Genomic DNA, 71148 nt, shown 5'->3' on the forward strand with positions numbered 1-71148 from the left:
TCTGAGAAGCCACTGCCTAAGAGTCTAACTTACACCTTGAGTGAAGTAATTGCCCAAAGTTTATTAAGCTTAACACCCTCAACAAATCTTTCCAACTTTATGCACATTGGGACTTGAAGTACTCAGCAGCGGATTCCACCTCCACACTACTCATACTTAAAGAGGATACGTGACTCGTTGCCACTTTTTAATTCTCATAACCAGGAAATAATGTCATTCTCTTAATAGTTTATGTCAATGATTGTATCGGAGGGAGGGAGGGAGTGAGTCAGGTGGGGTGAGGGTCTTAACTGCTCTGAAGCAGAAAGTAATTTCAAAAATCCTCAAATTGAATTGCCCCAACACTAGTAAATTACCACTAATTATAGACGCTGTTTTAGCAGACATTCTAAGAATATAGACATTCATACTGTTATTTTCTTTCCAAATAAAATATTCCTCTTAATAATTCCAAACAAATCAAAAGGGTATTACAGGCAGTCAACTTGAAGAATGAGTCATCTTTCAGGAACCATTCAAACCAACCAGCAACACTCTACCTAATACCTTTAAGACTAGACTGGCCATCAATGATGAATAACATAACCCTCGTCAGACTTTTTACTGACCTCATGAATGCCTTTTGCTTCTATGGCTCCATATTAACCCACCAAGTTGACTCCATATCCTGCATGTCTACAAAAAGACTTGCTACCCCATAATGTCAATCCATGGTCTGGAAAAAAGTATTGAGATTCCAGCTAGATACTTTGGATCTTGCAATCTGTTAGTAGCAATTTAATAGGTTATTTACTTTGTGAAATTGGTAACATGTACAATTTCGAAGGTCTTTGGGGAATGCATCTTCTAGGTTATAATCCTGGCTCAAATTTAAAAGGAAAAGGGAGCACTTACGGTTAAGATTACAACATACTGCAACCATTTCATATAGAAAACTCATTGCATGTATCCAATTTCACAAAGTAACATAACTGCATGCCTAGGTCATGCATAGATATCAGAAAGCCTTGGTAGTACATCCAAGTATATAAAAACCAAGGATGCAACTGAAACCATCAAATTGCTGTTCAACAGCGAATTCTGCTGATGCTTGAACAATATTAACTATTTTCAGTAATGAAATCTAATCCACTATGTTGCAGGCAATACAAAGACTATTGAATGCTTTTGTAAACAGGCAGTGTGGTGATTTTCAGTAATAAGCAAACCAAACACTAAATGACTAAAGGCGAGTTTTCAATAGCAAAAGAAACCCATGTTTACCTCACCTAATCCCTAACTCCCTTTCCAGCTGACTTCCATAGCCTAGACCTTCCTAAAAGCATATCCAATATCATCCATGCACCACATAATAAATCTATCATTTTCGTTACTCAACTCTAACAATGTCATGGCTAGTGACCATCAGCTTATCTAAATTCCAAATCCTTCAGCTCTAATTGACACCCTGAGACAGTCAATAGATATACAGATTTATGTGCATATTTATCGATCTCTCCAAAATTGCATAAACCAGTACATAAAATGCATAAAATTTAACTCAATATAAACAAACAATCACGGATCCAATCAAGGAATCAAAACATGACCTTCAACACTCCAAATCTAAATGAGAAAAAACTCAAATTAAATAAAAACTCAAATCAACAGATATTCTTAAACAAAACATAATAATTCATAAAAAAATATCAAATTAACTTCAAATCATTAAGCATGAGTAATTAACACAAAAGGACTGACTTGATTAAACATAACAAACTTCTCTTTATTTCTTATTATTCCCTTTATCTCCGCCCGAGGATTCCCCTCCCGCTGCCTGTGCTGCCTTCTTGGCCGTCTTTTCTTGCAGCGCTTTGGCGTCTCTACAAAATCAGATCCAAAAAGAAAACTTCCAAATTTAACAAAGAAAAAAATCAAAATTAAATTCGAAAAAACTGAAGAAGAAAAAAGAGCCGATACCTTTCACGACGCTGTTCAGGAGTCAAACCATCGTCTTTATTTTTTCCTTTGCCACCGTTACGAGCTTGAGCTCTCTCACGATCTTTCTCTCTTTGATTTCCGCGTGAAAAATGAATTAAAGGAAACAAAATAATAAAAATAAAATTGCATAAATTAAAAGATTAAATAAAAATTGGGAGATCTAGAATTAGCAAAGAAAAAATAGAAAAGGATATGAGCCATTGTTGTAGCTGCTGCTGAGCAGAGACAGAGAGACTCTGTTTTGCGATTTGTTGGAGGAGGAGAGAGAGAGGGAGAGGGAGACTGGCAACTCAAAGCTAATAGAGTGGTTTTTCTTTTTCTTTTTTCTTTTAAAGTCTTTTTTTAATGGAGTGGTTTGAGACTCGAGAGTAATAGGTGGCATGACCAAAATCATTGAACGATTTATTTTGGTTTTTTCAATGTAAAATAAATGTTAAAGTGATGTAAATATTTTTATAAAAGCAAAATATTTAAGATTTTTTTGTATTGTTAATAAACTCGAGTAATTTAATAACATAAAAAAACAATAAATAAATAAAAAAAACTAACAAAAAAATGTTTAAAAAACTTAGTCCATTCAAGTTCACACATTAAATATACAACTTGGTTATAATATTAAGATAACCTCATTAAAAGAAAAGGAAAGTAGTTGAGTCCTTAGATTTAATGGAAAAAAAAAAACTAAATTTAGTATTAAGGTGTTTCTATTGATGAGAGGGTTATTATTAAAGCTAAATTTAGTATTAAAATGTTTGAGAGGGTTACTATTGAGATGTTTTTAAACTTTTGTATTGCAGAAAAAAATAGATTAGAGATTTGTTTTTTCAACATGTTTTTTTTAATTGATTTAGGGGTGTTTTGAATTTACAAATCAATATATTAAGATTCTAAGGATATTTATTAAGTGTTTTAAATTAAAATAAATTTAAAGATGATTTTTCTAAGCCAAAAGACAACGGCATGATATTTTAGCCACCTCTTTGATGGCTTAAATTAAGACAAGCAAACGATGAGTCATTTATAATAAAACCGACACATTATGTGCTTTATTATTATATTTAAAATGTTATCCATCCTGAAAAAAATAATTAAATACCAAGTAGCGGAATTTACTTTACAGGCCCACTCATGCTAGCCTTTTATTTTTGTCGGCCCATCCCTTTGGCCTAGAAACGCTACTTCATATGTTTTATTTCATTTAAAAAAATTCATTGAAATTCAATATATATATATATATATATATATATATATATATAAAGACTTAACATGATATTTAAATAGTTTTTTAATTTTTTCATGGTTCTTAAATGATATTATAGATTATTATGGGATTGTTAACATTTTTATCAATTACTATATATACGTAATATGCAAAAATAAGAAATAAAAGATTGTTCATGGTTATTCAATGAAGATAAAATTTCTTTTCTTTAAGTTTTTTAATGGGTTTTTTACATTATTTTATTGTATGTTTTTTTCAATCACATGCAAAATATTGAGACATGTTTTTTACAAAAAAAAATTACTTTTGAAATCATTTAAAAAGCAATACTTATAATAAAAACATGTTTTTTGTTCAAACAATCAAAAGATACATTAATAAAGAAATGGAATTTAGGTTGAAGAAATACATTTCTTTGCTATAATTTTATTTGTTGTTTTTTAAATAAATATTTATTTTTATAATTATTTAATTAAATAAAAAAATAAAAATAAAATTATTAAACCCAGTAAGTGCTTTTACCTGGGTAAAAGGTTGAGTGAGAGGAAGTGAGAGGAATAGAACTCGAGGAAATTGAGTGAAAAACGCAAGAATTCTTTTTGTGTGCTTACCTTCATGGATGACAATCATATCCACTTTGATGGAGATTGGCCTCTGTTTATAAATACATTCTACATTATTCATCTGTGTTATGATAAGGATTAAATTTATTTTTTTTAATATAAAAAACATATGCAAACATTGTTAATATTTTTTAGTAGAAAAAAATAAAATCATGTTGAGGTTGATTTAATATGACCTGATCTATTTGCTTGGTTAAAAAAAAACCCATATAAATAATTTAAAAGTAGTTTGACTCGAAAAAATAAAATTCAAAACGATATCCCAGTTTAAAAAATATTAACATAACAATATATTGGATCAACCTAGATTAACTTGGATTTATTTGCTAAATTCACGATTTGGATCATAAAACAATGATAACCCTATATATATTAAGCATATCATAACAAATTATAAAATATAATCTCTTATCAACTCAATATTGAAAAATAAAATTAAAAAAAACGATCTAAATCAACCTAGTTAACTTGTCAAATTTATAAACTGAGTTATGATATCATGATAAATTTTTAAAAATATAAATTAAAACAAATTATTCAACTAATTAAAAAGTAAATGACCCAAACTCCTTAATCTGTGTTCTTATTTGAGACAACTTCTCGTAGCCTACCTCCTCCAACCTTCTGGCAATATCCCTGGAATTAATAAGGGAATTAATAAGGGTGTGTTTGGTATTATAATAGTTTTTATAATTGTGATTTGAAAAAAATTATTTTATAAAAAATATTTTTGATCGAGGTTGGTTTGATATTTATATATGTTTGGTTAAAACTGTGGTTGAAATTGAGATTGAACAAAAAATAGTGTTTGGTTAAGAATACTTTTCAAATTGAGATTATAAAATAATTAAAAAAGATATATATTAAAATTGATGGTTTTTAATTTAAATATTTTAAATTTAACTACTGCTATTATATCTTGAAATAAATAATACTTTATATAAAATATTTTTTATTATTTCATTAAACTATTTACAATTCTATCACGTACAAAATTCATCCGACAAGGACTACGATTTTTATGGTTTTTTGAGTGTGCAACAAAATTAGGTAAAATATCATCATGAATAAAATTGGGATTACAATCAAATTCTGAAAATGTTACGCCTTCATGGGATCTCCTTCTAATTTATATAGTGACATTGAATAATATTAAATACTAGTTTTTTTAATAAAACATAATTAAAAATAAAAAAAAATTATATTTTTTTACTAGATCAGACCCGGTTCAAAATATTTAGGTTCGGACCGAACCCGGTCTAACCATGAACAGTGAAGATGTTATTCACTGTTCACGTGACTGTGCAAGTAAATTAATTCACTTTGCACTGTTTATTTTTGCAAGATAAACAGTGCAGAGTGAAATTAACTTTATACTTCCCGTGAAGTAGCTTGGAGTATTTTACCAAACATATATTTTTTGTAATTTACTTGAAAACCAAAAGTAATCACGTAAACAAACACCCTCTAAACTCCATTCATATAGCAGATTTGATTCTTTTAAGATCCCTCGCTCATGCGGTATGCTGAATACTTTTCCAAACTCATAGGGCCAACTTAATTCGGCTAACTTAAATCATTCTCTTCTTATATTGCCTTTTGTTTTCATAAATCATTACTTAAAATAATTAATGATATTTTGTATGTTCGTGCAAGGAGATCTAAGTTTTTTAAACATAAAAACAAATATTCAGATCTCAATAATGTTTTTTAGTATTATCATTAAACTTAAAAATAATATCATTTTGATTTTTTTTTATTAAGATAAATTTTCATATTAATATATCTCTTTTTTATTCTAGCCACCACAATCTTTTTAACTGGAATAATTATTTTTATTTTTTTTTAATTATGATTATTAAAATAAGTTAACAAAAAAGATCAAAATAGTATATCTATATTTTTTTATGATAGAAAGCTAAAATAACCCATAAATATAATAAAATCATGTTCAAAATCTATTATTTAAGAACCATGGTAAAATTAAAAAAAAAAATTGGAGTATTATAAATCTTTTTTGGAGTGTGAAAAAAAAACCAAAGAAAAAATTTGGAAAAAGTGAAAAGAAAAAAAGAAACCCCTAGGTAATTATTAGATAAATTCAATTTATCATATTATCCATATAAACTAAACCAACAAATACAATACACTTGAATACAATCATATAGGCTGCGTACATATATAGATGATATCACATGATTTTATCTATATAACTATGTGTTATATGTTTATGAAAATGTGACTTTTCTAGCGTTTGTCATGGTTAGTAATAATTAAAAAAAAAAAATAAAAGTTAGAAACTTAAATAGATAGAACCAAAATTAATGACTTATTCAAATAAAAATTAAGCAAAAAGTTAGGCTACTAATTGCCAACCCTCCAATAACTTCTCCGTCTCCTATTTAGAAGTATATTAAAATAATATTTTATTTATTTTTAAAAAATTATTTTTGACATCAGCATATCAAAATGATTTAAAAACATCAGAAAAATATTAATTTAAAACAAAGAAAAAAATATAAAAATTAATTTTTTTAAAAAACACAAAAACAAACAGGTAGATGCATTTCATTCTCATGTATGTTTATAAATTAAAAAAACATAATTTTGAATAATTTTGACAGAAAATCCAATTCAAAATGTTTAAGAAATCTAGGAACTCAATTAACACAGAAAACTTTGAAAAACTCTATTAAGGTTCTTCAATTTTTTAAAAAAATATAATTTCAATGCATAAATTAAAATAATTTATAAGAATATTTTCAACTCTCTATCTCTGTTTTTATTGTAAAGGAACCTCCAGAATTAAAAAGCATTAATTTCGTTGTATAAGCGAGGGCTATAGGCTTGAAAAGCGAAGTACATCGTTTGAGCAAAGTGAATAACTGTAAAGATTCCACTTCTATCGAAATCTCATTTTGTACTCCAACTCATAATTTCTTTTTTGAATTCTTCATATATAGAAATATGCATAATCATTTTGTTCAAGAAATTAATTTTTCTTTTTAAGGAGATTTTAACATTTTAAGTAGAAATTCTAAAATGTTAAAAATGGAAATTTATGGTAAACATCCTAAAGCTCATTTATTTTCTATATTTGAAAAAATCACACTTTACTTACTACTATTAATATAGTTGATAACACCTTATATATTAAATCGGTAACGCGCAAACTCAGATAAAAAAATAATTGTTAAATATTATAGGTTCTCCACTAGAATTGATTTAATCATGGTTATAAAATCTGATCTAGGTTTCAAATCAGGATAAGACCTTGGTCATTGGTCAGCGCTGTCGACTCCAAACAACCTCTTTTACCCAAACTTAATGAATATGAATAATTACATATCAATAAGAAAATTAACGACATAAAAATATAATAAAAACAACAACCAAATAAATCTATCATGTATTTTTAAAATATAAACAATATCCATCCATCATAATAAACGACAATCAAATAAGTTGTTCAAGTGGAAACACATTTTGATATCATGATAAATTTAAAAAACAAAACATTCTTAAAGCATGAAATAGACTGTGAGTGTAAATACTGATAGAAATTTTTTTCGGTAAAACTATTAAATCTAGTAATGAAATTTCTTGAAATATTTGTACTAAGAAATTCTTGAGGATTTGTTTTTTCTTGGCTTGCACATTCGAGATATGTGTAAAATTAATTTATGGTCTTGGATATCAGAAGGATATAATTGCAATTCTATTAAATATCAAGGAGTCAATTGGCTAAAAATTGCTCCTGCGAGTTAATTGATAAAGCAAGTAAAACTGAGCGGAAATTTTGATTTTAACCCTATTCTTCAATGACCACTAGAGATGAAATTATTGGCCCATATAATTTAATCAAAAATAAAATGTAGAATTTTCCGCATTTCAAAAGAGTTACTTATAATTTAAAGTAATTATTACTAAATTCATTTCTAGCTCAATTCTTTCATTATTTTTATGTTGTTTTGGAATTTATTTCTTAAAAAGGAAAAGAGAAGTAGGTAAGATGAGAATATATGATTTTGAAAGGAGACATTTAACCAAGCAATTATTTAATGATTTTTAATACTATGAGTATTAAAATTTAATTAGTTTTGATCAGCTACATGACTAAATTATGATTAATTTAGTATTTGTTTTTGCAGTCTAACCACATGTTTTTAAAAGATCTTGAATTTCTTTGTAAAATATTATAAATAATTAAATAAAAAGTATTATAAGTGAAAAATTATAAATTTAACTACTCTTTATAAAATATTTTACTGATCTTCATTAAATAAAAAGTATTTTATTAGTAACTTTTCTATTAAATGATTTATAACAAATAAACACAAGTTGTAAAGCATTTTCGTGTAAAATGAAAAATAAATACTTAAGATACTAAAGTTTACTAGATTGATTTCTACGTTAACATTCCGAGAAGAGGCAGTGAGTGATAAGCTAAAATCCAACAGCAGACACTATGGCCATTGATCTCTACCGGGCAATTTCTCGAGATCTTTAAATTTATTTATGTATAGAGTAGGACGATGCGCCTGTATAAACCATGTTATTAAACCCGGATTGGTCTGATGAGTTAATTTGAAAACTGAATTGATCTGAGTTTATTAAAAAATTAGCTAGTACAACAACCCGGTCATATCCAGTTTAATAACTATGGTTTTAAAATTTGTGGATGAATGTATCCTTATAGTGTTAGTGTTTTTTGTTATGTTTTAGGCATTTACATACTATATATTTTTCACTTTTTTTATTTTCATAAGAGATAAAAGATAAAAGATATAGCATTTTATTTATATGAAAATCTAAAAAAAAAACTTATAAATAGCAAAATAACAATTTGCTTTTTAAATAATATCATATATATTATTTTAAGATAATTTTAGAAATTTATTCAATCAAGTATGTACTTGATTTTTCTAGGTCTAGAATTGTAATTCACTGTATTAATTACATTATAGTCCTTAATTTCTAAAATTTATTTACAATTAAGTCACACTTAATTAATTATCTCATTTTAATTTTTGATAAATGGTTCTTATATGTATGACCCATTAGGTTCCTTAATAAATTAGATCAAATATAAATCATAATCCTAAATAAAATAAAATAAACAATTTAATTTATTATCAATTCAATAATTGATTGATTTATATTTGAAGATCAAGTACAATGTCTAACAACCTATCATGATATCCTAAACATTAGAAAAAATCATAAATAGTTTGACTTAATCTTTTTGTGACTATTTTCTTGGTTTAATTATTATCTTTTCATCATGAATGTTCAAATTTACACATTTAGTATGAAGTATGTCTGCTTTGTTATATCGTTTTAATTCTCAATGTTATAGTCATTTATTATCTGAATAAGATTTTCAAACTCTTTTTAAGACTTATTCCACCTTGGCCAATGATTTCATAATTAATACTATTTGAGAACAGATAGATCATTTTTCCTAATTCACATAAGGTGATGAATTCTTTATTGATCACTTAAATACATTTATATTATTTATGTTATACTTAGTATTTGCTTGTTTACTATCATTGATTATGACAATATGTGATCAGGATCAAAGCATAATACTTCTTATAAGAGATCACTTAATGATTTTAAGTTTAATGATTATTTACACAACTATCATGAGAGCCTTAAAGAATGAACATATGACAAACATTCACGTATTAGTTACAAGTATCACTCATACCTCAGTTTATAAGAGCAACTGCTTCCTTTCATAAAAAACTGAATATAATATGTATCGATCTCAACAGTTCTAATTAATGTTCAATCTTAATAGAACATTGACTAGGATCATTTAGGAACAATGCTTTGATGCAATAAAAATCTCATAATTATAACAACTTTATAACTTCTTACAAATCATTTTTGTTTCATAAACTTTATCTTTACTCTAGATTGATTAATTAAATATTAGATTCATTAATAAAATATAAATAAATATTAAAAATAAAATATAAATCCTTTTTCATGAATAAAATCAATGCTATATATAACCAACTAATTAGTTATATAATATAATTAATTAGCTACGTAACATATTCACAGACAAACTTTTTTATGTATGAAAAGATCAAAATATAAAAAGTCTCACAATACTACATAAGTGCCAAATCTCTAAAGTTAAGTTATATCACGATATTGAAAATCAAATTATTCATTATACTTCACCTCTTCTGCCCTCCAAAAGAGTTTGGGTTTGGGCGTTGCATTTAAGCTTTTATAGGTGACAGCTACAATCTTATTTGTAAAAATATCTTAAATTTAGTGAAAGTCATTTAGTTATTTACTGGTTTACAGTATTGGGTAGGATTAATTTTTTTTACCATAATAAAAAAATATTTAGGTTGTAGAAAGTTATTTGGTAATATTATTGAACATGATCTAGTGGATCAATCTTAAAATCTCATGATCCAACTTTTTATCTAGTCCGAGTTTAAAATTAAATCATGCGGTAGGCGGCTTGATGCGACCTAGTCGACTTGGTTGGTCAAAAGACATCCTAGTTGAATGGTAAACAAAAAAAAAGTATAAGGATGAAATTGAGAAGAAAAAATATAAAACTAACAGAAAAAAAATTGCTTCTCGACCCAACTTCTTTCCTAACCTAGATTTAAAATTAAATTGTGTGAGAGTTACTCCGACACAACCCAATCAACTTGACCAACCCCTAAAAAAAATATAAAGATGAAATTAAGAAAAAAAAAAGAATGAAATTAATAGGAAAAACCTATTAACCTAACTCTTTATCTAACCTGAGTTTAAAATTAAATCACGTAAGAGTTATCTCAACGTGATTCGGTGGACTTGATCGGTCCAAATTAAGACAACCTAAATAATGATTAAAAAAAATATGAGAATGAAATTAAGAGAAAAATAATAAAATTAAAAAAAAAATTAAATTAAAAAGAAAAGAGAGAGAAAAAGATTCATGATTCATATAAATAGTGAAGCTCCGTAAGCTTTCTCAAATCTAATCAATAAAAATAATTTGTTTTCCTTATACAATAATCAATATCAATAATATAATTTTACCACTATGATGAATACTAATCTAATCAAGTGTGTTTTTTTAATAATTATTACTTAATAGAGAAAATATAAATATAATAGAAGTTAACATGATATTCATCGCAATCAAAGAACTTAAGAGGTGTCTGAGAGTTTGGTAACGGTTGCTTTTCAAAGTGATTTTTATTTAAAAATACATTAAAATAATATTTTTTTTAAAAATAATTTTTGATATCAGTACATCAAAACGATCTAAAAATATAAAAAATTTAATTTTTTTAAAATATTTTTAAAATATAAAAACAACCATGCAAATCTAAGCTAGAGTACAATAGAAATATCATAAACGTGTATTTAGTGGGGTCATGTCGCGAGTTTAAATTATCCTTCCATGTAAAAACAGAAAAGAAATATGCATTTAGTTGGACTATTCTATTTTAACCGGATTTGAAAGGTAAAAAAATTCCAGTGTCTCTCAATTCCCCCCCAAAATATATATCTCTGTTTTTCACTTTCATCCCTCAACTCCTCTTCTCTCTCTCTGAAGCACCAAGCAGCAGTGAGAGTTTTCCTACCATTTCTTAAGGGTGCATCAAGCACCAACCCTTTTCTTTTTCTCGCGCTCCGTCTCTCTTCTTTACTATTGAATCCCTATCAATTTTCCTAAAAAACCCCTCTTTTATATAATTTATTATTTGAATCTCTGGCCCTCTTCTCCCTCTACCGGATTTTGAGGTAAATCTCCACTTCTCTATCTGTCTTTCTTTTCTTTTCCGTGTTTTAGCTTTTAAGCTGTATTTGACTATGCTTGATATTATTAGCTCTTGCTTGAATTGTAGGATTTTGCTTGAAAAGATTATTGCTTTGCACTGTATGATCCAACTCCTCATCTGGGTTCTCTTCGAAATTAAGAATTTTATTAGTGGATAGTGTATTTGGATGGATGGCTCTCTGTGCTTGTTTTCCTTTCTTTAATGCTCGTAATTGTTATTCAAGTTGTCCGGGGGTACTGATGGATTGGTTTTCTAGAGATGTTTGGTTCAATTTGGGTTGTTGTTGAATGCTGTGGTATTTTTCTTGGTTTGTTTTGGTACTGTTCAATGTTTTTTATTTAATGGGTTGCTTTTAGGACCAATGGGGAAAAGGGCTAATAAGAAAAAGGCTCGCCCACCGCAGAAGGAGAAGCGGGTCGCTGGCCATTCTCCCAATATTGTGCCTGAACAAGCAAATCCCAATGTTGAAATTGTTGACGGAGTTACAGCAGTGAAAGAGAGAAAATTGTGTTCTCACTTTGACAAGGGTTTTGATGCGAACAAATTGTCGGACAAAATTAGGTCTTTGGATTCTCTTAGGTGTGAGGATTGTCGAGAAGGTGTTGGTGATAGGAAGGGGGCTAAGGGAAGGGGTAAACAAGCTAAGAAGAAAGGAAGTGGTTCGGTTGATTCAAAATCCCAGTCGAAAGCCATTTGGGTCTGTTTAGAATGTGGGCATTTAGCCTGTGGAGGGGTTGGTTTGCCAACGACTGCTCAGAGCCATGCAGTTCGTCATTCCAAGCAGAGTCGTCATCCTTTGGTCTTCCAATGGGAAAACCCTCAACTTCAATGGTGCTTCCCATGTAATACACTAATTCCAGTTGAGAAAACAGAGGGAAATGGTGAGAAAAAAGATTCAGTATTTGAGGTTGTAAAGACGATCAAGGCGCAATCATTTGAACAGTCATCAGTGGATGCCGTGGATGTTTGGATTGGAAGAGGCAGTATTCTTAGTGAACTTAATGCAGAAGGCACTGAGGCAACTAGTTCAGAGGGAAGAAGTGGTCATGTGGTGAGAGGCTTGGTTAATCTTGGGAACACTTGCTTCTTTAATTCAGTCATGCAGAATCTTCTATCTATGAACAAGTTGCGTGACTACTTAAATGAAGAGGCATCTCTTGGGCCTTTATCAATTGCTTTAAAGAAGCTATTTACTGATCTACAAGCTGAGGCCAGTTTAAGAAATGTAATCAATCCGAAATCTTTTTTTGGGTCGGTCTGTTCCAAGGCTCCCCAGTTTAGGGGTTATCAGCAGCAAGATAGTCATGAATTGCTGTGCTGCTTACTTGACGGGCTTTCTACTGAAGAGTTGATTGTTAGAAAGCGAAGAAATGCTTCCAAGGAAGATGGCATTCCTCCAAAACATGGTCCTACGTTTGTGGATTCTGCTTTTGGGGGTCGAATTTCTAGCACTGTTTGTTGTGTAGAATGTGGGCACTCCTCAATAATGCATGAGCCATTTCTAGATCTCTCACTTCCAGTTCCAATGAAGAAACCTCCAATTAAAAAAGTCCAACCTGTCTCTCGAGCAAAGAAAACAAAGCTGCCACCAAAGAGAGGGGGGAAGGTTCAACCAAAGGTTAACAAAAATATGGATTCAGTGCCAGCTCAAAATATATCAAACCCATCAGTCCATAGTGAGTCTTCATGCCAAACACAATCTTCTTCAGATAACACTCTAGCACCAGATTCAACTGTTCCATCGACTGCGGTCAGTGAAAGTGGCATAGCTTCACAGAATTCGATGGCTGGTATTGAATCTGATAGTAAGCAAGCTGTTGAGACAACAATGGAGCAAACAGCAAGTTCATTTGAAGACTTCTGGATGGATTATGTCGGACCGGAAACTACATCAGATGAGCATGATCTTACTTCAGAAAATAATGATCTTGCAGCAGGTTGGCAATGCGGGGACAAATTTGACATTCCTAATGATGGCTTAATGGAGACTTGCCAGGCATCTTCAATTGATGGGGAGCCAAATCAAAAACCAGAATCTTCTTCTGTTAATCCTTGGGAAGAGGAGGTTCCATTTCAAGTTCAAAGCTCTGAAGTTCTTCTGCTTCCGTACAGAGAAGAGGGCTATACTGATGGGGAGATAATGAAAGGAGAAGCTGAGGCTTCCTCATCGTTTGTGGGCTGCGAACAAGATGAAGCGGAATTTGATGGCATTGGTGACTTATTCAATGAGCCTGAGGTTTCGGCAGCTCCTGTTGCAGGGCCCTCTTTACCTAATGAAGTTGCTGGACCAGTTTTTATCGCAGGAATTGGCAGTGAGTCTGATCCTGATGAAGTTGACGATACTGATTCTCCAGTGTCTATAGAGAGTTGTTTGTCTCATTTTGTAAAGCCAGAACTTCTCTCCAATGATAATGCTTGGGAATGTGAGAACTGTTCAAAAATCCTGCAACAGCAAAGGTTGGATGCAAAGAAGAAGCAAGCTAAAATATCTTCAAAAACTTTATTAAATGGAGGTGAGACACAAATACAAAGTGATTCAGTGAGTTTATACAAGGACATCTCATATGCCTCTGAGGTCAGAAACTTTCAGAATGGAGATGGTATCCCTAATAACCTTCTCAACTCCACACCTGAAGTCTTTGATTCAGGTAATGATTCCTCAAATAAAAAATTCATACAAGCTGAAATTGTTCAGACAGAGATGGAACCGTTTATTTCTCAAAGTGAAGAGAGGAAATATGAGATGAATGTTTCACATAGCTCCGGTTACTATGAATCATGTAATGGAGAAACTTTGAGTGGTCCACCTGTTGATTCTTGTAGTGTTGATGAGACAAGGGGTACTGGATATACCATGGCTAAAGATGAGCAGACTGGCTCCAACTTCTCTGGAACCTGTGAGTCAGATGTGAATGAGGATGAGGATAAAACTTCAAAAAAACTGAATGTAAAGAGGGATGCAACTAAGAGGGTCCTTATTGATAAAGCACCGCCGATTCTAACCATTCATTTGAAGAGGTTCAGTCAAGATGCTCGTGGTCGTTTATGTAAATTGAGCGGCCATGTTACCTTCCGAGATGTACTTGATCTTGGACCTTATATGGATCCCAGGTACCTATCATTTAGCACTATCTTTGATTCCACTATAAATGATTTTTCATAGTCCTATTGATTTTTCATCTTGTTGGCTTGGTGCCTTTGCTGTGAAAGCTCTGAAACCCTTTTACCGTAAAGGCTATATTTAATAGTTAAGGCAGTTCATGATTCTGCAGAGTTATGGTCCCTCTCATCACAAGTGATAGTAATGCATGAGAACAGCAAGTCATTTTGCTGCATTCGAGCTATTTATTTATGGAGTGGAACTGCATCAATGATTTCTGGCCTGATGCTTGCAATCATATGCATTTTCTCTTATCATTTATGAGTTATGGTCTGTCAGAACAACACGTTTGAAGAGATATTATTTACCAAAATGAGCTTTTTACATGGAAAAGAAAAAAGTAGATAGGTTTTTCAGAGGCTGTGAACTTATAGGACAACTTCCAGGAAATAAAATTTTAAACTGTCTCGTTAAGAGGAATACAAAATGGACAAATATTTTATTAGATATAAATAATCAAACAAGAAACTTGTGATGGAATTATATAGTTTCCCTTGACTCTTGTTCATAAGATGGAACTTGTGAAGCATTTGTGATGTTAATGTAAGCTACAGATAGAGCTATTTTTCTCTTGGGTTCTAACATATGCACTTGCTTTGATGTAATAGCTGCCCTAGATCGTGCTTTCAATGGCTTTAAGTGAATTTCATTATGGATTCTATATGTGAAAACACACTGAGATTTTATGCCTGATTTGATTCCTGACTTTAATTTCCTCTACTTAAACTTTGTTTTGCAAGGAAAACTGTCATCTAATTAACTACAGCTGTTACATTGTTGAGCATTTACAGGTGTGTTGACACAGAGAGATATGTATATCGCCTGCTCGGGGTGGTAGAGCATTTAGGAACAATGAGGGGAGGCCACTATATTGCATATGTCAGAGGAGATGAGAGGAACAAAGGCAAGGCTGACAAGGAACAGGGGGGTTCTGTGTGGTATTATGCCAGTGACGCCCATGTGCGTGAGGTTTCTCTGGAAGAAGTTCTGCGTTGCGATGCTTATTTATTATTTTATGAGAAAGTATCAAATTGATTTGTTTTTCATGTGATTCTTTAACTCGGGGTATACAGCAAATCCCAAAGGGGAGGGAGAGAAACACGACTTGAGAAGAAGAGAGAGTGTACAACAACCAACACCATATATTTTGATACTCCATTTTTTGACATCTAAGGAGCTCTAATACCCTACATTGTGAAACTACATCACATCATGAGAATATTATTTTCACTTTTCTTTTGTCCCATTGTCCTGGGATTCTTAGCTACTTGAACTGGAATGTTTTTCTGGGACATTGGGCGTGCTTCTTGATTCTTTTGATTGGTTGCTATAATATTATCAGCTGAGATGTCAAAATTCTGTATCATTCTTGTGTAGAACGTTGCACGGGCCTTATCGTTCGTCTTTGCATTGTGCCTGCATCTGTGTAGTTTTGTTATTTAAATAAGACGGTAACAATTCAACTATACTTACAAAATAATATAAATATTATTTTTATCATAGCTTGAACAACAAAGTCGCTTTGGCCGAGTGGTTAAGGCGTGTGCCTGCTAAGTACATGGGGTTTCCCCGCGAGAGTTCGAATCTCTCAGGCGACGAAATGATTTTGGATTTTTAATATTATATTATCATATGTTAATATATAATATTTCTTTAGACAATTATTCCTCACACAGCCTTCCATTTCTTTTATTTATTAACATTAATAATATTCTCCTATCACCTTTCTTGTACCAAATCGATCTCTAATTCCATTCAAATCAAGTATTAAATTAACTATTCACATCTCTACTAATATATTCATTAAAAATAATTTTTCATGTGATTTTTTTAAAAATATTCCGACCCTTAATGACAAGTTAATAAGCAAAATTTAATTATTGATGGTACGTAAGCAAAATTTAATTTGTAAGAGGATTCACTGTGGATGGATTCGCAAGGTGTTTCAATTTTTTTACTTTACCCATTGATTATTTATTTCAATTAGTTATTAATTGAAAAAACAAAGTAGGCATCACTCTTGACCTTGTCCTCAATTAATGTTTTATTTGAAATTTAAGTTTTATGATTTGTTTTGTATTTGTTTTTTTTTTAAAAATTCACAATTTTAAAAAAAATCATGTCAATGAATTGATTCTTGATTTTACAAAGAATATTTTGTCTTATTGGCATGCAAGAAATTAAAAATAAAGAGATCAAAATTGACTTCGAGGTAGAAAGGCAGCCATTTATTTTTTTAAAAATTCTTTTTTAGTCCTTTATTATTTTTTTTAAGTCTGACCATTGAACTTTTTCTTTCTTTCTATTTTATCCTTCCATATTGTATTAATTGATGATTCGGCTTGATTTGTTTGATATTGTTTTCTCTCGAGTTATTGCAGTCTAAAAAAACATTATCACATTATGCTGGTTCTTGATTTTGAAAAAAAAAAATTTAGTTTTATTGTTAGCAAAAAATTAAAAATAATAGGATGAAAATTAAAATCTTGGTAAAACAAAAGCCCTCTTTTTTAAAATAAATGGTCTCGGAAACTCTTAACATTGATTTTTTTTCTGTTTATATATTTGATCTCTTGAGTTTGAGAATTATACGATTTAGTATAAAATTTTATTTTATTCAAATTTTAGCCTCAAAGTTTGAGAGAGGGCAGAGATTTGCTAAGAAAAAAAAATAAAGAGCAAGAGGTTGTTTATTTCAGTTTCATCATAGAAATGCCTAAATATAGTGTTAAAGTGTCTTTCTTGACAAGATGAGTGTCATTGAGGTGTTTTTCTAGCATTTATATTGCTTTGAAAAACATATTAGGATTGAAAGATTTTTTTCGATTTGATTTTGTGTTTTTAAGCCAGTGGGAAGGTATTTTTTTGTTAGAAAAATTAGTTTTTTTAAAATTATAAAAGTGTTTTTAGGTGAAAATATGTTTAAAATTAGGTTTTGTGGTCAAATATTGCATAGCCTAATTTTTGATCCACCTTTATGGTGGTTGAATTTTGGGTAGTAGATGATCATCACTTGCTTTTTTTTATTTTTTATTTTTTAAATGTAAATAACAAATAATTAACCTATTTTGAAAAAAAAAATCATGGCCAAGCATGTGGCTCGCACATGCAAGCTTATTTTTAAACTTCCAGGAGTGCTAGGACACATATAGGCGTGTGTCTAGCTTGTTTTTCATTTTAAATTTAATTTATTAAAAAATAAATATTTTAATATATATATATATATATATATATATATATATAAAATTTCATTTAAATTCATAGATTAATTAAGAATATTTTTTTAGATATTATTGTATTAAATTCCATTTAACTTTTACTTTGTACTCTAATAATTGTTCTTTTTGAATAACTCATTATAATCAATTTTGTTTATTAGATTACTTTATTGCAGTCATTGATTTTTGTTATTATATAATTAATAAAAAATAGTTTTAGAAAAACAAATTTAATGAACATAGCTGATTTGACGAGTTAACTTGGATTGAATCGATATATCATCGTTTCAATATTAATAAAAAAAAATATAGTATTAAATTTCTTTTAAGTCAAGCTATATTTTTACTAATTTTTTAGATTATCTTAAACTTGTCAAGCCAAATCAATTAGTATATATCACGTTAGCCTCTACATGGTTTAATTTAAAACATGCGCTAGGCAAGGATTCATGTCAGAAGATTTCAAGGATGGCTAACTGAGTTGATTTTAATGACACTCCCGCAACAACGCACGAGCGTTGTATTATTATTTTTTGATGCACCCATATCAAAAATATTAAGATGTTATTTTCTTAAAATTGAAACTTGCTTTGGAAACAATGAGAGAATTTTGTCTAAGAAACAAATGTTCTAGTGAAAATTTTCAAACAAACAAGAAAAAAATACATATTAATGAGATAAAGAGATTTTAGTTAGAGATAAGATGATATGCCCGCGCGCTGCTGCGAGCTCATAAAACAACTGTACTTGATAGTGTTATAATTGTGAACCAATGCTAGATAAGTAATAGAAACTAAAGGTATGATGGATCAAATATTTCATGATGGAAAAAAAGTTGTGTTGGTGATCAAAAACTTAGAGACTGAACAAAATGATTTGTAGCAATCTACAGTGTTTTGTGAGGAAAGATACAGTGCTTTCGTCACATGATTTAGCTTTTCTGTTAATAAAAAGCAAAAAAAAATTACAAAGCTAAATTCTCTACCAACTTAATATTAAAAAAAACCAACAAAGATAATTTTGGAAGGAAAAAAATCCATGAGGAAAAACATTGTAGCAATTGACAATGTTTTGTGAGGAAACTACAGTGCTTTCCCCAATAAAATAAAATAAAAAACCATTTAGAAAAATACTGTAGCAATCCACAATGTTTTGTGAGAAAAACTACAACGCTTTCCTTATATGATTTAGCTTTATTGTAATTATAATTCTTAACCAACTCAATATTAAAAAAATAAAATCGACAAAGATAATTTTAAAAAAAATCATAAAAAAATCATATGGGAAAACACTGCAACAATTCACAGTGTTTTAAAGAAAAAAAATTACAAAGCTAAATTCTTAATCAGCTCAATATTAAAAAAAAAATCGACAGAGACAATTTTAGAAAAAAAATAACAAAAACAAACACCAATAAAAAGAGAAAAAAAATCATGTTGGAAACACTGTAGCAATTCACAGTGTTTTGTGATGAAAGCTACAGTGCTCCCCCACATGATTTAACCTTATTTGTAATAACTTGTAATTGTAATTCTCAACAACTTAATATTAAAAAAAATAAAATTGACAAAGATAATTTGGAAAAAATTATAAGAAAAAAAAACCTTGTGGAGAGACACTGTAGCAATTTATAATGTTTTGTGGGGAAAGCTACAGTGCTTTCCCCATATGATTAAGCTTTATTACAAAGTTAAATTCTAACCAACTCAATATTAAAAAAAAAAAATCGACGAAGATAATTTTGGAAAAAAATATTACAAAAAAAGAAAACACAAAAGAAACCGGAAAAAAACCATGTGAGGAAAAACTGTATCAATCCATAGTGTTTTGTGAGGAAAAACTTGTATTTACTTGTAATTGCAATTCTTAACCAGCTTAATATTTAAAAAATAAAATTGACAAAGATAATTTTAGGGAAAAACATAATAAAACAGAAAAAAACCTTGTGGGAAAAAACACTGTAGCAATCCATAATAATTTACGAGGAAAGTTACAATGTTTTCCTCACATATTGTAACTGTAACTTTTAACCAGCTCAATATTAAAAAATAAAATAAAAAAAGATAATTTCAGAGAAAATATTAAAAAAAATCATGCGGAGAAACACTGTATCAATCAACAATGTTTTAAAGAAAAAAATTACAAAACTAAATTCTCAATCAGCTCAATATTAAAAAAATATCGACAAATATAATTTAAAAAAATAAAAAAATAAAATAGAAAAACTATGTGGGAAAACACCGCAGCAATTCACAATATTTTAAAGGAAAAAAATTACAAAGTGAAATTTTTAACCAGCTCAATATTTAAAAAGTAAAATCAACAAAAATAATTTTAGAAAAAAAATATAAATGCAAAAAAAAAAGAAAAGAAAACAGTGGAAAGTTGAAAAAAAAAAGTAATTTTGGAAAAAAAAGAGGAAAAAAATGAAAAAAAAGGGAAAGTTAAAAAAAATGCAAAATACAAAAAAAGAAGAAGAAGGAATGCACTATGGATTACTGTTGTAATCCACAGTGCTTTTGGGTGTGGGGAAACAATGATTCCCCCACACCATTTAGATGTATGTATAATGTGTTTGTTTTATTCTTTTTTAAATCATCTTAATTTTTTTTTATGTCTTCTAGATGCTTTGGTTTTTATTAAATAAATGATATATATAAAAAAATATTATATAATTTTTTGTAAATTAAAGATTTTAAGGTGAAGAAAAAGACTTTTACGAACAAATTATTTTGTTTCAATTGAATTTAAATTATTGTTATTCTTATATAAAAAGCTACTGCCATATAATTAAGGTAAACACATAAAATAAAATAAAGGATTTCCTGTAGCGTATGATCAAATATATTTATTTGTATTTGTTTTTTAACTTTATGATTTAGTTTTTAATTAGTGTTAAAATATCTTTTTAATATTTATTAACACATATAATATTCATTTTATTTTTGTTAAAAATGTGTAGAGTTAATAATTAAGATTTTTTTTATTATATTAAAACATATTAGTAAAGTCTGAATATTTTTTTTACATTAAAAAAAATTAACTCAACGTTGAACAATTATCTCCTGAAAAACAGCAAACAATCGAAAGATATTTTTTACATTCAAGTTTTAACTAGATAAAAGAACCTATAATTTCATAAAAATATGCTACTAACAAAATCATATTCCATCACAAAAAGAAAAGCTATTGCCAAAACACGAGGTATTTTTCAAAATGCTTTTCATGCCGAAATGCATCAAAATGATATTTGTTTATTTTTTAAAAATTATTTTTAAGATCAGCGTATCAAAACAATTCAAAACATAAAAAAATATTAATTTTTAACAAAAAAAAATTAAATTTTTTAAAAACAACGGTACAACCGTGTTTCCAAAGGCACACAAAATCATGCATCATATTGAATCTAACATTAAATTAAATTTAATTAAATTAAAAAAAACTAAAAAAGAAGGTAATTTTATTTTTATTGTTTGAATCCATAGTGCCTAGTTTTTCTTTTTTCTTAAACTTTTTTTTTTGCAGTTGTGTCTTTATCTGACCAATTTAATTAGATATAGCTTGAATTTACAGTAAATAAATAAATAAATAAATAAATAAATTCAAACATAGAGTGAGAGTGAAAAATACAGGGAAACCAAATAACGTTTTTATTGTTTAAATTCAAAAAGCCTAATTATATACTCCCTATACAGTCAAAGATTGCTTTTCCTGTATTCAGAAGAATCACAAAGCTAGCTACATTAAAAGCTGTTTTGTTTTTGTGATTTGAAAATATTTTTTTAAAAAGTTTTTTATTTTTTATTTTTTTTTGTTTTAAATTAAATTTTTTATATTTTAAAATTATTTTGATGTGTTAATATTAAAAAAATATTAAAAAAAGGCCTATATGAACAAGGATAACACTGTGAATTCCTTAACTTTATTTTTCAACAACATTCAAAACAAAGTGTTCTTGGATAAATAAACTACGAAAAGAAAAAGAAACAAAAACCTAAAAGAAATAAAGAATCCAGCTCCCTTCTCCTCTTTCTCCATCTCTCTCTTGCTTTACCAACTAAACCCCGTCACACTCTCTAAACCCCACCACCCTATAACACTCTCTAGTCTCTTCCATGGAAAATCTGCTCCCTAACAAACTATTCTTCATCTTCTTCGCCATTCACGTTCTTGGGGGTGCAATGTTCTTGGCAGTGGTGGTGGAAGGGAACTGGTGTGTGGCAAGAAGTGATGCAAGTAACCAAGCCTTGCAAACTGCACTCGACTATGCATGCGGTTCTGGTGCCGACTGTACTCCATTACAGTCTAATGGACTATGCTTCTTGCCTAACTCAATCCAGGCTCATGCTTCTTATGCATTCAATAGCTACTTTCAAAGGAAAGGAATGGCTCCTGGCTCCTGTGACTTTTCTGGCACTGCTACTGTTGCAAAAACTGATCCCAGTTAATCTCTTTCCTCTTGATTCTCCCTCTCTATCTTAGCGTTATTCTTTTGTTGTGTGAGTTGTGTTTTGCACCAACGGGTGCATGGCTGCTTAAACCGTGCTTTGATTCTTTTGGCTTTGTGCTGTAGGTTACGGATCTTGTGTGTATCCATCCTCTCTAAGGTACGCGTGATCTGAATCATATGATCATCAATCTATCTTTGGCCCTTTTTACTGAAAAAAAAGGATTTCCTTTGAGTTTTATGACGTTTTTTAGGTGTTTAAGATGGTTCTTAAGCTATTTAAAATAGGGTAAATTGTTTGTATTTTAAGTTCATCAGGCACTGGTGCTTCTTTAAGTATTCCACAGTGGGGGAGTGACCAGGCAAAGACTAATACACTGCTTAAGCCCACTAAAAACATGGTTAAGACATGAATTAACATGATAATTAACCACAGCTTCGTCTTCACGTCAAGGGTTCTTTCTGTTTATATATTTATTTAGTTAGAACATAAAGATTATGCCCAAAATAGTTTATTGTAGTCTTGTGTGCTTCTTTTTCGTTTTCTTGAAGCACCTCTCCATGTCCTCTTGCAGTTTAGTGTGGTCTCTCGTTTGTAAAGGCTGATGAATGAATTACACGTGTCATTTTGCATGTGGTCAAGATTTGATCAACAATCTAAAGATCCAACGGCTCAAAAACTTGTACAGTTTCTTCATTGGTTTGTCTTGTCACATTGTGTGCTTTTGTGTCTTTATAAAAACTGGGAAACGCTCTTTTGAATTTCTTGGGTTACTCATTTTGGAATTTCTTTTTAAAATTGTCACCTTTTTTTAAAAGAAAAGAAAATTCGCATAGTTTGAAAAAGAATACGTGAAACAATGTAATATATAATGATTGAAAAATATAATATTTAATTTTATTGCTATATTTAAAAAAAATATCGTAAAATAAGCTGCACAAATTACGACTAGTAGATATTAAAGTGGAAATAAAAAATAAAAAAAATTTTGAAGACACATTAAAATTTTGATTATAACATCATTGATTCCATAAAAAAATCTTGATGAGATTTTTCTTATAATATTAAGATCCTGTTTGGAAATGCAGGTCAACCCGTGTTTTTTAAAAATTTAATTTTTTTATTTGTTTTGCTAAAAATAAATTGTTTTTATATGTTTTTGATTGTTTTGATGCGCCGATATTAAAAATAATTTTTAGAAAATAAAAAAACATCATTTTAATATATCTTGACATGAAAAATACTTTAAAAAATAACTGTAATCACATATCCAAACAAACAAAAAATTCACCAATATTGATTAGAGTGTGTCATAGTTATGACAAGTGACTCATTTTTTAACGGCAAGTATAGTCCACCCGAGTTATTATTGATGATATTCTAGAAGTCGTTAGATTTGTTTTATTAAAATTTTTTTATGATATTAATTATATAATAATTAGAGCTTTGATGTGTACGGTAATCTCTTTTTTTATTTTTTATTTATCTCTTGTCATAATAATTTCATTATAATTTTTGCAGCTAATTTCATTCTAAACAGTAGTGACAAGCTTAAATGTCGTGTTTATAAAACAGTCATTTCGTTATTTTATTTTTTTAAATACTAATAAGAAAAAATAACCCTCATTTTGCTCCTACTCCTGCGGGGATACCGCCCCCAGGCTCTGTATTTTTTTTTTTTACAAGACAATACCCTTCACTAGTTGTGAACCGCTGGATCAGATCTTTAGACCAACTGTATATAATGGACAGAACCCTAGAGATATGAGCGGGTGAGTCAGACACATAGGAATACAGTGAGTTAGCTGTTAGCTGTAATCGTGCAAAAAGTTATATCCTCGTGAATCTGCCCCAGGATGCATGATTCTATCCAATGGTGGCTTTTCTAAGATTAATTCGAAACTAGGGCCAAAAGTAAATGTACTTGCTGTTCAAAGTAGCTGTAGTGTTTGAAAAGCAGCCAGATCGTCTATAACACAACGCTTTCTTCCTATAATGATCATGCAAAAACCTGAAACCTACATTGCTTGTAAGCTTTGTGAAGAGACATGATGCTAGCACTAATGGGGAAAAAGGTGAGCTGTGTGGGTGCGGTGCTGGCCCCAGCAAGTCTAGGTTGTGGGAGAATAGGAAGCCTGGTCCTGGGAAATTAATTGCACGTAAGTGGTCCTCCTCCACAACCCACCCCTTTCCATGCAAAAAGATGAAGCGTGTAAGAAGTATGGCTAATGTGGCTAGCCAGAATAGAAAGCAGTAGCTGCTGTGAGCAGGCAGGGGTATGCATCCATCTTAGGTTGATATAATTAGAAACAAAATCTTACCATATCTACTGAATGTTCACACTTGGTTAGGGTTTTTTGATTGAGAGAGAGAGAGAGAGAGAGAGAGAGTATACTACCATTCTTTGATGACTTGGACCGAGGAAGGAAAGGGGGGTGATTATGGAGAAAATATTCAAAGATGCTTGCAGGCTGTTTATGAGTACTCCAAAGAATCCACTTTTGGAGCCATGTTTTATGGCTTTGTGCTTTGTGCCCTGCCGGACAGCTCTGTGCTGACTGATTTCTCTGAATTGTGCTTTGTGCATTATGAATATATACAATTCTGACAACTCAGGTTAATCTTTTTCAAGTGAACAAACTCGACGCTTGGCAGACATTATTCTCTTGTTTTTAGATCCTCTGACAGATTATCATATGCTTAATCTAGATATTTGGCTAATAAAATTAAACCAATTCAGAGAAATACGTATTATAATCATCTTGGTGACTTGATTTGCTTTGATGTGTTTCTTTTTTATTTCAAGAAAGTCGTTCGTGCATTGTTAACTGACTAACTGCATAAAATCATTTGAATTTCCAGCACTGCCGGAGGGGCTGGCACCACTTCAAGCACCACACCAAATACTAACCCCAACATACAATCACCGACATTTGGCGATGGTTCCACCGGACTGAACCCTGGACTAAACCCCGGAACGCCTCCACTGCTGGACAATTCTGAATCTTCTCTAGGGTTTGTGGCCACAAGAACCTTACTGCCTCTGTGCCTCTTGCTTGTTCTCTCATTTACGTTTCGCCCCATGTAGTCTTTTAAGCCAGAGCTGCAACATTGCTCTGGTGTGAAAGAAATTGCGTGCACAGTTTTGTTAGATGCTTGAGCGCTCATCCTTGCCACCAAGTAGCTTTAGCACTAATCATCTATTCATGCTGTTTTTAATGTGGAGGGGTTGTTAGTAAGCTTTTAATTGGCTGGTATACATGTTTTGTACTCATTTAGTTGCAAGGAGATCTGGGTAGCTAGCTACAAAAACCCTTATGGCTATTGAAGTCCAACCTTTGCAGGACTACAAAATCGATTCAATTGTTCAATCTTGATTTGTAAGTTTATAATGTTGTTGGTGGACAAGGATTTGCGGGAGCAGTTTATTATATGTTTCTGAAAATCTGCACTCTCAAGACTCTTCATAGCACCAAATGCAATGAAATTTAAAGATGAAATTCAAGAACTTTGCTACAGTCAGGGAAACAGGTCTAATATTCTTCCAATATGAATCATGAATGCAATTCAAATGCCTGCCTCCCTTTCCCCTGAAGTTGTGGCCTTGTAGGGAGGCGTATAATTGGGTGGGCTAAGGCAGGAATGCAGGGTAACAAGCACTACTACAGTTATTGTTCAAAAAAAGTTGTTGGAGGGGTGATGGGCTGCTTCTGATGCTCAAACGTGTAGGGTGCTGCAAATGCCAAGTTTTTGAAAGAACCAAAATTTATAAAAATGGCTAAGGAATAACTGGTTGCACTTAGTTTCTGGCTTCATAAAAATTCCAGAAGGAAGTTTTGTAACTAATCTGATATTAGCTTTCCAATTTCTATCCATATCAAAACCAAAGCACCCAGCGAACAGCCAAACGCTAAAGTTAACTCAGACACACCTAGCTAAGGTGACATTTCATACAATAGACTGCACTGTCTTTGATTTCTGAAGATGACCATTTTACAGTATCTGATGCACTAGAGGAAGGATGCCTTAGCTCCATTCTATTTTGTTTAGTTATATCACCATACTTCCAGATCCCATACCGCTTGGTGATAAGTGCTACAATATATTCAATCATTGCTTGGCAGCACAAGGTTATAAAAAAAAAAGTAAGCTCTCGTTAATTTCAGAGTCCGTGAGATTAGTTGAGGTGCACGCAAACTGGCCCGGACACCCACGTTAATAATAATAAAAAAAAGTAAGCTCTGTTGCTTAGCTTGGATTTCAAAAGCTGATCGAGTTAGCCATATGAAGTTACAATTCCACACATTCTAAAATTTAGAGGTTATAGTGGTTGATGTCAAATGTACTGCCTACACAAGGGAACATTAGCTGTGTATGAAGGGGCATTGGTTGGTTTTCTCAATTACATTCAAGAACCTGAAGACCCAGAAATGTTAAAGAACATGCTTAATTACCTTGGTTAGCCAGGCACCTATCAGGTTCTCTAACTATGTAAAGGATATCCCCAGCAGTTTCATAGTAGTCTCGATTGCGATGCCAACTCCACAAAGCATGAGTCACATTTTTCACCTGAAAGCTACAGCCCATTAGTTTGTGCTCTAAATTAAACAATTTTAGTAGAACAACATCAAACAATATACAGTAAATGAAGCTCCATGAATATAGAAATACAGATTTAAGATATTCAGTGGATTCTTGGGAATCTTTGGCTAAAGCCTACGAACTTGTGAGTTAAAGGCTACTTTTATACACAGAAACCAAAGAAATGGAGATGGAAACAAAAAAATTGATTGGCCTCGCAAACTACTTAAAACATTGTTAGAATATTAACATATTTACAATTTTTGGTGGATTGAAGGAATTACGTTGAGAACAACTAATTAGAACTGTCCTGATTTGAAGAGATTTCCAGCTTTCTTTCCCTTTTTTCCTAAATAATATTCTAACCAGTTGATCTCAGTTTGAAAGAACCTATACGTATCATAGGCAGTTGAAAACGAAGGTCTAATGTTCAGTTCATTATTTCAGGCAGTAACTATAGAAAATAATTATCTATAGAGGTGCTGGGAGAGGGAGGGATATAAGACCTCTAATATCCCATGACCAAAGCTGCTTTCTCTGTAGGCACTATACTCAGGCTGCCTGTTCCAGCAAAAGCTACCTGCAGCAGGGCCTGATGTGAAATTGAATCCACAGAAGCCACCACCTATATCTAAGTCAGCTGTGGTGGATGGCTCTGGACACTCATCAGGGTCGTCAGCATGGGTAACTGCTATGTCTTCTCGACTTCCACCATCACCAATTGTGATATAAACTGGACCACATGGATCCAAAGAGTAGTTATAAACTCGGTTTGACCTCTCGTATGCATGAACCTGCATGTTTTTATGAGATCAAAAAACAGACGTCACTTCAATTAACTGATTGTAAGACTGGTCATGGACCACATATGTCAACCATCAATGTTCATAATATAGTACATTAGATCTCTTCTTGCTAGAAATGGAACTTGCATTCTACAGAAGAAACAATTTCCCTGCTCCAACATTTGATTTTCCTACCACAGATTGTGAAATATTTATAACAGAAGTTCATTGCAGTTACAATATTTTATAGCAACTTGCTGAAAGATGGAATATGACGAATGCTATCTATCCTTGTGCATCCAACTAGTAACTTGCAACTTCATATTACCAACAAGGAAATGTGTAAAGATGAACAAGGCATTTTGTTTCCAAATCATGGCCTTTGTTATGGGTGAAGTCAATATTTTTATGTTCAACTAGAGTTGATTAGGTCTTGCACACACCGACAAAGAGAGAGAAACACTTGCAAAAGTGCAATCACCAAGTATCAAAAAATAATAAGAAAATCATTTAAATGCTGCACAACTGCTATGATATAGAACACTTACATGTCCATTGAATACTATGTCCACACCATGCTCATAGAGCAAGTCCTCCATTTCTACTCTCATACATTCTGCTTCTCTGTATTGTGCCTTGAATGTGCTGTACCAAGGAGGATACCAAACAGCCACCAACCATGGAGTCACATTCCTGTTAACATTATACAGATCTCCTTCCAACCACTTGTATTGATCCGCTGTGAAAGAAAATCTAGAGAATTGTACTATGTGGCAGATAAAAATAATAATAAGAAGAAAAACAATTCCCGTACATGTTAACAAGGAAATGTATTATGTACACAGAAGTGATCAAATGAACTCATAACAGGAATATCATGTCATTTGTGTTGGTGATGACTTTCATGTTAGATTGCATGATTTTTTTATTGAATAGAGCAAATGCTAATGCAAAACCCAGGGGAATAAGAATCAAAAGTAAAAAGAAAATTAATAAATTGCTGGCTTTACATGATTTGTCATAGTAAGTGTAGGGATTTAGTATCACAAAGTGTATCCCTCCTGCATTGAAAGAATAGTACACCGAGGATGATGATCCGCTTTCTTCAGATGGGAACACAAATCGAGAGCTGTAAGAAACGAAAATCTGATCTTCAGCCTGTGGTTCTATCTCATGCTTCCCTCCAACCAACATAGTTGGAACATTAGCTACTAGAGGTTGCATAAACCTGCTTTCAGAAATGCATAGTTCAGTGAGCTAACCTTTACATGCAAAAATAGTTAACATAGCATACAGGGGAAAGATGATACCACTGCACCCATAAGGTAGTTTGGTTACCTAATTTCCAACCAGTGAAGCATTTAAGTTTCTCAAATCAACTGAATCCAAACTAGTGGGGAGGTAAAAAAATGGAAAGTAAACATTAAATTAAGTATGCTCTCAAAAGTTATGTTTGAGCATTAGATAGGTTTGCAAACTGGTAGACAAGTTTGAGCATATAAAAGATTCGAGTTTTGACCTTCCCCAATAATCCCATCGAGGCTGGTATGTTTCATGGATGGGAGATTCATCAAATGAGCAAGGGTAACAATCGGATCCAGTTCCATTAGTGAGATACATGTCAGCATAACTTATACCTCCAACCAAAACAAGAAGATCTGGATGGTTGCTGAGTAAATGACTGAATGTTGTGCTTGTATTGTATGTAAGACCTAGGTCTCCTACCACTGCTACTCGACGAGGGTAATTTGTAGGACTGGAGGGGGGCATAGTCCTAAAATAAAAGACATCACTCATTGCTGATATATAGGGATCTCCACATTGATATTGATATAATGTGCTTGGTTCCAACCCTGTGAAAGACACGGTAGAAAATGCACCTCAATTAAAAGTTTTCATGATTCACCGACCCTAAGCAGACACATACACACCCTTTCCCTACGTTGAACATAAAAGGGACAGATATGGCTTCTAAGTTCATTTTTTAATCTTGCATCAGACTATGGATGGTTAGGCTTCCAAATGCATAGAAAACTTGAACATGACAAGTGAAGTTTTTGGGCAGATGGCAATAATACCTGTCAGACGAACGTGGTGTATGATGCCAGAAGTGTAGTTTTGAAGCCCTTCAAAAGGATAAAGTTGATTGTAAACAAATGAATATCCAACTTCCTCATAACTCATCTGGGACCCTTCAATTCCATAGTGTACAACGCTATAAACTGATTCAGGATCCAAAGGTGTTATGTCACCACCAATTTGGGAATCCCCTGCAGCTCAAATTATACAATATCATTAAAAAGTTAACAAAAGAGTAGAATAATACTAAAGCTGGAAGTGCATGTGTCATTACATTGTCAGTTCCATTCAAGTTTCTTCCTCTTAATAGAATTCAACTAGAAGAATCATTTTTTTTCTATTTTGAATCTGCACTAATACATTCCCCTTTCAGATTTAGTATCATAATACCTTTCTGCTATGATATTCAAGACCTTGGTTTCCAGCTAGAATTAAACTGAAAACATTCTATAAACATCTAATCTCCCCACCTTACTTTTTAAAAACAGAGGTTATCCTTCTAATAGCACAAAAAATCCAGCAATTTGAGAAGCAAGACTCTTTCTTTTGCTCTTACAAATTACCCCTTAATTTGATACAATGCCAAAACTCAAGGTCAAGCTAGCTTTCCTATATAGTTAGGCCAAAACTATAACTGTGTGTGCCTCTTTGCAACATTATCTTATTGCTCTCAAATCACTAGGGAACAAAAAAGCAAAATGAATGGCAAAGAAAGAGAGACCTGTAATCCAAGAGATCCAAACAGAGTCATAGTCAGAAGACAGGGAGACAGAGACTTGTTCAGGTTCAAATCCCTGAACAGTCCTTTGAACTTGAGGGTCAGTGTCTGGCAAGTCAATGGCATTGCCATGGTAAGTCTTGTTATCAAAAGGAACCGTTACTGGCTTGAATGGTCCCTCAAGGGTCGTTGAAAAATTACCATTAACAATTATTAATCTCCATAAAAGTGAGAGAAATAGTGGAAATGTGAGAAATGAGAGTAAACCCATCTGTTGGTTTTGCTTTCTTTGCAATTTTGCAAAGAACTGAAAGGATTAAAGTTAAGTCACTTTGCTTGAGAGGACTTGAGGGACTGAGAGATAGAGAGAGATGGACACCGATGGGAAGGGAGGAGAGCAGTGATAAAGACAGACCGCTCTCATAAAGCAGCTCAGCTCATGCGCTGAAAGTTCACGGGTTCTTAGGTTGCTCAAGTAGTGTTCGGTAAATATAGTTTGTTAAAAATTTAATTTTTTTATTATTTAAAATTTATTTTATATATAAAAATTATTTTGATATATTTCTATTCAAAATAAATTTTAAAAAATAAAAAATATTATTTTAATACATATAAAAAACATGTTAAAAAACAATTATTACTATAATATTAAAAAAAACAATATTAAGTTGAATGATATAAAAAAAAGCAAAAAATCACGATCCCAACCTCTATTAACTTATTAGAGCGTGTATTAACCTATTAGAGCGTGTTTGGTAATGTGGTTGTGGGTGCTTTTCAAATAACTTTTCGTGCCAAAATACATGCCAATGATATTTTTTTATTTTTTAAAAATCATTTTTGACATCAGCACATCAAAACGATCCAAAACGTACAAATCATATTAAATTTTAGTAAAAAAAAAAAAATTAATTTTTTTGGGAACGCCGCTGCAGCCGCGTTCCTAAACATTCTCTTAATATCAAATACACATCTTATATATTTGATTTTAAGTTTTCTAGATCAACCCGTTGTATCGAGTTAAACAATCTTGAAAAACAAAATGTTTTTGTTGGATGAAATTTTTTTTTTTCCTTTCTTTTTAGAACAAGGAACTCAGGTCCGTGATCTTAGCTGGTGGGCTGGGAAAAGGATTCATTTTCCACATTATTGAAGAGAGGACTTGAAGACTTACGTCTCACACGACTTCTTATCCACACCCTCCAATCACTTTAGCCACCCATGCACGTCTTGACAATGAAGCTTTTTGGAGGAGAAAGGAATAAACTTTTATATGATGTAGTAATAGACCAAACAGGGCCATATTCAACCCAAAATATTTAGAAAAACTAATAATCTTGTTAAATCAATTCATAACCTCTAAAAGCTTAAAAAATCACTTTAAAACTCAAAATCAACTCGAAATCCAAAAATTTTCCGATCTCAAATCTGTTTTATTAGGTATTTTCAAGATAAAAAAATAATTTAATTTGAACTCTTCTCATCATATGGAGCCATTTAGAACAAAATCTACCGTTTTGGTGCTAGAATCGTAGTTTTTCTCTCTAAGTTAGAATCCGACAATCTCCTCTCTCTTCTCTAACTTAAAAAAGACTGAAAAGTAATGAAACTGAAGTTTGATATTGAAATTAATTTTTCTATAATTAAAGAGACCGGTCATCTAATAGGTAAAAAAGATGAGGGACTCAAATGTATTTTTTAAACAAAATTGAAAGGCATCACCTATTTTACTCGTGTTTTTCATTTTAGTTCTTTGTTTTAATTCAATTATCTCATAAAAAACATGCAATTAGATGCTAAAAAGAACTCAATTGTGAAAACAAATTTGAGGATCAAATTAATTTTATTTCTTTATAATCTAGTTTGAAGGATAACATTGTGAAATAAAACAAAAAAATTACAAAAGAGCAAATGACAAAAATAACAAATAAAAAGAATCATGATTGATATTAAAATATCTATAGCTAAGGGGACTACCTTGAAAGTTTAATTGTCAAGCGTGAATTTCGAATGGGAAGAGAAAAAAGAGAGCAAGAAAAAAAAAACGACCCAACGACAATCCGTTCAGAAAAACCAAACACGCATTGCCGTTAGAGAAAGGGGATGCCGTGAAGAACTTAATGACATGACGGAAGATAATTTTTCACTGCCGCAAGACACCGCACACATCGTCTAAGCATGATGGAGCCCTTACATACTCTTTCGCATCACTTGCACGTGCCTAAAATTTTTTTAATTATAATAAATTTTAATTAATGTAAAATATTAATTTACCTCTATAATACAAAAACCAACGTGAAGATCCAAAACATACCCCAAAAGCAAGCCTATTTATTAGATTAACATTGTTTTGTTTTTATAAATTTTTAGTATTGACATGATTAGACAAGATCGAGTTTGGCTGATTAGGTCAAGTTATTAAGAATTCGGTTTTGTTATGTTAATATCTTATACGATTTAAATATAAACATGACTCCATGGAGGTATTTGGTTTTGAGTTTTCTAGATCAACCCGCATGACCGAGTTAAACAATCTTGAAAAACAACATGTGTTTTGTTGGATGAGATTTTTTTTTCCTTCTTTTTATTAGAACAAGGAACTCAGGTCCGTGAGCTTAGGTGGTGGTCTGGGAAAAGGATTCATTTTCCACATTATTGAAGAGAGGACTTGAAGACTTATGTCTCACACGACTTCTCATCCACACCCTCCAATCACTTTAGCCACCCATGCACGTCTTGACAATGAAGCTTTTTGGAGGAGAAAGGAATAAACTTTTATATGACATAGAACGTTCTAGTCTCTTTATACGTGTTTTATTATAGGCTGGATTAATTTTTTAAAATGTAAGGAATAATATTAAGAGTGTAAGGAATTTTTTAACTATATTATTAAATCTAGCTAAATAGATTAATTTTGAAATCTCGTAACTTAGTTCTTTGTCTAACTCGAGTTTCTAATTAAACCGTGAGGGAGCTAGCCTAAATTAATCGATTAATTTCATGAGTCCAAATACATCTTGATAACCGGTAAAAACATGACTTAATTTTTTAAAAATCTTCAAGATAACAACTTTTTTTGAAAAAGATATTGAGAGAGAGACATATTGGATCGATCTCAATCCCCCAACGACCTGTATCGTGGACTCCATTGAGTTTAATAAATTTTTTTATAAATTTTTTTTAATTACATGATAAAAAATATATGGTAAAAAAATTGAGTACCAATATGAAAATAAACACTTATTTGAGACAGTGATAACCCTATAAAAAGCAAACAAAAATAAATTATGCTGTTTATTTCCCAACCAATCAAATATTGAAGGATAAATTGAGAAAAAAATAAAAAGAATTAAAGGACAAAAAAACATATCTGAGTAGTAGGTGAACTCATCAAACATATGAACCGAGTAACCCGGGTTAGCACGCCACACCTGTGAATCGGGTTATAAATTCCAATGAGATTATAATTTGTTTTTTTTCTTTTCTGAAACTTTTTTTTTATTTAGCTATATGATAACAAAAATAGACAATCACAAAATTAAACACCATCCAAATACTAAGATGTTAAAAAATTAATTAAAAAAAAAAGTTAAACTCATCAAATTTGAGAACAATGTCAACTAGCTATACCTGTGAACATGTTCATAGACTTTATAAAGTTTAATAACAAGACTTTTTTATGAAACTATTTTTTTTTACTATATGAGAAAAAAATGAACAAAAAAAAAGAGTCAAGTTCAATAAAATAAAAAGACATCGTACCAAAGTCATAAATCGAGTATGGCTTCATAGTGTTTTTCTTAAATAAAAATAAAATTGAAAAAGTTGAGAGATAAATGTAGATCATGATATTTAATATTGCAATATGAATCATTTACCTAATTGTGTTTAATAAATTTGTTTAGTAAAATTAATTTGAAAATAGAAATCAACACACACATAAGATTTATTAAATAAAATAAAAAGAAAAGACAGCTATGTAAGGTTGCACATATTAAAAATATTATAAAAAAATAAATATTTTTTATTTATATAAATAAATTTAATATATATAAAACATAAAAAAATAAAAATCAATCATACTAATCTCTTAAAAATTAAACGTATCCAAAATAATTAAAAAATAATTTTTATTCAAAAAAGGATAAATAAATAAAAAAAAATCATAGAAAAGTAAATTACAAACTTAAAAATTATTTTAAAAAATATAAAAAAGTTATATATATAAAATGAGTCCAGGCTAAGCTTTTGGCTCATGAACAAAAGGCCTGCGCGCTGGCCAACAATATTAGGCTCAGTTGCGCGACCTTTAGTTCTTTTTTTTTTTTTTTTGTAAGTTAATGGGTGGACAACATGTTGTCCATTCCAATACAATTTGAAAAAAAATAGATGGTGTATTGTCTATAATCCCAAGTTGGTGGCTGGAAAATCTGGATATGTGGTTTTTTCCTTCTAAAAATTCATATTTAACCCAAAACTCCTAGAAAAACATCATAATAACTTTGTTAAATCAATCCATAACCTTTATAAGCTTAAAAAACCACTTCAAAACCCGAAATAAAAAATCTTCCCGATCGCAAATCTGTTTTATTAGGTATTTTTAAGATAAAAATAAATTTTAATTTGAACTCTTTTCATTAAATGTACAAAACAATTTTAAGGATCAAATTAATTTTATTTTTTTAAAATTACTATTCTAATCTACAATGATATATATGAGACGGTAAATTCGTGGTGATCGGTAAAACCGGTAGAAACAATGGCAAATAAAGGTGAGGTGTGGTGGCTTGTGTAAACCATAATTGTATGAACCTTATGTTATTAAAGATGAACTCCTGGATTATTGGGAAAAAAAAAAAACTCTTAATATTGATCTTTGATCAGGTTAACTAGATAATTGAAAACTTAATCAAGTTAATTTAATTTAATTAAAAACCGGATCAAGCTCCGAACCTCAGGCCAACCTACCACACCATACCATGACAGGTTTAACAAACAACTATGGTGTTTACTGCTGCCCATGTTCGACCTCACTAAACTGTGAACTACTTGTATGTTGTTTTTATAGTATAATGGTGAAAGGAAAATTAACACGAGAGATGTGAATTATTGATTTTTTTTCCAGCTTATTAAATTTCTTTAGGCAATGTGCCTGGAAAATGTGATAACTTCTCACATCTTTGATTAGAATTCTTCACATAAACACATCAAGATTTCTGGGTTACAGGCGATGAACAGTGATAAAGGTGACTTTCCTATATTCTTGTAATATAAATTATAAAAGAAATTATTGAATGATAAGGAATATAAATGTTTTTGTTATTGTGTTACATGTATGTTTTAACTCTGCAGACTCTGGAAATCCATTTAGAAATCAGATCGATCGATCGATCGATCAATGCACTGATGCTCCTCATTTCGTCTGTCTGCGCCACAGGCTTCTTGATCTCAGCACTTGTGGGAAACCTTCTAGTTAAGACGAGAAAAGTAAGTAGACAATCTTCCATGATTCTGGGCATGGGGAATTCTTAGACAAGGCAGATTAAAAGTGCTGTTCCAGAATATAAAGCAGTGAGTGTTGCAAAGCAATGAGAAAAAAACTTATCTGTTGAAATGTCACAAACACCTGGCTTATTTCTGCCTCGATAACTAAGAAATATGAAACTCTTTCCTTTTTTGTTTTTCATATAAAAGTGGAGTCTTACTAACAATAAAACTTTTATCAGCTGTATGTTGGCTTATTACCCTTTCCCCTTCTGGGAAAAAAAATAATGCCATAATGCATGAAAGATCAAGTTGCAGTGGATAATAAAAGATAACATGTTCTTGTGTATTTCCATAAAAAAGAAATACACATGCAATAGATGGTGTAGATATATGTGTTAGGGCTCCCTGGTTGGCATCTGCTTGCATTTACATATAAAATAGCAGTCTAGATTTTGCTATGTATTCAGTTATGAGCTTCGTTTTCCAGATTCTCCAAAGCTTAGTTACCTTTGGTTCAGTTGGGCACCTCTCAGGCTGCCTTACTATGTAAATCTGATCTCCAGGAGAATTGTACATGTCCTGATTTCGGTGCCATGTCCACAGAGCATGAGTCTCATTTTTTACCTGAAAGTGAATATCACCACCAGTTTGGCATTCTTGAGCAACTTTAATCAGAGCAGTCATCTTACATGATACATACATACATATATTCAGACAAGATTTCTGCTCCTCTCATAGCCCCCAGCACTAATTCTTCTACTTACCAATGCAACTAAATTATTTTACATGTAATGCATGTGGAATATATTCAGACAAGCATGTGGAATATATTCAGACAAGTTTCTAGAGAAGGTGTCAGCTTGTGTTTGTGTATGCTTGTTCCCCATCAACACTACCTGATTCGAAGGATGGCTGTCGAATCCATAGTAGATTGAAGTTCTAAGTGTTCTCAATCCCCTTTTAGATCATGCAACGAATAAAACAAAACAAAACAAAGCAATGAGTCACGCCTGTGGGCACAGCATGGTCAAAGGAGCCTAGAGAGATACCTCAAAAATCCCATGACCAAAGCTACTTTCTCTGTATGCGCTATAATCTGGCTGCCGGTCCCAGCAGAATTTTCCAGCTGCTGGTCCTGATGTAAAATTGAATGCACAGAAACCGCCCATGTACTCATCTGGTGTAGTGGATGGATCAGGACAGTTACGGGGTTCATCAGCATGTGCAATGGCCATCTTCTCTCGGTTTCCACCATCACCGACGGTGATATGAACAGGACCACAAGGATCCAAAGTGTAGTTGTATACCCGGTTAGACCTCTCGTAGGCATGTATCTGTTGGCAATTGGAATATGAAATTCCTTGGCGCATGAAATTTGTTATGAAGAAAATGATAAATGCATTCAAGTCTCCTACTGTTGCTCAAGACAGAGCATAGCAAGTGGAAATCATACAAGATTGAAAAAAGTCGTCAAAATTAAGATTCTGCTTAGCAAAAGAGAAGTGCTGTTAGGAAAAATAGATCGCTTAGAGCCAGGACTTCTCACTTACATGGCCATTAAAGATTATGTCAACACCATACTGATAAAGCAAATCTTCCATTGCTGTCCTCATACATTCTGCTTCTCTATAATGCGCCTTGTAGGTGCTGTACCAAGGAGGGTGCCAGGTAGCCACCAACCATGGGGTCACTTTTCTGTCAACCTTGGCAAGATCTTTCTTCAACCACTTGTATTGATGCGCTGGAGAGACTCGGAGAATTAAGTGAATCACATTTCACTGTGCATTAACATGGAAAAAGAAATGCATGTTTTCTTTTCCTTGAACATGGAGCGAGCAAGCATTAACGATATTTCCTTTTCCTCCATTCCCATGCTTAGAAATAGTATCCAATCCCCAATGGCGGTGAGCTAGAGGCTCTATAAGCCAATGTGTTGAGATGATTTAAGGAAATTGAATGACTGGTAAATCAGTGGATATAATTTGACCTGATATGTTTACCTGATTTGTTGTAGGCAATGTAGCCACCCAGCATTATGAAATGTATCCCACCAGCGTTGAAAGAGTAATAGAATGTGGAGGATGATCCACTTTCCTTGGATGGGAACGCAAATCGAGAACTATAAGCAACAAATGTCTGATTTTCAACTTGTTTTTCTATCTCATGGTTTCCTTCTACCACCATTATTGGAATTTTAGATGTCACAGGCTGCATATATCTGATAACAAGCATCCAATGGTCATCACATAATCCAAATTGCTGATAATATTCACCAGAAAGAAACATTAAACGTGAGAAACACCCATGATGGCACATGTCAAGACCAATTTCCTCTGTCTAGTTCGGCCAGAACCGAGACTTAGTTTGATTAGTTTATTTATTTTTTTATTCTTTCATACAAACTAACTGAATTGAATTGGAACATAAAGCAGCAAACAGTTCATGATGCAGCTTCGCACGAATCAGAGTCATATATCACCCAAGGTCATCATTAATATATCAGCAAATCATGAATCTGAATAGATTAAGTAAAGAATCCCTGGAAAATGATGTTTTTCCAGCAGTCTAAACCAGATAAACGTAGAATTAAGTGCATACACTTTATTTTTTCAGTACAGACTCTTTGATATTCCAAGCTCCATTCTTGGTTTAGCCAATTTGTTATTCATCTAGTAAACAAGAGCTATCCTGCTAGACAACAAGTGTGCTTCCTAATTCATGTTTCTACAAAATGATTACTTAGTCTTCACTTTACAGCACAGATTACTGAAGAGAAAAACTGAACACACAAATCTCAGTACAAAAAGAAAAGTCTTACCTTCCCCAGTAATCCCAGCGAGGCTGATAGGTTTCATGAATGGGAGTCTGAGAAAAAGAGCAGGAGTAGCAATCAGCCCCAGTTCCATTGGTAAGGTACAAGTTAGCATAACAAACATCTCCAACCAGTAAAATAAGATCAGGATTGTTTCCAATCACGTGATCAACTGTTGAGGTTGTATTGTACGTAAGACCTAGGTCCCCCACTATTGCTATTCTGCTGGGGTAACTCTTGGGGCCTGAAGCCGGCATAGTCTTAAAGTAATATGTACTGCTCATTGCTGGTATTGAAGGATCTCCACATTGATAATGATAAAGTGTGTTGGGTTTTAACCCTGCAGAAAGACATGTAAAGGTAAAATCAAGCCTAAGCTGGATGGCACATTGGGGTAAGGGGGAAAATCACCTTTTGCCCCCATATTCTAAATATCAGAATCTGAGCTTTCCTATTTCCATCAGAATTCATGGAAAGCCCAGATCCTTAATGAACATGACTCCCTTCACTATGCCATCACACATTACAAAGGTGAGTGAATGTTACTTCGCACATTTCTTCCTTACCTCCAACATGAACAGCAACAGAATCTGAACAGGTTCGGATGAAACATTACTTTGGGCTGTCTTAATATCTTATGAGTATAAATGATCATCTCTTTAAGCATTGAGATCATGGACTAATCCTGTCATCACAATTAGCATCATACATGGCAGCATGATACCTTGTAAAATGACGACAGAGAAAGCTGAATGACTCGGTGCTTTAAGCTTAGTTGATTACAAACGGAAAATAAGCACTTAATGAGAAAAGCAAGGAAAACATGAAGCTCTCCTTATCCATTTGTATCTATACAAAGCAAATAATGAAGAGAGAACAGTAGTGCTGCAATGAAGTTTGAGGCAGTTGTACCTGTAAGACGGACATGGTGTATGATCCCAGAAGTGTAGTTCTGGAGGCCTACGAAAGGATACAACTGGTTGTAAACAAGGGAATAACCAGTAGCTTTGTGAATAAGTGGAATTCTTAACCTTCCATATCGAACAACACTAGCAACAGTTTTAGGATTCAATGGTTTTATTCTATCCCCAATTTGAAAATCCCCTGCAAATTAATCCAAAAAACATCAATCAACAAGCTTTAACATAGCTGAAGAGAAGACCATTTTAAAGCCTAAATATAGATTAATTTCAAACCATTCCAGTAAATTTTAATGCCTTCCATGTTTACAGAACAAAAAGCTAAAGTTAAAAGGAAAAAAAAATCCCAGTTGCTTATTAATCATATGAGATCATTTGAATTGGATTTTAAACTGTAAACTTGATTTGATTGAAATCACATGGAGACATCGACTAAACTCCTTGAAGCATCAACACCCTACCAATTGACTTCTTCACTAAATAATTCCTAACAAAGACAAAAATCCATCACTATGCATGACATCCTAACACATAACGTCAAGCCAAATTAATTACTATTACGACATACGTATCTTCAAAACCTTACCTTCTATTCAAACAAAACCAAAAAAAAAATAAAAAAGTCTGAAGCTTAAAGAGATAGAGAGAACAAGAACCAAACCAATGAAATGATGGGAAAAAAAAGTACCTGTAATCCAAGAAATCCAAACAGAGTCATGAGTAGTAGAGAGGGACACAGAAATCTGTTCAGGCTCAAAACCTTGAACAACCCTTTGCACTCGAGGGTCTGTATCAGGCAAGTCCACAGCATGTCCTCTAAAAGTTTTATCAAGAGGGACAGTCACTGGCTTAAAGGGTCCATCAAGAGTTGTTGGTATCCCAACAACAATATTATCAGTGCCGATCATGCTTATAGACAGAACACAAAACGAGATCAGTAGCACTGAAACCAAACCCATGAATTAACTCCAGGGTTCAATAGAAACTTATGTTTTTACCAAATGCATGCAAGATTGTGAATAAATGTCACAGAAGAGGGACAAAGGTGGCAAAAGGATTCTAAGTTGAACAGAAGAGGATTAATTCAAGAACATGGAAGCGCCGCCCTTAACCTTGCACATGAATAGTGGTCTCTGTATTTATATATTCAGAGGGGGAGAGAGATCGTTAAGAAGGAAGAGACAGGGTAACAAGGATCATAAGATGGATTGGAGGGAGAGTAGGCGGGGTGTCATTTGCTTATATATATTTATTATATGCCTATGCGCTTTGGAGATATGTAAAAGGTGGCATGCATGTGGACAAGAAGAGAAGCATGGGAAGGGCTTTGTAGCCGTTTGGCACGAGAAATTATCTTATTTGTTTACTTGGATTCTTGCAAAATCCTCGTTTTGAGCTCCACTAGGTAAGGTAGTTTGTGTCTTTTCAGTTTCTTCCTCTCTATCCTACAAGAGAGAATTTTCTTGGTGGGTTTATGACGTGGGGCAAGAAAATCAATTTGCCAAAGCATTTTTTTTTCCTTTTAGATTAGTTGATTGCCATTACGTCAGGGAAGATACGCTTACCTTCTTGGGGGCACTGCTTTTCTATCCCACTGATCAGTTTTTGAATGCTCGATAATATAGTTGTTTAAATATATTAAAATAATATTTTTTTATTTTTTAAAAATTATTTGTAACAACAACTCATAATCAAAATAATTTGAAAATATCAAATATAATTAATTTAAAACTAATAAAATAAATTTCAAATTCTTGCAAAAAAGATTTTGAAGGGTGAAAACAAATGGGTTCTTTCATTCCTAAAACGACAGTAATTGTACATTTTGGCCTCGATTTTCCGTAAGTGATCGACTCATCATCGACTATAAAAGGCAAAAATCCCAATAAAAAACCTAAGCCAACATCAAGAAAGGAGTTGGGAAAGGGAGATGTCGAAGCACCATGAAGCCATACAAAGTCTACGTACAGAGCAGAAGCACAACAGGCAAGAAACTTTAATAACAAGGCCACTACAATTATTGGCATGGATTTAACTTGCATAATATGTGCTCTTCATCTACTTAGATAGCACCCTTCTTCTAATCCACTCATCTTACGTTTTGTTTTTCATAGTCACATCGATCAAAATACATGGAGTGCATGATCTCATCATAGAATAGGGTCCCTCAAAGAAGATAAGTTGGCACTTACGTAGTTTTTTTATACAGTAAAGTATTTTTTTATTTAAAAATATATCAAAATAAAATTTATTTTTAATATTAATATATCAAAATAATTTTAAAACATTAAAAAAATTAATTTAAAACACAAAAAAAACTCAAGATTTGTAAAAAACTTGGTTGAACCACAGAGACAAACCGCTAAAGCCACAAGAAGCAAAAAACTAAACTATAAACTTTGAGAGGTAGCTCAACTAGTCAGGTCTTGAGTTTGCTTCCCAATGATCACGAGTTCAAGTTTCTTCAGGGCTACTGAAGACTTACATAGTTATTAATTTGAGGATCCGAGAAATTAATTAAGATGCACGAAAACTCATCAAATATCTATATTAAAAAAAGAAAAACGAAACTATTGAAACGGATATGCTAATGCCATTTATGAAAGTTGACATTTCTTTGTAGGCTAGAGACAAGTAGCTGAAAACAAAAGAAAGTATGCGAGCAGGGTGAAAAAGCCTATATTTTGGACAAAAGAAGAGTATTGGCCGCTCCGCTTGCTAGGCACCATGATACCTGACGCAGCACAGCATCACAAAGGGACCAGATAATAGGCTCATATGCACAATTTTCATGTGAGACCAAACAAACAAAAGTATTAGAGTTCATGCCTTTGACGCATTCTCTACTTCCACACACCCGACTTAAGTTTTGTACATTTTGATGAGGTTCTGGGTATGATATCAGCACATTTTTAAGTTTTGTACATACTAGATTTATGTACCGCTAATTTTTTTTTTTATTAATATGAGTGTCCGGGTCAGTATGCGCGCACCTCAACTAATTGCACGGGCTCTGAAGTTAGTGATTATGTAAGTCTTCAATGACCCCGAGGTTTGTGGGACTCAAACGGGTGACCTTTAAAGAACAAACTTAAAACCTGACCGGTTAAGCTATACCTTTCAAGATTATGTACCGCTATCCTATATCTTATATTAATAAGATTGAAGCAATTAATGATTTAAAATCCTTTAAAGCTAAACTAAATAAACACAAGGAAAAAATCATCAAGATTGTATTATGTCAGAGGTGTGTGTGTGTGTGAGAGAGTGAATTTCGAGTTCATTTATAAATTTGCTTAAAAGAGAGGGTATTATTGCACATTATACAATAGCTAGCACACTATAACAAAATGATATAATTGAAAGGAGTCACACTCTTATGAATATTATAAGAAGTATAATTAGTAATTATAATCTATAATCTACTATTATTCTTATAAAGTGAAGCTTTAAAGACTACAATGTTAATTTTAAACAAGATTTCATCTAAGATTATTTTAAAGACAACTTTTGAATTATAGAACAGATGAAAACTCAATTTAAGTTATACACATGTATGTGGTAATCTTGTTGAGGTAATAATTTATAATTTTTAATGAAAAAAAATTAAACCCATGAATAATTAGTAGATATTTTATAGATTATGTACTAAAGTGATCTCTCTCTCTCTCTCTCTCTCTCTCTCTCTCTCTCTCTCTCTCTCTCTATATATATATATATATATATATATATATATGAACCAACTACCATTGATATATTTTCGTAAGATATGAATGGGGAAAAAACTCCATCTAGTAATATAATGTCATAAAGGAAAACAAAATTAAATCAATGTCTAAAAATCAAGTCTAAGACCTGTTCAAATTACCAAAAAGATATGTAATTGTTGACTACAAATGGGTTTGTGAAACCAAAAGGAATTTTTGTGGTAATATCAAGAAATATAAAGCTAGACTTTAGCTAAATATTATACCCAAAAGAAAGGTATAGATTAACATGAAATCTTCTCTCTAGTTGATGAGCTCAAACTATATACATATTTTGTCCTCATTTAGATTTTGTACTCATTATTTTTTTTAAATATTTTTCATGTTTTTATGTTTAATTTTATTTATTTTATCTTTGTGTTAGATTTGAGTGAATAATATCAAAACATGAAGGTCTTTGGAGAAAAATCAAAATTTAACAAGAATTTCTTCATGTAGAATTAGCCGAATCAAAAGAAAATGAAAAGTAGAGACACTCTAAGAAAATCATACAATTTTCCTATTTTAATAAGAAAATTCTCTTATTTTAGATTTCTTAGAGTAACCCTAATATTTTAGACATAACTTTCCTTTAGTTGGGAAACCTAATAATTCTTATGGTACTAGAAAGATAAATCAATGGGCTACAATTCTTGTGGTTATCACTTAGCCCATATAAGTATATATCAAGGAGAAATTTAGGTCACAAATCAATAGCCTAGTTCAAAAATAATTATTTATATAAATAGGCCAATTTTATAGATTAAACTAGACATGCTTAGGAAGAATCAAATGACATTTCATATATTTTTGGAAAGCTTTAAAAGTCTAGTTTCTAGATAATTTTACTATTCACGATTCTAAGTTTTTTGGAAAAAGTTACATCTATTTTAATAGCAGTGGTCCAATGCTGAAATTATACATATTTTTTTACTTTTTAACATCACAACTTACCAGTTTTGGTAAAAAAGCATATGAGCATTTGAAGCAGGTAAAAGACATCTAAATATTATGTTTATTTTAAGGAAAATCACCTTGATTATTTTGTAGTTAAGAAATTTTTTTCATTTCACTTTTATTTTTTTGAAAATTACAGTTTTTTATTTGTGCAATTCGACCTTCAATACACCATCGAACTTTCAATTTTTTTCAATTTGGCCCCTGGTTTGGTAAATTTCAGCCCCTGAAGTCTCGTGCCTTTTATGATTTGGTCATTGACTTTGAATTTCTTCAATCAAACCCCTAATTGGCTATCAAACTTTAATTTTTTTTCATAATTAAGCCCCTGACTTGACCAATTAAACTTTTCAAAGTCCAATTTCAGTCGCCAAACTTTGATTTCTTCCGATTAACACCTAAATTGACTATTAAAAACTGATTTTCCTTGCAATTAAGTCCTCAATAAAATTAATTAAGCCTTTTAAAATCCTTATTAAGTCCTTACTCATCCAAATTTGTATTTATTTACCCCAAATAAAACATTCTTACCAATGAGGCTTTTTGTCAATTAGAATTGAGTTGCTAATTTGTCAATTTTATACATTCTGGTCCTCCAACTTTTCTACTTGTTGTTTTGGTCATTCACCATCAACTTGAGTAATCTTTCAAGCTTTCTTCATGTGTATCCTTTTGTATTTTCTTTTTGTATTTTTGTATTTTTTCGTTTTTCTTTTCTTGATTTTTTATGGAGTCAGAAATGGGTAATAATAAGATGAATGTGAAAACAATATTGTTAAATGAAAATTTAGATGAAGGGCTATACATGAAGCTTGAATTTATTTTTTTTTGCGATAACACAAATAGTCACATGGTTTGTAAGTTAAAGAAGTCTATATATAGATTAAAATAATCCTCCTGACAATATTACATTAAGTTTCATATGTTATTATCTCATATTGTTTTATTGAGAGCATTATTGAGAGCATATACCTAAAGGCTTGTGGGAGCAAATACATTTTTCTTATCCTATATATAATTTACATTTTACTTACAAGTTGTGACTTGTGTTTACTATATAAGACAAAATAATTTCTTTATCAAAACTTAACGAAGGAATTGAGTGAAGCTTTTTATGTCATTGGTATATAAATTCATAAAGATAGATCATAAAGAATATTAAAAATGTCTCAAAAAGCCTACATAGAAATTGTGTTAGAAATACTTTGAATGAGAAATTAAAAAGGAAAAAATTAATCAAAATCAATGTTCACAAATAAATTAAAAAAAGAAGCAAATGAATAATATAGAGATCCTAACATTTGACATAAACTAGAAAGCTCTTTCTCCTTGATGGTGTAAGTTTTTGCTAAGTAATTGTCTAAGTACTTAATCTTAGTAAATTCAATTGTGATTATATACATTGACATGTCTAAGTATCTTACATGATAGAGTAGCAAGAGAGCTTGATGCTCTGAGCCTCACATTTGAATTGTCAAAAAGGCTTCAATTACTAGGAGAGTTGTGTTTAATTAAGCCAAACTTACATTAATTTAAGAGGATAATTTGTTGGTTGCATATGGGAGTGAAATATCCTACTTGAGATTAAAATGAGAAAAATGAATAATAAATAGTAATTTAATAATATCTTATTAGTCATGTCCATGCAAATTAATGATATTCCTTGGATTTTTATTTTTACTTTAAAAAATAATATCTTATTTATTCTTGAAATTTATGATCTCATATAAACAACATATTTCTTTTTTGGAATAAACTTACAAAAAAAAAAAAAAAGAAGAAAGATATTGATACCCAAGTCAATTTCTTATTTAGACAACAAATATTACTTCTAGCTAGGATTTAACTTTGTTTTTGTAAATTAATAAATGTGTCTTGTGTAGCAAGATTTATCATAAATTATTGAACATAAAAAATGTACAATTCATCTTTGCATTTCCTTTTTCTTTTATCAGTGTACCATTATTTAGTATTAGTTAAATGCATGACCATCAAAGAACAAAATTTTGGATGTATTCATTATATGCATTGAACAATCTCCTTTTATCCCTTTTCCTTTAAATTACATTTATATAATTATTATTATTTTTTTGCATGATTTATAGGAAACCTTAGGTTAAATGCATGTTTTGAAAATAGAAACTTACTCTATAAAAACCAAGATTTTAGTAATCCTAAACAATGCGATAAAAAAAGATTTTTAAATTTTTAAAAAGTATGATTCAACCACATTCTCTCGTGCTTAATATTTATTTGACAACGTAGATAAATTTATAATATAAAATAATATCTTTTATTTAAAAATACAGATTATATTAGCAGCTATATTTTTATACAGATACATCTATTGTGGTGATAACATGTTGGCCGGTGCAGAATCAATTGTGCTTCCATTATCATTACTAAAGTGGTATTTGAGACAATGATATAAATATTTTCAAAGTATTTTTCACTTAAAAATATATTAAAATAATTTTTTTATTTTTAAAATTTATTTTTGATACTAACACATTAAAACGATTCAAAAATACTAAAAAAAATTAAAAAAAAATTAAAATTTTTTAAAAAATAATTAGATTACGCTCTCAAACAACCTCTAAAATCAAGGAGCGAATAAATAAATAAATTAAATAAAAAAGTTAAGAAATATATATTAAAATAATTACCATTCCTTACGCCTGTGGCTATCATGAAGGTATATCCGGCGGCAAGGAAACCCACATGTACATGCTTTAGTGTGAAGAAGAGGGCTTCAGGTTATCATGAATGGCTGACTTGAAGATACAGGCTTCTCAAGTAAAGAAGAAGCAATGTCATTTGGTGAAAAAGACATGAGCGGCGGTCGGCGGTCGGCGGTGTTCTATCCTTTCAAGTCATAAGCTAGAAATCTCAGCCAGGGCTTATCCAAAACCGTTATGTTCTATCCTATCCCAAACAGCTAATGCTGGCATTGTTCATGAGATGAAAGCTGAAATAAATAAAATAATAGAAAATGGAATGACAATTCTCACATCATGTAACGATAATCTTTTCTATGCATCATATGGTGTTATAAATAAAATAATAGTAAATACTATTAAACATTTAAGTTTGCTAATTCTTATATTTGTCAATTATTCAAAAAAAATCGCATTAATTCCAAGCTATATCTAACATTATAAATAATTAATTCTAGTAATAAAATAACATCTATTATAATTACATTACTATTACAACTACAAAATATGCTAAAACACCATTGTGATCCATAATAATCTAATTTTTTTATAATTAAATTAATGATTAATTCATTGAAATTGGTAAAGAAAAGAGAAAATTCAACAAAAGAAGCACAAAATGTAAACACAAGGAGATATCACGCAACTCTCACCTTATTTGTCAACTCTTTAGCCATATTGGAGTCATGCACATAATTAAAACAAAACTTGACATACTTTAATTTGTGAGTGATGAAACAAGTTTTTTTTGTTATAAATTTTTATAAATAAAAAATATCTTAAAAACAAAATGGATTTGATAAATATATTAGATTTAAAAGACTTGGGTTCGACAATAAATCAAGTTCAAGATAACGTGAGCTTGACAAAACAAAGCACTTGAATTCGACAATCAGCTAAATTTAAGGTAACGTGAGTCTGACAAAAATATCAGACCCAAAGGACTTAGACTTGACAGTCAGTCAAGTCTAAAACTATATAGGTTTGACAAAGATGTGGACCTAAAGAACTTGAGTTTGGTAGTCAACCAAGCCCAAGATTATGTGGGTCTAGAAAATATGTTAGATCCAGAGCATTTGGATTCAACCATTAATAGGTTCTAAGGTTATATGTGTAATCCTAGACGATCTTCTAAATTAAAAGTATTATAGATATAATAAATCGTCATGCCTCTCAATCTAGAACAATTATATGAGTCATTCATATCTGATGTAATAATTTTTCTATACTCATAGGTTCATAAAAAGATCTCTCAAAGGACCTATCATACTTACTATCTCATTAATAATATATACGAGATATTTATTTCCCATTAATATTACTAAAAGCAGAGGACTTTTCAGTCATTCTCTTCTTTACAAAAAGACAAAATTCATGGGCTATAAATACACCATGAATTCTTCAAGATAAAGGTTCACAATCTTTATTTTATACTACATATCAAGGTTGTCAAAATCGCGATTTTGACACGGCACGGAACATGCAAACCAAACTCGGATCGTAAAAACGGATCGTAAATCGTAAAATCGTAAGGAATTTTAAAATACATTAAAAAAAATTTATGTTTCAAATAAAAATTCATAGCACCTTAAAATATATGCTTCAAATAAAAATCCATACATAGTTCAAGCACCTTAAAATACATGGTTAATACATGCTTCAAATAAAAATCCATACATAATTCAAGCATCTTAAAATACATGGTTCAAATAAAAATCCATATATAACTTAAATAACTATTCATTAGCTAATAATTAACAAACTTAAAACAAATAATCTGCTGGTGTATCATGTAAACTAAAACCAGCTTCATTGCCTTCATCTTCCTCATTATTCCTCAGACACTCATCAAGAGGATTATTAGTGTCACTACTAGTACCAACACCAATATTATGAGCATTAGTGCTACTACTAGTACCAACACCAATATCATCAATTTGAATCTCCAAATCATCTTCAGTACCATGAATATCTATTTCAGCATCATTAGGAATTTCTTCTTCATCACTTTCATCTTCATTACTATTTTTTCTTCGTGTTGCATTGTCAATAGCACCAAGCAAATCAATGTTTGAATGTTTTTCTCCCTCGGTTATCCAATCATCATCAGATGAAAGATCATCTTCTACACCAAAATCATCTGCTTGCTTTTTGACTTGATTATTATTCAATTTCAGATTGCACATTACAAATACCAAGTCATTCATTTTTCTCTGGTGCAAACGATTTCTTCGTTTTGTATGAACCTAAATAAATAATTCAATTCAAATTTATAAGAATTTTATCAAATATTTCAACATTTAAAATAATAAAATAAAAAAAACTCACCATTTCAAATGCACTCCAATTACGCTCACATCCAGATGAAGTACAAGTCAAGCTTAGAACTCGGATTGCAAACCTTTGTAATTCTGGACATTCATCTCCATAAGAATCACACCATTGAGCTGGAGTTTTTTTATCTCTTGCTGTCTTGGCAGCCTCAATGCCAAACAACCCTTTTGCATCCTTGAATGATTCAAGTTGCAAGTCAATTTTGCACCTTTCACTTGCATTAGGCACCATCCTTTCTAAGCATTGATATAATCCAATTTTAATGTTGGCATTAACCTTAAAATTGAGATTATAATGATAATGAAGATTCAAATAATAAGCTGCTGCATGTAAGGGTCTGTGGAGTTGAAGTTCCCATCTTGCATCAACAATATTCCATACAGGTATATAACTATATAAAAAAAAGCAATAAAAATATCATTACACTCAAGGAATATCTCAATTGAAAGTATCTCTAAAGACATTCATATTAATAGATGACAACATTTAAAATAGAAATTAGCAAGATATATACCTTTTTTTCACAGAACCAAAATTCACTTGTATCTTCTCTTTTGCTTCATCCATTGCTTTATATATAAAACCCATAGCTGGTTTCTCATCAGAATCAACTAATCGAAGAACTTTAATTAGAGGATACGCTGCCTTAATACATATAGTAACATCATGCCAAAACCTGCTGTCCAAAACACAATTTTGAATTCGTTTCCCTTATTCTATTCTTGCAAACCTACATGAACTCCACTGATTGGAAGTAAACATAGTCATCAACTGCATTTTATGATCATTCAAACATCCCAAAGTCAAATATGCAGTAGCAAACCGTGTGAGTGTGGCCACCGTGCCAGGCCTAATCAAATCCCTTCCTTTCGTAAAGTGCCTTAGCATGGAAATAAGAATAGTTCTTGAATAAATATATGAGGTGATTCTCCTCCCCTTAGCAATAGTTACTTGATGAATCTCTAACTTCTTCTCAAAATCCTCTAATATCAAGTCAATACAATGGGCAGCACATGGTGTCCAAAACAAACTCTTTCTTTTTTCCATCAATAATTGTCCCGCTGCCTTATAATTTGCAGCATTATCGGTGACTACTTGGACAACATTTTCCTCCCCAATCCTCTCCACAATGGCATCTAACATCTCAAATACCTTATCAGCAGTTTTGGACATATTAGAAGTATCAACCGATGACAAAAAAACTGTCCCTTTAGGACTATTAACCAAAAAATTACAAATACAACGTTTTTTTTTATCTGTCCATCCATCAGACATTATTGAACAACCAGTTTTTTTCCATTCTAGCTTGTAATCCTCAAGCAAATTCATAGTTTGGTCCACTTCTTACTTCAAATACTTCTCTCTAATATCATGGTATGATGGAGGCTTGAAACCTGGCCCATGCTTTGCAACCAATTCAAGTGCCTTAAGAAACTCAGGGTTTTTTACACAATTAAATGGAATTGCACTAGTGTAAAAAAACCTTGCAATTTGTCGACATGCTTCTTCTCTAATATCTTTTTTTAGCAATTGATTTAGAGTTGTTTGTGTACTTCCACTCCCACTAGCTACTCTATTTCCTTTGTCCCTGGAGCTAATTTCTTTTATTTCATCATCATCATCATTTACACTATATTGATGGGCCTTTCTTTTCTTTTCAGTTGCTTCTAGATTTTTCACCAAAACACCTAAAATCATCTGCTTAACATTTTCTGGTACTTGTTGACATGGTTCAACATCCTTATGAGTGCAAGCCAAATGCTGTTTAAAACGAAAAATACCTCCACTGATAATTTTTTGACAATACTTGCACTGAACTTTTCTAGAATTCTTATCAATATCTATACCATGTTGCCATCCCACATCAAGCCTATTACCAGAAGAATTTTTCCTAGATGCCATAAGTTCAACAATTCAAGAATCAATTCAAATCAACCCTGTAATCAATCCAAACATTTTATGCATATAAGGTAACCATTACAGCTTTAAAAAAAATAGAAATAAAAGCCAGAAGGAAAGGGCAAGAAACAGAAACATCAAACACCCAATACATGATAACAAATGCATGCTGGGTGTCGGTGCATAGGCACACAGAAGCAACATGCATTTTCAACATAATCACAGGCTTCACAGCCCAATTCACTAGCAACTAACAGTCACGACAAATTACTAACAACTAACAAGGACTAACGAAATTGCACATGGATTACTAACCTGACTCCAACTTGTTCAGATCAAGAAACAGAGACAATTGATTTATGTGAAAAAACAGAGTCACAGACTCACAGAGTCACACACACACACACACACACCGCACGGTTTAATCCAATTGATTTTCAATATCTCAATAATAGACAGTCACAGAAACTTTGAATCAAAATCTCAATCTTTAACATCATTAAACTGTAAAGATTAAAGCACCTAATGGTCCTAAACAACAGCCACGACAGATTACAAACAAGGTAAGAAATGGACATGGTAATAAACTCTTACCTCTATTCTGAGCAGTGAGCACCGAGGAGATCAATATTGCAGTCAAACTTGGAGCCTGCGAATCCAATCAAACAAATATTAGCATTACTGGCTTACTGCATTAGAGTAAGAAACGGACAGGGGAAAAAAAAGCACCCCCAGCCGCTGGTAGTTACCAACAGAGAAGAGAGAACCAGAGAAACAAGATGAACAGAGTAACTTACCTGGTGGAGACTGGAAGAGACGTCGTTGTTGTTGGGTGGACTCTGGTTCTCACGGTGGCTGGTGAAAAGGACGTCGTCGATGAGGGGCGAGGGCTGTTGTGAATGATGAACTGGAATCGTGGACGGCTGAGAGAAAGAGATAGAGAGTAGAGACTGAGACACTGAGTGACTGAGGAATCCTCAGTTTAGGGACGACTGGAACTGGAATTTAGGGATTTCAATTTAGGGATTTTTTTTTGTTCTGAATGTGAATGATGAACTGAAATGCGAAGAAGACTGAAGAGAAACATTGCAATTGCATTTGCAATTTTGCATTTGCTTTGTTAAATCCAATAGACGGTCGACACCTGGCAGACACATGGCTTTTTTTTCCTACGGGCAAAATCGTTAAATCGGTGTTAAAATCGCGATTTTACGCGATTTTACCCGATTTTAACGATTTTACCCGATTTTGACCCGATTTTACCCATTTTCGAGTTTTACAAGCGATTTAGCACGTAAAGCCTATATCAACTCGTAAAATCGTACGATTTTACGAGTTGAATCGCTATTTTGACAACCTTGCTACATATATGATTTCGGATTATCTCTCCTCAGAATATTATTGTACCTTTTCTTTCTAAAAATATATTTATTTAAGCATTAAAGTCCCTACCTCCACCAAAAAGAATCTTTTACATGTACTAGTCACAAGTTACCTTGACCTACCAAGTATCAAGCACAAGCTATCAACCATGGCTGTGGAGATTGGATGAAATTGTTAGGACCAATTGATTAACCGATTATCCAACCCGGGAGCCCTATTTCTAGGTTACTTGAATTTTTAGGACATCATTACCAGGGAAAATTTGCCACCATAATAACTATTGTTAAAAAACTATCTCAACTAAAAAACTTAAACGTTTAAAATAAAGATAGTGAGATTCAAACTCGTGATTATTTAAATTATTAAGGTTTTGATACCATGTTAAAGAATCAACTCAACCTAAAAATTTAAACTGATAAACGAGATTTCAAAATATAATTTTAATTATTCTCTAACAACCACAAATAAAATAAAAATAGTATTATCTTGTCAAAACTTTCCCAATAATTTAGATTATATATTTGTTGACATAACACTTATCAACATATTTTCTCTTTTAAACAATTTTGTGATTTTTGGATGTAAAAAACAAGCTCATGTAAAGAAAATTGCAATTGACATGCAAAAAGCTTGTAAACTTCAAACTAATAATACAAAACTATTTCAGAAATTTCATACCAACTCTTGCTTTTTTCCAATCTAAAAAGCTTGGAGGCCCTATGTATTTATTCTTGTTCCTACCTTTTGTATTTACCTTAAAAAATAACTTCAAATACTTCGGATTATACTGCTCATATTTTTCTGGAGCCCAAGACTTTTGATTTTGACGTGGCATTTCCATTTTCAATTTCTTCACATAAAAAACAAACATGACTTGCCCTTCTATGGACATGTCGTCTAACCGGGAATCCAAAATCTAAGTGGGCAAAAGCCCATCCATGTTGGGCACTTTAAATTATATTACCATCATTTATCACTCTCCTAAAATGGAGGAGCTGAAAAAGAAGTAAATTAAACAAAAAGAAATTAAAAAAAAGAGGCCAGAAATATTCATTTTCTCGTTGAGCCAATCTGAGAGATCTGCAAAAAAAGGAGCTGCCGTGGATCTTCAAGAAAAAGCCTTTTCCGATTGCTCTAATCAGGACCCGAAAAAGGAAAAAACACACTAAATTATACACACACATATATACGTAGAGAGGGAAAAGATGAATATATTCAGATTAGCAGGGGACATGACCCATTTGGCTAGTGTCCTTGTTTTGCTCCTTAAGATCCATACTATCAAATCCTGTGCTGGTAAGTAGTAGAAGTTTCGGTTTTTCTGCTTTTTTCGCTGTTTTTAGGTTAATGGGTTTGGTTTAGATTTTGTATTCTGTTTGAAAGTTTGTATCTTTGTTGTAAATGATAACTGGGTTTCTGCTTCTTTTCATACTGGGTTTGTGTTTCGGTGAAATGGGTTGTTGTAGGTGGAAGTAATAATAGGGTTTTGTTTGATTTTATGGACTCAAAATGGGTTCTTTTTTTTGTTAATAGAGAGATGGGGAGAGGAGTGTTGTGCTTGATTTGAATACATTTTACAATTCTTTTGGCTATGACTTTCGTTGGTTAGATGATATGATTACCTGTGTTCATGTTGGTGTTGGACGAGGACAGGAGGATACATTAGAGAGAGAATGTGTTGGCATGATTTATAGTAGCTTAAAGACTTGATAGATAATTAAATGAGCCCTCTATCCATCAGTGAACTTTGTCTCCTGATGTTTGCATAGTCTTTAGGGGAGATGTTTGTGTGATAGCAATCAGGGTTACAATGCAAGTAAAACTGTAACTACAAACAACTGAGAAATGGTAATATGGCATGGAACTATGTAGTCCCTGAGTGTAATGTTGGACTGAATCTTATCATGGGAAACTGTAATAGTAGCAGGGGTTGTTGAAAAAGATATGGCCTGTGAAACAAAATTCGAAAAAGAGTGAGATTTGCACATCAATTTGAAAGAGCAAGAAGTTAATAAGATTAGAATAGCTCAAAATTATAAAAAGATTGTTGAAACGTATTGCCTTGGATGAATTACAAATTGATTCAGATCATTGCAGTGTAGTTGGAAATCAATAAGGGTGAATTTGATTGAAGGTTGGAAGGTGTTTTGCATATTAGTGATGATGTTGATTCTAATTTGCTAAAGGGAGCAACAAAGCTTCTGCTGATTGAATGTTGTTTTAATCCACATTGCTAAATCAATTGTATTTCTGATTTACCTGGATTTCTGATTATAATTTTGCTGAGTTATTAGAAATAAAATAGCTGATTACTGGTGGTATTTTGGTCTGGTATGATCTCCAATTTCGTTGTTTTTGTACAGCAGATTGCAAAAGATAAAATATTTCTTCCTCTGGAGGGATAAAACCAATCTGGAAGAATATGAGAGGGTTGGGCTACTCATTTATGCTTTAGTTGTAGGTTGTTATTATGGAATAAATTGCTGGTTGAGGACCATCTAATAGAACTAGCAAATGAAAGGGAAATAGTTTTTCTTGCTGTCTGTTTTTCACAAGGAGTGGATGTGTTGGGTTTCTTAGTCATCTACTCCTGGCAGCCATTTCCTAGCTCAATTGCAAAAGTGCTTGTGTGGTTAGTTGAGGAATTCTTCCATATAACTTGCTATAATGTGTTTGTGATGTTCTTAAAACAGGATTCTTAAAACAGGATTATGCAAGCAGGAGAGATTTGTCCCATGTGAACTTGTCATGCACACCTAGACTCATATCTAAATTATTATGTGTGCATAATAAAAAGCCAAACTAACGGGTCTTGAGCCTTTTCATTCAACTATATGCATCTGCTTTGCACCTTTTAAGTAGGAGCTCTCTCTTTCCTAGTTATTTGTCCAAATTTTCTTTCTCACTATGTTCTATCTAGTCATGCACATGACAAACTGTTTTGGCTTTCAGATTTTCAGTCTTAGACTTTTGACTTCCCTGTGTATTTGCAGGTATTTCTCTAAAGACCCAGGAACTCTATGCTCTTGTTTTTGCCTCTCGCTACTTGGATATGTTCACCAGTTATGTCTCATTCTATAATACGGTGATGAAATTGATTTTCCTGGGAAGCTCATTCTCAATTGTTTGGTACATGCGACACCACAAGTTGGTTCGGAGATCTTATGATAAGGATCATGACACCTTTCGGCATTTTTTTATTGTGCTACCCTGCCTTATTTTGGCCTTGCTTATACATGAGAAATTTACCTTTATAGAGGTAATATTTTTGTTCCGCCTAATTATTTTGGAATGCTTCGGTTCACATATTGTTTGTCCAAGATGTTAACAGCAATGTGATAAGTGCATGTACACATACAGACATATATGACTACATGCATATGTGTGTGCACTTTTAAGATTGATTGGGCCTATGCTATTCTTGTCAGCCATATATTTTGACTTTGATGTATCTTGAAATATGGTTGTCCAGGTAATGTGGGCATTCTCCTTGTATCTGGAAGCAGTTGCCATACTTCCTCAACTAGTCTTGTTGCAGAGGACAAGAAATATTGACAATCTGACGGGACAATATGTTTTTCTCCTTGGGTATGCCTTATTGCATAATCCTTGTTTTAATCTTGGATCAACATGGTATTTTTGTGTGTTACAGTTTGAGTACATCCTATCTTGGTTCCATATATTAATGTCATGTTTCTATCTATTTTTTCCTATGTTTTTTATCTGAAAAGCTGATTTTGTTTGTAACTTAATATTCTGCATACTCACTCCACTTTATCCAACGATTAACAACTGGATTTCTGTTAACCACTTTAGTCTTATATGCTGCAGGGCATACAGAGCATTGTACATATTAAACTGGGTTTTTCGCTTCTTCACAGAGCCACACTATGTCCACTGGATAAGTATGTCACCCTTTGTACGTGCATTTATAGACACATCCCTGTAAAAGTTTCATACTAATATTTGGCTATCTAAATGTCATCGCAGCTTGGATATCAGGACTTGTTCAGACATTGTTGTATGCTGATTTCTTTTACTATTATTTCCAGAGGTAAGTCCTTCAATCTCTTGGGAAAGCATCCAGTCTTGTGCTGATGATTAGAGAAAATGAGATTTTATTTTTGTGTTGCAGCTGGAAGAACAACGTGAAGCTGGAGTTGCCGGCCTGAGCAAGCTGTGGGAAGATGCACTCGTCAGACTACTAGTGCTTTGCATTTTCATCACAACCTTTTTTTTTCCCTTTGATTTTTTTTAATTGACTGTCTTTGAAAATGCCACAGTAGATTTTCATTTCCTGTTTTAGAAACACTAACATAAAAGTAGCAAAGTTATTCAATGATGCTGTTTCAATGACTTCTGAGTCAAACAATCGACAGTTAACAGAAAAAACAGAAGATTATATCAATGTTGAAATTGTTTCAATTCCTGCTTGACAGGAAGTACTAGAGGATTTTTATGGACTCTTTTGGAGCTCCAACTTAGAGTGTACGGTCAAATCAAGATTATATTTATTGTCTGAAATGTGTTGCCACAATTAGCTATTAATTATCTATAGGCAGAAGCGTTTAGTAAAATTCTAGAAGCTAAATATGTGGTCACAATTTAGCTATTAATTGTTAGTTTGTGGATGACAACTATCTCTTAGCTTTTTAAAATAATTACAATTTTATTATATATAGCTAGTCCATTTGTTTTACCAAATAACCATTCAAATATGGCTCTTTTTTTTTTCATTTGTCAAATTACATATATTTCTTTATGTTTTGGTTAATCATAATGTTTCTATTTTTCATATCCATCTCAATATATATCCTTGTTTGTCATTTTGTTTTTCAACATCACTTCTAATAAAAGATTACCCAAATATTTGTTGCTTCTTAAAAATATTTGGTGAGAGCATGAAGTGGATTTAGCACTTTGAGATATATAATATGATGGGAATGAATGTGAATAATGAAAAGGGCCATTAAGAATACCATAACTATAAGGAGACATCTAAAATATTCTTTTATGTCTTTATTTTTTGAAAGGCTATTACATCACTTTAAATATATAAAAAATAGAAAATTATACTAATATTGAATAAGAAAAAATAAACTTGGAAAAAGAAAAAACTATAAAAACATCATAATATAAATTAAAAAATATTCACCTAAAAAAGCTCTTACATCAGTTTTCTCAGGTTGAAAGGAACTCGTTCTCGAGTTCAGTTTTTAATTAAAAAAAATTCCTCATCAAGAAAATCTTTTTGTGTGGTCTACTCTATCATTGATCTTTAACATCTTTGTGCGAGCTATGTATCATGGTCCCTAACAAAACAATGTGTGTGGGTTACCCCAATGTGGATTCTTAATACAATATTTTTGTGTGAGACACCTCATTATGAGTCACACCACCAGGATTTCGATGGAAACCCCTTCATCCTAGTTCATGAATGTCTTTTCTTCGATGGAAACCCCCTCATCCTCTCATACTTAAGTACATCATGTTCTACAACTTCTTCCAGCCATAGTTATTCTGTAGTGTATAGTAAAACAAAAAAACCACCAAGAATTATTAGGCTCTGATACCAATTGAGACAAATAGAAACGGAGAATAAAAGAGCTTGTCACATGTTGAAACCCTAAAAAAATCAAGAACACCATAATTATGGTCACATGTTTTGAGGGTTAACATAAACTAACTTTGATGTTTTTTAGGTTCTTTTTTTTAATTTTATCTTTCAATATTTGATTTATTGAAAATTAGCTTTTATATGTTTTTTTATATACTTTTCTTTCTATGAGGTTATCCCAATCTTGTATTCATGGTTGTGGAGTTAGCAGGTTGACTTGAATATTTTTTTTCGTTGTTTTTTTTTTAAAAAATTAATTTTATTTTTAGTCTCACCCTTCAAAATTGAGTTATTTGATAATTGAGTTTCATACTTTTATTCAATTTGCTTTCGATGGGGTTACCACAGTATTACGATCGGGCTATAGATTTTGCATGTTGACCTAAGTGGGCTCGAGTCGGGTTTTTTTTTTACTTTTTTTAATTATATATATTTTTTAATTTTATCCTTCGACATTTTATTTGCAAGAAATTGAGCTATGATTTTATTTTTTCATTTCGTTTTCTATGGGGTTATCATATTTTTATTTAATTTTTTGCTTCGTTATCAAATAAGATCCTTCAAATTTTGATTTTTAATTTTTTTTTTCAATTTCATCCTTCAATATTTGAATTAAAGAAAACTGATTGCTGTATTTGTTTTTTCCTTTCTGTGGGGTTATCCTAATCTTTTATGGGGTCTTTTTTTCGTTGCTTTAAAAAAAAATATATATTTTTAAATATTTCACCCTTCAATATTAAATTGTTTGATAATTAAACTTCATAATTTTATTTAGTTTGGTTTTGATGGGATTCCCCCGGTATCACAACTAGGTCACAAATTTTGTATGCTAATCCGGATGGACTCGGATCAAGTTTTTTTTTTTTTTACATGTTTTCATTGTCAACTTATTTATTTTCGTTACATTTTTATTCATATTATCTAAATTAGTTAAGATTATTAAACTCAATAGAGTCAATGACCCGAGTCTTGAATTTGATTTTTTAAAAACGCTTGCGTCGCTTTAGCATTTTTTTTAACGTTGGAAAAAGTTTAGGTCGGCCTTCACCATAGCACAACCACCTATCTACTAATCATCTAATAAGAGAATATAAATTTTGAAAACTAAGATAACTAAATTTATTAGTATCATCTAATAATTTAATTTCTAGTTAATTTCTAGAGTTTTATCAATTAAAAATAAATATATTAAAAGTAAGTTTCTATTTTTTTTTACTTCTTTTTAACTAAACAAATACATGGCTGTATTTTATGTTTTAAATGATTAAATAAAGGATTAATGTTTTGAGAAATTGACCTTATATCTGGTGATTGAAATGGATAATTGTTAAATTAGAGGGAATCAATATAAACATTAATTTTGAAAAAAACGATGTTGTTTTTCCTTCAATATCACAACAAAATAATTCACAAAATATAATTATTTTTGTCAAAACAGTGAAAATCCTAAACATGCCATGTTGCAAGCTGAAGTGGTCATTTTTTTTATTATTGAAAATATATTTTCTGTGAATAATGTCCGATGAAGAAAGCGACAAAAACTATCCATAAGACATTACCGCTTAATTAGCAATGAAATATATTTTTTCAGTAATTACTGATGAAATTGTCGATATAATAAAAATAATTAAAAAAAATCAAGAAATATTATGCAGTGACTCCATAGGTAACATGACATATAATTATTTGCTGACGGGTTTAGCGATGGAAATATTTTGTCACTAATGTCTGTTGTTGACTCTATTAATAAATTGAAAAGTGTTATAACTGACAGTAGTGTCATCCCTCTTTTATTCTTCTTCTTCTTCTCTTTTTTTTTTTATCTGCATATCAAAATAGCAGCCCCTCCCCCTCCCTCTGTTTTGCCCTAAAAGTAGGCTCATCCTTGTAATTTTGGCCACCCCCAACATGCAGCAGTGTCTACATCACTGTCTTGGTTTATTTTTTTTTAAATACTCTCTACATCAAGTAAGAAAACCTACCGAAATATATTGTAGGTTAATTTATTGTTATTTTTGTGTAGTATTTGTAGTTTGTTTGTATATTTAAGTGTTTTACAACCTTTTTCATAGAGAATTTTATTGTATTGAAATATGATTTGTATGTTTGAGTTTGTTTGGGATTTGAGGAAAATTAAATTTGTTAGTAATTTAATGAAATTGAGTTTGATTTTGTAACTTAGGTTGATATACTAGAATAATTGATAGGTGATTTAATGGGTATTGATCATATTTTGTCAGTTTTATTGTTAAGATATGAATTTTAGGAAAATTAATTTTTTTGTATGTGGAATTCATAACAATTAAATGGTATTAATTTAGATTGAATAAGTTTAAATTAAACAAATGATAGATAATTAGTTGGGCACCAATTACTTTTTGTTAATTTGATTTATTTAGTTTATATTTTGACGCAACATTGAATTTTTATACAAATGATAATTGATTATTAGATAATGAATTCATTTTTAATTAACAAACTTGAAGATTGAATTGAAGGTTATATTATTAATAAATATTGTCATCAATATTCTATATAGGTTTCCTAAATAATGGATCAATGTTTTTTGATGTATCGAGATTCATCCCAAGGGTTGTATAGGGAAGATTATTGTAAACAGGTTAAGAGTTTTATTAGTTTTGCACTTTTGAATCCAAAGAATATTAGTGAAGGAGTAATTATATGTCCATATATGAAGTGTAAAAATAAAAAAAGTTTCACCAATAAGATATTGTGATGATGTCTTCTAAAAAACAATTCTTATAGAAATACTTGTGTTTGTTTGCACTCGGAGAATCCTATGTTCCTAATAAGACCATATTAGAAAGGATTGTTGGCACAACATCTAGTTGTAGTAACATATATGAAGTTGTAGATGATAATAGTAATCATTATATAAGTATAATGATAGATGCAATGAGAATAAATCATGATTATTCAGGTGAATATTTAAGTGTCGATGAAAAACCAAATATGGATGAACAAATCACAGTAAATTATCAATCATTGCATGAGTGTTTACCATCAAGTCAGATTATAAGTTAAGTGAGACTGATTATGACACCATCATCAAATGAGAAAAAAAGCATTTTACCTGAAGAAAATAGATAAAAAGAAAACTTCTATACTTTAAAATCAATGATAAAACCCTTGGCTTAAGATACAAAAAAATTAATATGTAACCAAACTTTTGCATGTTGTACTATTATAAAAATGCAAATTTAATCGAGTGCAAAACTTGTAGGTATGCGTGTATAAACCCAATACTAGTAGAGGAAGGAAATTTGTCTCATATAAAAAACTAAGATACTCTCAAATCACTCTTAAGCTGCAAATGTTATTTATTTCTTTGAAGATAGCCAAGCACATGACATGACGTCATTCACATGATGCTTTGGATGGATTCATAACGCAACTTCATGATGGTGAAATAGCTTAATAGGGTGCACGATTTTAACATGTGAAGTATATATATTTTTTGTGAAATTATAATCCTTTTTTTCAATTATATTTCTTTTGTTTAATGAATTTTTGAATTAGGTTGCATGATTTTTGGTATGACGCATACACCTATGCTAAGAGAAGAGCCAAGTCAGATGACTTTGAGGCACGAAAGAATTTTGACCTCGTCACATCACTAAGAGTAATTTGGAGAGATATCTAGAGTTCTTGACATTAGAGGGTTTTAGGAGGCGGTCATGAAGTAGGTCCTCGAACATAAATAAGGAGACTCATAGTTCCATTAGTAAGCATACCAGTAAATCGCTTCCTTTTATCAACCATGCAAAACAAGTGGTAAGAGCTTGCTTTATTTTTATGTGTTTTTCTTTAAATGTTAGTGATTATTTATGTCAAATTTTAATTAATGATTTATTTTATAAGCTACACAAATTAGACATGAGCCAATTCCAATAAAGTTATGTATGGAAACGCATACGAGGAAGAAGGATAGATAAAAAATGGTGCAACGATTCGTGGATAGCCAAGCATTGACATTTGTTGTAGGTAAACTTTGAAACATTTTGAATATTTTTTTGAACAAATGATTTTTTTTCCATATCTTTGATTTTTTATGTAGAAAATATATAACACTAGCATGCATAACACATAGAGGATCCTTCAACCCATTTAGAATATGATTTGGAGTTCTAATTAGAGGTTGAAGTAATCGGTTAGCCCATTAGGAATTGAGTTATTTCTATCATAGTTATCAAACCCGACCCGGGGGTTGACTTGGTCAAGGGGTCGGGTCCCGGGTTTCATGGGTCAACCCAGGAAAATTAAAAAAAAATATTTAAAGTTTTAATATTTCATATGAAAAAATTAAGAAACAATCAATGCGAATATAGACTATATATGTTGTAAATAATAAAGTTTAAAAGAATATTAAATTTTTTTTATCCCACATTGAAAAGATATTATGTTATCCTTTTAAGTTGAAATATTTAAACCAATTTTTTTTTATCCTATATTGAAAAAACATAACTTTTTTTCTTGTGAACATAGAGTATATATATTAAAGGGCTTCAAATCCCATATTGAAAAGATATTATGTTATCCTTTTAAGTTGAAGTATTTAAATCAAAAAGTTTTTTTATCCCATATTGAAAAAACTTAACTTTTGTTTTGTGAACATAGAGTATATATACGAAAGGGCTTAAATCACACATTGAAAAAATAACTTTTTTCTTGGGAACATAGAGTATATATATTAAAAGGTTTCAAATCCCACATTGAAAAAATAAATATTTTTCTAGTATTTATATAGTAAACTTTAAAAAGTGTTATAATCAACTAAAAAACTATGAAATAAGAGGGGTATAGGAGAAAAACCACATTTGAAAGAAAAAAAAACTGGGTCTCGTCCGGGTTCGCTCGGTTCGCGGGTCGACCCGCTAGGTTGACCAAATTTTACCGGATTGTTGCACTAGCCGGTCTTTTATCTTACTCGGACTGGTTCAGTCACCGGATCGAACCGCTGAGCCAGTCTGAGTTTAATAACAATGATTTCTACGACAACGATCGAGATATAAGGCAGGCTATAGTTTCTTGACCATAAGCACCCCACAATCCAGCTCGAGTTAACCACTAGTAGCTGTTTAGGAGTTGATTTAAGAATAAATTGTTGTTGCGATGGCCAATATGAGGGTTGAACTTGAGGCACAATACAAAGAACAAAGTAAGAATAAATAGGAGCAAATGATGACATACATGTTGACTCATTATCCTACTCTTTATGTGATACGATCAAGACTACACAAAAAAATTCATTGCAAGTTTCAATTGGACCAATTACAAGATCAATGGCACATAAGATCAAAGATGTATCTAATGAGCTTATTCAAAGTATTTGGGCAAATGTGAATTTCAAGGAGGCTACATCTTCAAGAAGTAATGATCAGATTTAATCAATTTAACCTATGTATAAGAGGGGTCTGATCCATCTACTTCACTAGTTAATTAATTTTGGCAATTAAAAGCTTATTTTTTCTAGTACATAGTTTTTTTTTTCTAACAAGCATAATATTCTATTCGACTGTTGGATCGGCCTGAAACTTTACCAAAAGTTTTCAGAGGTTTTGTTCTATATTGGGTTAAAATTTTAAGGTAATTGAACGTCATGAAGGTCTTGTGATAAGGCCTATAAGTTACTATGTATGAATTATATTAGTTTCCGAGTTGATTTAGGATTCTTTTTCTTATTTTATTTAGATTTTATTATTATTTAGGATGTTTTTACCTATTATAAATAGGGTTATTTAGCTTTTTTTAGTAGTTTTTTTGACAAATTTTGATTTCAACAATTATTATTGTGTGTGAGGTTTTGCTCATACTTTTTAGTTTTTCATTGAATTACTTTGACTTATCGAAGAATTAACCAAGCTTTATGATGTCTTAGATACTTCTCGTTCACGTCTCTTTATAGGTGTCGGGTGAGGGTTCGGTTACTTATAGCCTTGGTGCCTCGACATAGGTTATCGTTGTGTCAAGCTCAACATCAAACTTGATCTTAGCTTTCTTAGGAAAAGTCAATTTGGCTATGTATTTTTAGATTTTTATATTCACGAGGTTCACATAATTACAAACCTTCAAAATATTTTCCTCTCCCTCCACCTCCAACTTCTTTCTAATGTATAAAGACTTTTGTAATTGATTTTATAGTTAAATTAATAATATAAAATATGTTCCTCAATTTAAATTTGGTGTTTAATAATGTTTGTTGTTAAATTATTTGATCTAAATAAGCATGTATTAAAAAAATTACTAAAATACCGACAAACATAAAGATTCTGTTGGTGATTCCGTCAATAATATAGACCTATTTTCATCGGAGAATTACAGAGAGTTGTGAGCTGTTTGATATAGACAAATGGATTCACCGATTTAATTTTAATGTCAGTGATTCTGTTAGGAAAATCATCAGTGATACATAATACATTACCGCAGTATTCCATCGTTGACCCGTTAGTAATATTTATCGATGGATTTACCAACAGAAAAATGATCGCCAAATATTTTCTTGGCACATATATTTTATTGGTGTTTTCATTAGTAAGTAACTTCACCGATAAAATTATCGACGAACTTGATATCACCGACAAGAAACTCATCGACGATAAGTTTCCGTCGGTGAATCTGTCAGTGATTTATATATCGATGGAAATACAGCTTAATAACCGATGAAATATTCCGTTGTTGAAAATCAAATATTAAATTGATAAATCACCAATAATTCACTAAATATTTATAATTTTTAAATAAACAGTTGCTTCATCACCAATTCCATTAGGCTATCTTGCAGGATCTCTCATGTGAAGAATATTCACTCGAAGCAGCTAGTCTATGAACATCGACTGCGCTCAGCTGTTAAAAGGGGTTCTGATACATCCTTTGAGTGCAATATATCACTATCAATTTTTTTTAATTTTTTTTTTAACATCATTCTATTTATTAGTAGGCTACCTTTGTGTTTCTTTTTCTTCTAGTCTCTCCCACATTAAGCAAATGCACACATAACTGAGAACTGCAATTCCTTCTAAATCTGTGCATTGAACCACTACTAAATCCTAAGATGTTAGAGCACACCAAAGACAGAGTAACTTAAGAAAATAAATATTTCACCAAGAATAGGATGTTCAAATCATAGTCTTACTTTTGTTCGAGGCATAAAGAAAATATAAAAACCTGTAATTAATAAACACCCTCCACCTTAAAAATAACGTTGTTAATTAATTAATATAGCTCACGTTCCAAATAATTTTGCCACCATCCATAGAAATTACAAATATCAGCCAAAAGAGTTCTTCATGTTCTCTGCTGAATGATTAATTCTCTGTGGAACCTGTCAAGAGTGTTTTGAGTGCTGCCATCAAATCCTGATGACCATGAAAAAGAGTGGCCATGTCGCAGTAGAAGTCATGCCTGCTCTTATGCCCTTCTTTGTACAAATCGAACTCACTGTGGAAATCTTCGTACACATATTCATGGTTCTCAAAGCGTTCTGTGATCAGATGCCTCATTGTTGCAGTTTCTGCTTCCATATTGTTAGACTCGAGGAAAGATATTACCCTATCTTTAATCGCTTCAGAGTTCTTATTTGTTCATGTTTTCACGGATTTTATGTCCTCTCTTATGCATTGCTTATATCATGTTTTGAATCGGATTTGGATTTACCATGCATAATCACAATCCTTATCGAATACGGATTCTGAGAAAATATGACGTTTTCCGAATAAAGTCCTTAATTATACGGGCAGGAATCCGAATTGAAAAGGAGAAAAGTTGCTTAATAAACAAGCAAAACTTTGCTTATAAGGTTTGCTTGTGACAGTATTTATCTCATTCTCTATGTCCTAGGTACTACAGATTTTAAGACCTTCCATCTCCTTGGTTGAAAATTTTCTATGGAGCCTGTGCAATTCAATTTCACATTGAATCTCCATGATCTTGATGCACCCAAAACCACCTTCAAGATTCCACTCGATCCTACTGTCCTTCCAGCCTTTACAACCACCAGTTCCTGCATCAATCAAAATGCGAAGATTTCATCTGAACTTGAAAAACTTCCGGGGCAAGGTGATGGCGCCGCTGTCTACAAATTACAAAAGAAGATGAAGAGAAAGAGAGAGTGTAACGATAAATATGCTACGATCTACTTGAACAAGCTGAGTGCCAGGTTTCAGGATCAGCCTGAAAATATACAGGGCTTTAAAACGGTCATGGCAGATATCATTGGTCATACTGACAGAGATCAATCTGGTCGACTAAAAGACATACCCGACGATACCCTAGACAGAATAGCGGCAATCTTTGAAGGTCATGATGATCTGCTACGTGACTTTAACTCTTTTTTGCCACCTTCACATAAACTTAGCCTGGATGATGAGGAGGAGGAAAATGAGGCGGATGCAGCAGAGGAAAAAGAACCTGGACTCAAAGATGCTTTGGATTTTTTCAAGAAAGTGTGGATATTGCGTGGCATGGATTTCTATGAAGCCTTCCTGAGGACTTTATTTCCACTCAAAAATGGGAGCAGGAACCCAGATTATGTCTATAGGGATGCCCTTGCGTTATTGGCAGATGAACCTGATTTGCTCCAGGGGTTTTATAGATTTTTGCCTGCTTCTAAATCAATCCCTTTGGCATATCATGTGCCATATTCCCAAGGTTTGGATGTTAACAACAAAAGAGCAGTGCTGGTGAATGCTGTCAAGGAGCAGAAGCATTCTGAAAATCTTGAGGTTGTTGAAGATAATGATCATAAGAAAAGAAATTTTGTCAACAAGGCTGGAGGAGTTGTAGCGGGAGGTGGTGAGAGTGTCATAGAAAAGTGTAGGAGTGATGGACTTTGCTTCTTTGGCAAAGTTAAGGAGAGGTTGTCTTGCAATTTCCTTTATGAGAGATTCTTGAAGCTTCTCTTTTATTATACAAAGGAGAAGTTTGGAGAGAGTGAATGGAAAACTATGGTTGCTACTATGATTGGAAATCATTCTGATCTCATGGATGAGCTCAATGATTTCATGGTAAAATGCAAGAATATGCAAGAATCAAGGAGATGTGAAAGAAGGGACCGAAAGAGAGCAAAACATGAATCCCAGGTCTTGAATGATGAGTTGGTTTCTGTTGCCTCAAGAACTGAAGACTATTCCTCTAACATCAGGAGCCAAAAGCAGCGACAGCAAATCATGGTTCAATGTAAAGATGATAGAGATGAGATAGACATGCTATTTACTTGGTTTAAATCAGCTGTTGAGTATGCAGATGAACTGGGGGATGGCAACGATGAAGGGAAAGTTACAAAGGGGAAGAGGATTCACTTCCTAAGATGTGTTGAACGTTTATATAATGATCAAGGCCTTGAGGTGCTTGATGTTTTCGACAAAAATCCCCAGCATGCACTGCCTATCTTAAGGCATCGCTTGAAGCAGAAATTAGAGGAGCTTAAACATTGGCGTGATGATCATGAAAAGTTATGGGATGAAGTAGTCTCTCGAGTTTATTAAAAATCATTTGACAAGCCAGATGATTCCTTTTTCTTTGTAATTTTCAAGTGAATGGTTGAATGGAATTTCTGGATATTTTGTGTTATCTATTTTTGGATTTATTATGTATAATAATATTATTATGATTTTTCCATGGTGAATCATTGTTGTTAATTAGAACTTCTGAAGGCTATGCACTCCATCCTGTTTATCATGATCAAATCTGCTTGAGTCTCTGTAGTTGTACTCTATTTTTATTAATCGCTTTGTAAGCATTATTAAATTGTGAATTAAGAAGTCTTAATAGCTCTAATTAATGTTAAGTCTTAATAGAGTATTCATCTAGAACATTTAAAAGTATTAAATATTAGATTTATTAATCAGAAATTTGATGAATATTAAAAACAAATAAAATCTTTTTTAAAATTAAATATGTTAAATTATGGATAAAGTTAATATCATGAGTAACAATCGATTGGATTGACTACAGGACTTATATATTAACAGAATGTGTAGCCAATGTCTCTGAGTGGTTCCTACTCTTGTCTTGACTGCAAGGTACTATATGATGATAAGAAGGGGTAGTAAGCAAAAGTTCATCACAGAATGTCTTCGGTTTAATTCCTCATAATCAGTTTTCTGAAAATCACTCCTTTTCCAAGCTTTAAAAGCTGCAGGCTAGATTTGGATGCTATCAAACTTCGATTCTCAGGATGATATTGCCTACCCAAATGACCCCAAATCAAACATGAACAGCTCTTTCGATGGATTGAACTGCCTCGTGATATGCTTGACATTGAGAAGGATCTCTAAATGAATGGGATGAAGCCAACTACCAACACTGCAAAGAGGAGGGCAGCAGACCAGTTTCAGGGCATTTCCTCAAAGAAAAAGATCAAGAACAAGAAGCATCGGATCAGACAGATCACTAACCTGACCAATGCACATCTTCCAAAACTTTTTAAAAATCTTGGTTCTTGATACTTCGGAAGTAGATTGCTCCATTGTTGAGCTCATGCTTATCCGCACAGATACACTACTTTCATATGGAAAGTGGCTGCATGTGTGCTGAATGAAGTTGAGTGAGAAATGTAGACAGGTTAAGTTCTCTAGAGTTTGCACTGGTGTGTCTAGCTTGTCAGAATTTTCATATGTGTGCAGCATATTCATATCAGTCATTTTAGCATAATTTTTTAATCTGAAGTGTAATTTTTCATCCCTAGCTACTTAAGTCTTTAGCAACCTGCACTACACAATTTCCATGAACAACGAAAATGTCGAAACCAGTTCAGGAACGATTATTTTAGATGGGGATCAAAAGAACTTTGTTTAGAAACAAAATTGTGATAATTAAGCGATATTCCATGAGATAATAACAGATTAATTTGGTCTTTCAACGCTCGTATTTGTGACAGATCAAGCAAAATTTGAAACTATTTCTGTTAGGACTTGGAAAAACTGCAATCTTTAATCTAGACTGGAGGGAATAGCAAATAAGAAATAAAGAAAACAAGCCAGCTACACTACATTGACAACAGGTCGCAGGCAGGCCCTTGTTCTTTACATGTTGCTAGTAGTCAGGAAGTTTTTATTAGCACTTTAAATTCAATGAACTATTTAAAATTTTCCCTCACAATGCTTTAGAGGTTTTACATTTACATGAGCCTAATCATGCTTTCGGATGCTCCCTTAACAATTCTTTATTGCATGTATTGAATGCATAGTCTTTCTATGGCATACTTTGTACTCTATGGAGGAGGAATTGGTGGTGGTAGCATGAATGGCGCTGGAGCTGAAGTGAAAGTATTGGCCTTGCTAGAGCCATGGAAAATATTCTTTTGGTTTGGGACAAATCACAAAAATATCAAAACAGTCTCCTCAGAGAGGATTTAAATTTCTTTACTTAAAAATGCTACGTCTGATGTCTATATGAATCTTACACGACTTCCATATGGTTCTATACTGAGTGATCAGAGGATTGTATTTCCATAATAAGAGGAGTCGATGAAAAAACTGGAGATGGTAGTGGACTGCACACAGGTTTCTTCTTCTGCATTCTGCAGAATGATATTCTGTGTAATTGTCATGAAGAACATGATAAAAAGTTGATCAAGAAACACCATGTTATTAGAAACTGTAGGAAGACAAATCTATAACATGTAACCTGGAACTAATATTTCTAGTATCATATTATCAATTCGAAGAATGCAGTAGTATTTCTCAACATTGAATAATTACCAGCTTAAATGTTCAAGAGAAGAGGCTAGGATTAAGGATGAGGGATTAAATTGATCCCATGGTGTTTCAGGGATTTTGGTTATGGGGGTCAAGTAACTTTCCTTCAGATTTCTCTTCTAATCTAGCTGTTTGCTTGGTTTCTTTGCATATATCTCTGATTTTTGTTGAACTATCTGGACTGCCTAATGATTTATACTAATTTCTAGCATATGCATCCGCTCAAATCCATCCAAGTTCATCTTTATATTCTTTTAACTCCAGTTTTTGTTCCAAACGAACTTTTAGGAGAGGCAGTGCATGTTGAGGATCAACATTTAGTATGTGAAGTACCTCAAGACCCTGATCACCATATAAACGTTCAAGACACCATAGAAATTCCGATTCCCCTTTTCCATTTCATTATCATCGATGCCCTTTTCCAATTCTTCTGCATATTCAACAGCTGAACTAAACCAACTAATTAGCATGTCCATCTCATATCTATTATCTTCACATTCAAGCATGATTTTCTCACTTTCATTGCTCTTAATTTCTAGTGGAGAAGTACTTGGATCCTGAAGGCACCAATAAAAATCGATCATTCAACACCTTCAGTTCGGGTTGCATTGCATTGTGTTTAGAAGGAACACCATAGTCTGTTGGGAGATATCGATAACATAACGCTGGAACTCGTCCATGAGACCAGGATGCTTTCTAATCATAGCAACTATTCTTTCTTTCCATTCATACTTTCCAATCCTTCCATTGATATAATAGAAAACCATCTTTAATAGCTGATCTCACACGATAGCTTCTTTCGAAAGTTCTCGAAAAGCAAAAATCCAGCCTGCAGGAGCTTTTTTACTACGTGATCACCTGGTTTCACTGCAAATCCTCTCACAAAATTTCTTTCCTTATCGTTCCCTTGAGCCACCTCAATCTTTTCAGG

The 71148-nt window shown here is 31.9% G+C and overlaps 7 protein-coding genes, 1 long non-coding RNA gene and 1 other non-coding gene across 16 annotated transcripts; 6 read left to right on the top strand and 3 right to left on the bottom strand.

Moving 5' to 3' along the window:
* Positions 1 to 1606: 1606 nt before the first annotated feature.
* On the bottom strand, positions 1607 to 2340 carry LOC18107071 (uncharacterized). Its single transcript, XM_006372997.3, has 3 exons — positions 2175 to 2340; positions 1960 to 2062; positions 1607 to 1862 (listed from the first exon to the last, which is right to left on the bottom strand). Exons 1-3 carry the CDS (start codon positions 2179 to 2181, stop codon positions 1766 to 1768), a joined length of 207 nt encoding a protein of 68 aa, XP_006373059.1. The 5' UTR covers positions 2182 to 2340; the 3' UTR covers positions 1607 to 1765.
* A 9034-nt stretch (positions 2341 to 11374) lies between these two features.
* LOC7496628 (ubiquitin carboxyl-terminal hydrolase 2) lies at positions 11375 to 16162 on the top strand. Of its 4 annotated transcripts, none has more exons than XM_024589353.2 (3): positions 11375 to 11601; positions 11706 to 14750; positions 15582 to 16162. In XM_024589353.2, exons 2-3 carry the CDS (start codon positions 12001 to 12003, stop codon positions 15832 to 15834), a joined length of 3003 nt encoding a protein of 1000 aa, XP_024445121.1. In that variant the 5' UTR covers positions 11375 to 11601; positions 11706 to 12000; the 3' UTR covers positions 15835 to 16162. The 4 variants fall into 4 exon arrangements, with proteins under 4 accessions (XP_024445121.1, XP_024445123.1, XP_024445120.1 ...); XM_024589355.2 differs by having other exon boundaries at positions 11996 to 14750; positions 15566 to 16162; XM_024589352.2 differs by having other exon boundaries at positions 11376 to 11601; positions 11996 to 14750.
* A 153-nt stretch (positions 16163 to 16315) lies between these two features.
* Positions 16316 to 16397, top strand: TRNAS-GCU (transfer RNA serine (anticodon GCU)). The gene has a single exon. It is a non-coding gene; the product is annotated as a tRNA-Ser (tRNA).
* A 5586-nt stretch (positions 16398 to 21983) lies between these two features.
* On the top strand, positions 21984 to 25910 carry LOC7461293 (PLASMODESMATA CALLOSE-BINDING PROTEIN 3). Its single transcript, XM_024589480.2, has 3 exons — positions 21984 to 22460; positions 22591 to 22624; positions 25328 to 25910. The coding sequence occupies exons 1-3, from the start codon at positions 22133 to 22135 to the stop codon at positions 25551 to 25553; spliced, it is 588 nt and encodes a 195-aa protein (XP_024445248.1). The 5' UTR covers positions 21984 to 22132; the 3' UTR covers positions 25554 to 25910.
* A 780-nt stretch (positions 25911 to 26690) lies between these two features.
* On the bottom strand, positions 26691 to 31078 carry LOC7496629 (purple acid phosphatase 15). The gene is made up of 7 exons (XM_024589479.2): positions 30632 to 31078; positions 29910 to 30101; positions 29351 to 29684; positions 28842 to 29059; positions 28380 to 28570; positions 27553 to 27840; positions 26691 to 27034 (listed from the first exon to the last, which is right to left on the bottom strand). The coding sequence occupies exons 1-7, from the start codon at positions 30897 to 30899 to the stop codon at positions 26912 to 26914; spliced, it is 1614 nt and encodes a 537-aa protein (XP_024445247.1). The 5' UTR covers positions 30900 to 31078; the 3' UTR covers positions 26691 to 26911.
* Positions 31079 to 35656: 4578 nt separating this feature from the next.
* On the top strand, positions 35657 to 36204 carry LOC112324659 (uncharacterized). The gene is made up of 2 exons (XR_002978646.2): positions 35657 to 35874; positions 35981 to 36204. It is a non-coding gene; the product is annotated as an uncharacterized LOC112324659 (long non-coding RNA).
* On the bottom strand, positions 35782 to 41255 carry LOC7496630 (purple acid phosphatase 15). 5 transcript variants are annotated; one of them, XM_024588631.2, is made up of 8 exons: positions 40536 to 41255; positions 39840 to 40031; positions 38934 to 39267; positions 38116 to 38333; positions 37666 to 37856; positions 37165 to 37449; positions 36623 to 36739; positions 35782 to 36094 (listed from the first exon to the last, which is right to left on the bottom strand). In XM_024588631.2, exons 1-8 carry the CDS (start codon positions 40804 to 40806, stop codon positions 36077 to 36079), a joined length of 1626 nt encoding a protein of 541 aa, XP_024444399.2. In that variant the 5' UTR covers positions 40807 to 41255; the 3' UTR covers positions 35782 to 36076. The 5 variants fall into 5 exon arrangements, with proteins under 5 accessions (XP_024444399.2, XP_024444401.2, XP_024444400.2 ...); XM_024588633.2 differs by having other exon boundaries at positions 35782 to 36739; positions 38934 to 38980; positions 39059 to 39267; positions 40536 to 41106; XM_024588632.2 differs by having other exon boundaries at positions 35782 to 36179; positions 40536 to 41101.
* Positions 41256 to 53856: 12601 nt separating this feature from the next.
* On the top strand, positions 53857 to 57317 carry LOC18103339 (ER lumen protein-retaining receptor). Its single transcript, XM_006377658.3, has 6 exons — positions 53857 to 54179; positions 55877 to 56142; positions 56356 to 56471; positions 56715 to 56788; positions 56874 to 56937; positions 57019 to 57317. Exons 1-6 carry the CDS (start codon positions 54089 to 54091, stop codon positions 57053 to 57055), a joined length of 648 nt encoding a protein of 215 aa, XP_006377720.2. The 5' UTR covers positions 53857 to 54088; the 3' UTR covers positions 57056 to 57317.
* A 9087-nt stretch (positions 57318 to 66404) lies between these two features.
* On the top strand, positions 66405 to 68003 carry LOC7454407 (paired amphipathic helix protein Sin3-like 3). The gene has a single exon (XM_002316937.3). The coding sequence runs from the start codon at positions 66405 to 66407 to the stop codon at positions 68001 to 68003; it is 1599 nt and encodes a 532-aa protein (XP_002316973.3).
* Positions 68004 to 71148: the final 3145 nt, after the last annotated feature.

Source organism: Populus trichocarpa, chromosome 17 (genome assembly GCF_000002775.5).
Source record: "Populus trichocarpa isolate Nisqually-1 chromosome 17, P.trichocarpa_v4.1, whole genome shotgun sequence".
NCBI lineage: Eukaryota > Viridiplantae > Streptophyta > Magnoliopsida > Malpighiales > Salicaceae > Populus > Populus trichocarpa.

Excerpts from the sequence above, each read along its gene's own strand:
- LOC18107071 (XM_006372997.3), bottom strand. Across the intron at positions 1,863-1,959 it reads CCTGAACAGCGTCGTGAAAG|AGACGCCAAAGCGCTGCAAG; the intron begins GTATCGGCTCTT and ends CTGATTTTGTAG.
- LOC7496628 (XM_024589353.2), top strand. The coding sequence starts at position 12,001 with ATGGGGAAAAGGGCTAATAAGAAAAAGGCTCGCCCACCGCAGAAGGAG. Across the intron at positions 14,751-15,581 it reads GGACCTTATATGGATCCCAG|CATTTACAGGTGTGTTGACA; the intron begins GTACCTATCATT and ends TACATTGTTGAG.
- LOC7461293 (XM_024589480.2), top strand. The coding sequence starts at position 22,133 with ATGGAAAATCTGCTCCCTAACAAACTATTCTTCATCTTCTTCGCCATT. Across the intron at positions 22,461-22,590 it reads TGTTGCAAAAACTGATCCCA|GTTACGGATCTTGTGTGTAT; the intron begins GTTAATCTCTTT and ends TTTGTGCTGTAG. Across the intron at positions 22,625-25,327 it reads GTGTATCCATCCTCTCTAAG|CACTGCCGGAGGGGCTGGCA; the intron begins GTACGCGTGATC and ends TTGAATTTCCAG.
- LOC7496629 (XM_024589479.2), bottom strand. The coding sequence starts at position 30,899 with ATGGGTTTACTCTCATTTCTCACATTTCCACTATTTCTCTCACTTTTA. Across the intron at positions 28,571-28,841 it reads CACTTACTATGACAAATCAT|CGGATCAATACAAGTGGTTG; the intron begins GTAAAGCCAGCA and ends TTTCTTTCACAG. Across the intron at positions 27,841-28,379 it reads ACATAGTATTCAATGGACAT|GTTCATGCATACGAGAGGTC; the intron begins GTAAGTGTTCTA and ends AAAAACATGCAG.
- LOC7496630 (XM_024588629.2), bottom strand. The coding sequence starts at position 40,806 with ATGGGTTTGGTTTCAGTGCTACTGATCTCGTTTTGTGTTCTGTCTATA. Across the intron at positions 39,268-39,839 it reads ACACCATGTCCGTCTTACAG|GGTTAAAACCCAACACACTT; the intron begins GTACAACTGCCT and ends GTCTTTCTGCAG. Across the intron at positions 36,740-37,164 it reads TTGGTCATGGGATTTTTGAG|GTAAAAAATGAGACTCATGC; the intron begins GTATCTCTCTAG and ends ATTCACTTTCAG.
- LOC18103339 (XM_006377658.3), top strand. The coding sequence starts at position 54,089 with ATGAATATATTCAGATTAGCAGGGGACATGACCCATTTGGCTAGTGTC. Across the intron at positions 54,180-55,876 it reads TACTATCAAATCCTGTGCTG|GTATTTCTCTAAAGACCCAG; the intron begins GTAAGTAGTAGA and ends GTGTATTTGCAG. Across the intron at positions 56,143-56,355 it reads AGAAATTTACCTTTATAGAG|GTAATGTGGGCATTCTCCTT; the intron begins GTAATATTTTTG and ends ATGGTTGTCCAG.
- LOC7454407 (XM_002316937.3), top strand. The coding sequence starts at position 66,405 with ATGGAGCCTGTGCAATTCAATTTCACATTGAATCTCCATGATCTTGAT.